Here is a 72,089-nt window from a genome sequence, read left to right on the forward strand (position 1 = left end):
GGAGGTGCCACTGACCATGTGCCACTGATAGGTCACTTTCTAGCATACCTCTTTCAATCCTCCTGAAGACTCTTTGGCTGCCCCCTTTCCAATCGGAAGAGACTCTGTGGGATGAAGTCCTCATGAATTCTTCTCAGCTTCAGCGGTAAAACATTGTCCCACCTGAAAGACCACTCATCCCTTATATATTGGACAAGAGGGACCATCATCTTGTCCTTCGCCTCAGGTGCAAAATGTCTTGGGGAATGCTTGTTGGGGAATTATGGGAGCTGAAGTCCACCTATCTTAAAGTTGCCATGGTTGAGAAACACTGGTTTACAGGATCTCATGCCCTGGAATGATCTTCATGGTGGCCAAGATGGCTCTCTTCAATGCCCCTTGAGACTGTTGGTGAGTTTTTGGACACAGACAGAAATCTTAACACCATGCCCCAGGGGTGGACACATTCTGGATGTCCAGAGGCCACCTTTGACATCTGTGAATATCTGAGGACAGTGATGATTAGGGTGATGCTTCTTAGCAGGTACAGCCAGGATTTAGGGGTTACTTTTTCTAGCTGGTCAAGGAGACAATTACCACAAATGCCTTTGATATGGTGTTGTTGTTTATTCATTTAGTCGCTTCCGACTCTTCGTGACTTCATGGACCAGCCCACGCCAGAGCTTCCTGTCGGTCGTCAACACCCCCAGCTCCCCCAGGGACGAGTCCGTCACCTCTAGAATATCATCCATCCATCTTGCCCTTGGTCGGCCCCTCTTCCTTTTGCCTTCCACTCTCCCTAGCATCAGCATCTTCTCCAGGGTGTCCTGTCTTCTCATGATGTGGCCAAAGTATTTCAGTTTTGCCTTTAATATCATTCCCTCAAGTGAGCAGTCTGGCTTTATTTCCTGGAGGATGGACTGGTTGGATCTTCTTGCAGTCCAAGGCACTCTCAGAATTTTCCTCCAACACCACAGTTCAAAAGCATCGATCTTCCTTCGCTCAGCCTTCCTTATGGTCCAGCTCTCACAGCCATATGTTACTACAGGGAACACCATTGCTTTAACTATGCGGGCCTTTGTTGTCAGTGTGATGTCTCTGCTCTTAACTATTTTATCGAGATTTGTCATTGCTCTTCTTCCAAGGATTAAGCGTCTTCTGATTTCCTGACTGCAGTCAGCATCTGCAGTAATCTTTGCACCTAGGAATACAAAGTCTTTCACTGCTTCTACATTTTCTCCCTCTATTTGCCAGTTATCAATCAAGCTGGTTGCCATAATCTTGGTTTTTTTGAGGTTTAGCTGCAAACCAGCTTTTGCACTTTCTTCTTTCACCTTCATCATAAGGCTCCTCAGTTCCTCTTCACTTTCAGCCATCAAAGTGGTATCATCTGCATATCTGAGATTGTTAATGTTTCTTCCAGAGATTTTAACTCCAGCCTTGGATTCCTCAAGGCCAGCTTGTCGCATGATGTGTTCTGCATACAAGTTGAATAGGTAGGGTGAGAGTATACAGCCCTGCCGTACTCCTTTCCCAATCTTAAACCAGTCTGTTGTTCCGTGGTCTGTTCTTACTGTTGCTACTTGGTCGTTATACAGATTCTTCAGGAGGCATACAAGATGACTTGGTATCCCCATACCACTAAGAACTTGCCACAATTTGTTACGGTCCACACAGTCAAAGGCTTTAGAATAGTCAATAAAACAGAAATAGATGTTTTTCTGAAACTCCCTGGCTTTTTCCATTATCCAGCGGATATTGGCAATTTGGTCTCTAGTTCCTCTGCCTTTTCTAAACCCAGCTTGTACGTCTGGCAATTCTCGCTCCATGAACTGCTGAAGTCTACCTTGCAGGATCTTGAGCATTACCTTACTGGCATGTGAAATGAGTGCCACTGTTCGATAGTTTGAACATTCTTTAGTGTTTCCCTTTTTTGGTATGGGGATATAAGTTGATTTTTTCCAGTCTGATGGCCATTCTTGTGTTTTCCAAATTTGCTGGCATATAGCATGCATTACCTTGACAGCATCATCTTGCAAGATTTTGAACAGTTCAGCTGGGATGCCGTCGTCTCCTGTTGCCTTGTTATTAGCAATGCTTCTTAAGGCCCACTCAACCTCACTCTTCAGGATGTCTGGCTCTAGCTCACCGACCACACTGTCAAAGCTATCCCCGATATTGTTATCCTTCCTATACAGGTCTTCTGTATATTCTTGCCACCTTTTCTTGATCTCTTCTTCTTCTGTTAGGTCCTTGCCATCTTTGTTTTTGATCATACCCATTTTTGCCTGGAATTTACCTCCAATGTTTCTAATTTTCTGGAAGAGGTCTCTTGTCCTTCCTATTCTATTGTCTTCTTCCACTTCCACGCATTGCTTGTTTAAAAATAATTCCTTATCTCTTCTGGCTAACCTCTGGAATTTTGCATTTAATTGGGCATATCTCCCCCTATCACTGTTGCCTTTTGCTTTTCTTCTTTCTTGGGCTACTTCTAGTGTCTCAGCAGACAGCCATTTTGCCTTCTTGGTTTTCTCTTTCTTTGGGATGTATTTTGTTGCCGCCTCCTGAACAATGCTGCCAACTTCTGTCCAGAGTTCTTCCGGGACCCTATCTACTAAGTCCAGTCCCTTAAATCTGTTCTTCACCTCCACTGCATATTCCTTAGGAATATTAGTGAGCTCATATCTAGCTGATCTGTGGGTCTTCCCTAATCTCTTTAGTTTGATCCTAAATTGTGCAAGAAGAAGTTCTTGATCTGAACTACAGTCAGCTCCAGGCCTTGTTTTTACCGACTGTACAGATGTCCGCCAGCTTTGGCTGCAAAGGATGTAATCAATCTGATTTCGGTGTTGTCCATCTGGTGAAGTCCATGTATAAAGCCGTCTCTTAGGTTGTTGGAAGAGAGTGTTTGTTATGCAGAGTGAATTGTCTTGGCAAAATTCTATCAGCCTATGTCCTGCTTCGTTTTGTTCTCCCAGGCCATACTTACCTGTAATTCGAGGTGTCATTTGACTGCCCACCTTAGCATTCCAGTCTCCTGTGATGAAAATAACATCTCTTTTAGGCGTGTTGTCCAGTAGGTGCTGCAGATCCTCATAGAACTGCTCTACTTCAGCTTCTTCAGCATTTGTGGTTGGGGCGTATTTGGATTTGGATCACTGTGATGTTAGATGGCTTGCCCTGAATTCGAATTGAGATCATTCTGTCGTTTTTTGGGTTGTATCCAAGCACTGCTTTAGCCACTTTACTATTAATTATGAAGGCTACTCCATTTCTTCTGTGGTCCTCTTGTCCGCAGTAGTAGATCTGGTGGTCATTTGATGTGAAGTGGCCCATTCCGGTCCATTTCAGTTCACTGACGCCCAGAATGTCTATCTTTAATCTTGACATCTCACCAATAACCACATCCAATTTGCCCTGGCTCATAGATCTTACATTCCAGGTTCCGATGGTGTGTTGATCCTTAGAACATCGGATTCGCCGTTCACCACCAGCACCGTCGGCCGCTAGCCGTCCTTTCGGCTTTGAGCTAGCTGCGTCATCACGTCTGGGGCTAGTTGAGCTCATCCTCTGTTCCTCCCCAGTAGCATTTTGACCATCTTCCGACCTGGGGGTCTCATCTTCCGATGGTATACCGACATATCTCTGGTTGTACTGATCCATTTAGTTTTCACGGCAAGAATACTGAGGTGGGTTGCCATTACCTTCCCCAGGGATCGCATTTAGTCTGACCTCTCTGTCATGACCTTCCCGTCTTGGGTGGCCCTTCACGGTTTAGCTCATGGCATCATTGAGGTGCTCAAGCTCCAGCACCACGACAAGGTAACGATCCTTTGCTGAAGGTGATATGGTAAGGCTTCTTTACAGCTTACACTGTGTTTGTGGGGCCCTTCCTATCTCAAAAGGACAGGCAACTGGGCCACCAATTTGCGGTTCCAAGGGCAACTCCTCTTCCACAAATGAAGAGGGCTTCTGAGCACCCCATACAATAAGCAACTCCCAAATTTTGACAGTAACTGAATGACATACCTGCACATATATGACCGTTACTCAACGGTATTCCTCACATGTGTGACATTCTCCTTGTTCAAGCATCTGGCCATACCATTTCGTCTACAACCAAGCCAGGCTTCAGAGTCTTTCAATTTGTCTTTCAAAAGCTCAATTATTACAATTATTTTTTAAAAAGAGATTTAATAGGTTCACCTCCTGCCCTGCGGATACCTACAAACAAGAGACATGGAATGGAATTTTTTTCCTGCTGATTGCTTGGCAGTCCTGAAATTTAGATTTCATAAAACCTAATCATCCTCATTAGCATAATTTGGGTGGATTCATTCCATATCTCAGTGACACGGTTGATTATTTATAGGGCCCAACAGCTGATTACAATTAACTTTGATTAATGAAAGACTTTCTCAAAAGAACCCCATGACAACAGAAACAACAAAGCATTGTTGTTTTTATAGCTCTGTTATCATTTATAATGCAGATGCAGGGTGTCTTTTTTTTAAAAAAAAAGGTAGGAAATAAATGTGGCTAGATCATAAAACATTAAAGGGATGTATGAAAGAGTGTGTGTGTCTGTGTGTGTGTGTGTGTATACATACTATATATATATATATATATATATATATGTATATATATATATATATATATATTCTCTTTTGGCAGTTGCTGCCTCTTTTTTAGCCGTGCTATGCTAATTTATACCTCCTAAAGAGAAATTGTGTTGTTCTGGAGTTCCTTCCCTCATGTCTAATGTATCCTAAGTTGAACGCTAAGCTGATGGAGTACAGGGCAATGAATTTTCTTAATTTATGCAGATGCATGCACAGTGCCAATATTTTTATATGTGATGTTTGCAAAGAAAGAATGGGATGGGGAAAAATGACCCGTTTTATAAAGTGTTCCCGGCTAAGCAGACTCTTCATTTTTCTTCCTGAAATTTTTACTGTGGTGTATGGCCAGGTTAAGTGAGATAAATATGCTCATGACGGTTCTGAAGAGGGACGATGCAGACAGCAGAGCCCAAACTGATGTCTCTTGGAGTTCCAGGAGGGACTGAATGCTTCTAACATCCCCAAAGTCTCCACTTCCATGGGATTTGTATCACCTACAGCCAGTTGTTGTTGTTGTTGTTAGTTGCATCCATTGTTGCTGTGATTGTATCAATCCATCGCATTGAAGGTCTTCCTCTTTTCCGCTGGCCCTCGACTTTGCCAAACGTGATGTCCTTTCCAAGCGATCGGTCCTTCCTGACGATGTGCCCAAAGTATGAGAGTCTAAGCCTAGTTATCTTGGCCTCTGGGGAACATTCTGGTTGTATTTCTTCTAAAACTGATTTGCCTGTTCTTCAGGCAGTCTGTGGTATTTTCAAAAATCTTCGCCAACCCCACAATTCGAATGCATCAATTCTTCTTCTATCTTCCTTTTTTAATGTCCAACTTTCACAGGCATATGTGGCAATTGAAAAGACCATGGCGTGAGTCAGAGGCACCTCGGTTTTTAAGCTGATGTCTTTACTCCTGAAAACTTTAGATAGGTCTTTGATGGCAGATTTTCCCAGCGCAATACATCGTTTGGTTTCTTGGTTACTACTTCCCTTGGCATTGATCTTTGATCCAAGTAGAATGAAATCGTTGACGACTTCAGTTTCTTCTCCATTTATTGTGACATTGTTTATTGGTCCATTTGTGAGTATCTTTGCCTTCTTCACATTCAAGTGTAGTCCGTATTGCTGACTACAATCTTTGATCTTCATCAGCAAGTACTTCAAGTCTTCTTCATTAAGAACATAATATGCAAAGAAAGCGAAATATCATTAAAAAGGCAGGAAAGATAGAAAAGATCCAAATGGATGTCAGGTGAGACTCTGGAACTTGCTTTTAAACACCAAGTAGCTAAAGCTAATGAAAGAAAGAATGAAGTAAGAGAGCTAAATAGAAAATTTCAAAGGGCAGCTCAAAAAGATAAGGAAAAATATTATGATGAAATATGCAAAGACCTAGAGTTAGAAAATCAAAGAGGAAGAACACTATCAGCATTTCTCAAGCTGAAAGAGCTGAAGAGAAAATTCAAGCCTACAGCCAGTAGGGGGAGTTAAATCAAAGACATCTGGAGGAAATTAAGGATGGGAAGGGTGTGACAGATCCAGCAAGTTCAATGGATCAATGAAGTAAGTGGCAGACTTCAAGACACAGAACATTCAGAAAATCTACCAAAATATCTGGGAGGAGTATAAAACAGCAGCACGGGGAAGTTTACAGTATCCTCTTCTTCTACTTGGCAACTCTCAAGAGATGAAATCACTCAATTTAATTATCCAGAAATTATATTAATTTCTGAAAGTCAGGATGGTCTACTGGAACCCTTGAGAACCAAGTTCAAGTCCATACAAGTTATAAAAGCTGATTGACTGGTTACTCTCCCTCTGGCAGCCCAATCTACATCCCAAGATAGTTGTTGTACAGTTAATATTAATGGAGGGAATGTTGTGTACATCACGTTGAGGAAGGCAGAACGCAAAATTAATGGATACCTTCACTAACCTGGTCCTCTCCAGATATGTTGAAATTCTGGAAGAAGCAGTCCCAAGACATCTGAAGGCTAGAGAAGGCTGAAATCAATGGCCCTCTATGATTATGGTATTTGGAGTCAGAGAATCAGAGAACGTAAATGCTGGGAGGGACCTTGAAAGTCATCTAGTTCAACCCACCACTCACTGCAGAAATCTACTTCTCCAGCATCCCCAAGCAACAGCTATCCACTCTCTTTTTAAACACTGCCAGCAAAGGAGAGTCCATCATCTCCAAAGCAGTCTGTTCCATTGTTGAACAGTTCTTATAGTCAGGAAAAAATTCCTGTTGTCCAACCAAAATCTGCTCCCTTGCTATTTAGATCCACCGTTTCTTGTCCCACCTTCTGGATAAGCTCTGAATAATTTTTCCCTGTCTTCTGCATGAGAGCTCTCCAGATGCCTGAAGACAGCTTTCATATCTCCTTGCAGTCTTCAGGCTAAGCATATTCAGTGTCTCCAACTGTTCCATGTAAGTTTTTCTTCCCAGCCTCTCATCATCTTAGCTGCTGTCCTCTAGACATGCTCCAGTTTGCTACTGTCCTTCTTAAAATACTGCACCCAGAACTCATTGGAACAGTACCATCTTTTGCTTCCTGTCTTCCTTTTAGCACCATTGTTTTCTATTTGCTTTAGCCTTTGATTCCACCCGCATTCTCCATCAGGGCTTCTCCTTGACTCTTTAGGTTGATTGATCAGTTGATATGTGCCATCATGTTGGTGTCAACTCTTAGCCACCACATGGATAGATTTCCTCCATGACAATCTGTCCTTAACCTGATCCTTCAGGTCTTCCAAGATCACACTTATCACCACTATGACTGAATCCAACTAATTACTTAGACTGCCTCTTTATTCCTCAACCAGCTCTAATCTTTCGGTATGCTGTACCTAAACAGATATTCTATATGAGATAATTGCACCATATCCTATGGGGGGAAAAGTTTCTTCGACGTTACACAGTCATCCCCCAACTTCATAATTTCCCTCATTAAGAAGAATACCAGCATAAGATTGAAGGAAAGGCTTAATTTTTTTAAAAATCATATCCCTCTGTGCAAGTTTCAGTCTTTCCCCTGGTGTGTTCTGTTTTCATTTTACTACCTCTTAGTCTCAGTAGCTGCCTTCTCAGAGCTGATGAGGCACCACTTTTTTGTCGCTACCTAGCAACCACAGCATCTTTAGCATCTCCGCTGGACCCTGTGAGATTTCTAGACCTGGTTTGTATCATGGATGTCTATCTGAAAAGAATGGGAAGAACCCCAGCAAGCTGAGTGGGCTCTCTCTTTTCCAAGCTTCTTGGGCAAAATTATCCACCTGGGACAAATGGCTGATCTGGACAGTAGATCTGAGAGGTGCACTGTCTGAGCAAAAATGAGCAAACTCTTCTCAAAGATTCCAAGGAGAAAGAAGTAAAGCAACTTGTGTTTACCTTGTTTGTTTTTCTGCTCTTATTTCATGTTTGCTCTTTAAAACTCCTTCCTTTCTTTCTGGATTCAGGATTCCCAGAAGGGAGACAAGTAAGTACTTGTCTGTTCACAGTTGTGGTTCCTGCCATTTCCTGCCATGTTGTACCTTTCTCCTTTATGCTTCCTGTTTCCTTCTCTGTCAGAACCACACATTCATTCATTCATTCATTCATTTGTTTATATATTTATGGGGGGGGGGTATGCATGTCTCTCTGTCTATGTCTCTCTGTGTGTATGTGGGATGCCCTGGAGGACAGGTAATAAGGGAGCAATTGATTTGTTCCCCACAAGAACCTCTGTTGCAAATGTTGCTGATGCTTTTGAACTTTGATGTTGGAGAAAACTCCTAGAATATCATGGACAGCCAAGAAAACAAATCGATGGCACATCAAACAAATCAACCCAGAGTTCTCACTCAAGGCAGAGAAGACCAGGCTCAAATTGTCCTACTTCAGACACATTATGCAAAGATCCCTCTCTGGAGAAGGCTCTAATGCTGGGAAAGGTGGAAGGCAAGAGAAGAAGAGGACAAGCAGCAGCAAGGTGGAGGGACTCAGTTACAGTTGCAACGGGTGCCTCACTGGAAGACCTGAAGGACCAGGTTGGGGCAGATCCTCCTGGAGAAAACCTATCTATGTGGTTGCTGAAAGTTGATTTGATTGCACATTATCAATCATAACCAGTCATTTCCTGGGGAAGCCTTCTGAGTTATACTCTCATATAGCAACGTGGATGGGGGTGTGAGGTTCAGAAAGGTAGGCAGAGTGTGGCATTCTGGCACTGTTCGTGAATTACGTACTGCTCCCTGCAACCCAACTCCAAATTCTGTCTCCCTTTCTTCCTGGTGCTTGGAGACATTCTCCAGCAGGCCCATATTCAGAGCCCATCCAAACTGACTTCTATATAACCCTGTTTAGTACATCTGTTTGGCTACTAGCATATGTGCAACGTGGATCTGGGAATAGGATGTGTGGGTGAATAAAATACTGAACAAGTAGTTTGAGCAACCACCCCCATGAAGAGCAGGAGATACAGACATCGAAATTGTTGGAGGTCCTGGCAAATCCAGCATGCCTCATTAGTGTGTGCATTAGCATGTAAATTGAGTTTGTCCCATGATGCTTGCTGGAGGAAGCTGTTTGTTGCCACTCCCACTTCTTCTCTCTCTCTTCTTTTCCTTCTTCCACCATCTGAACAGGCAGCATGGATACTGCTCTCTTCATCAGGGGCACGTGCTTGGGCCTTGATGAAGAATTCTGCCCCTTTTCTCCATGCAGCCCTTAGCAGCTATAGGGCTAAGGGAGAATTAAGTATAGGTAAAGAACAGAAGAAACAAGGAACTTCATTTTTCCACCAAAGTTTAATGTAACTGGACCAAAAAATAAAGTCAGTAAGAATTCTTTTACTTATCTTAAACCTACTTTGTCTAAGCATGTGAATCTTTATGCTTGGGAGGGCTGAGTGTGTAAGATCAATAACCTGTGTTTCTCTGACATGTTCACTGAAGCTATTTAAGATAATATTCTTTTTCTGTGTGCAGCATCTCAGCTGTGTTAAGCTCTGCTCCAATTCAGTGGTGCTAGCAGGCCACTAAATTGGATTCAGAAATGATGGGCAGATAACTTACTGTAGGAGTGTAAGGTAAGGAGTCAGATGGTGAGTGGGGTCAGCTTGTTTGCTGGGTTTGCTTGGAATCCTAGACCTGCATTGCAACACTTCTGGAAGGCACCACACTGGGGAAAGCCAGGTTAGATCATACCTCAGTATTTTCAGACTGCAAAACTGAGGGTGCTGGAGATCAAGAATGTGGTTTCTCCCAATGGGTAAAACAAGTGAGAAGGGAGACTGACTTCTGCAGAAGCATACTATTACGACCTGCACTCTTCTCTCTTCCCAGCTGGATTCACAAATGCTAAACCCTAAATAGGGATTACAAAATGCAATAAATAACCTTATTCTGACTCATCCAACAAGCTGAAACAAAACTTCCTAACTGCAATTTAGCCACATCTAGTGTGTTGTGTGAACCCAGCCTACGTATTTTCCATGCATTAGCCCAGTTGCAATGACTGTCCTACATCTCAATCAGAGGCTCCATTTTATGACAGTGGAATACAGGTAGTCCTTGCTTAACAACCGCAACTGGGACCAGAATTTTGGTTGCTAAGTGAAGCGGTCATTAAGTGAATCTGACCCGATTTTACAACCTTTTTTGTGATGGTTGTTAAGCAAATCATTGTGACCGTTAAGCAAACCAGGTGGCCATTAAGCAAATCATGTGGTTCCCCATTGATTTTGCTTGTCAGAAGCCAGTGGGGAAGGTCAAAAATGGTGATCAAGTGACCACATGATGCTGCGATGGTCATAAATGTCAACCGGTTGCCAAGCGCCCAAATCGTGATCACATGACTGCAGGGACACTGAGACGGTCATAAGTGTGAGGACCAGTCATAAGTCAGTTTTTTCAGCACTGTTGTAAGTCCAAACCGTCACTAAATGCATGGTTGTTAAGCAAGAACTACCTGTAATTTCCCTTTGCTCAGTCTTCCTCAGATAATCTACTCCTCCTCTCACTGTAGGTCCTGCTTCTCATTTATTCCTCCCCACACTCACCCAAATGGAATCCATGGTAGATTTACCCTGGCGCATGAGAGACACCAGTCTCCCACCTCCTTGAGTTGTGGGTCTGCTATCCCAGCCACTTGCTCAGCAAGGGGCTGCTTGCAATTCTGTCTCCCCAGCAGGGGCCCAGTGATCTGACAAGCCCATTAGGCTCAGTCTGGTTGGATATCCTCAGATCCTCCCCCTGCTATTTAGCAACTAACCTCTGAGGATCATCTGGGGCTTCTTACAGAGAAGCCAGCTACTACTCCTTCCTTCCCCTAAAGGGAAATGCCATAAAAGACAAAGAGAGAAACAGAAATGGCGGAAGCAGTTCAGCTAGCTATGGAATCGATCACACATGTGCACACATGCCAACTGGAGTTTTCCACCAACACTGGCTCACAATGGGTGGAATGCAGGACATCAGAAGCAGCCAAGAAGGTACTTTTTGTACAGTGGTGCCCTTCGGAAGTGTTACACTACAGCTCCAATAATCCCCATCCAGCCAGGAGTTGATGAGCGGAGAAGTCCAAGACATCTGGAGGAAGCCATGGAGAAGGTGTGACTAGGAGGTCCTCTAGCTCACTAGTCCTGTACAGAAGATTGACACTGTAAGATGCAGGATGACCTACTAGATGGATCTACCTTGGTCTAACCCAACAGGACTAAATTTTGCACCCACTACCAAATCTGGCACTATGTAAGTATAGATCAGAGAATTCCAATGACAAATTCATATCTTAAGACATTTCAGATTTCTTTCCCTTCCCTTCCCCTCTCTTTTCTTTAAAGCAAGCTTCTAGCCCTTTAGGCAATAAAGCTAGGCTTCAAAATGCAGCTTGATGAGTTACACTGATAACAATTTATGCTGAATTGTATTTTGTGGTGGTCCATGGGTAGACCAGGGTATTTTGCAGAGTTGTCCTCAGTTTTTCATGTGCTGGCTAGCGGGAATAGTCATACATATGCAAATTAGAGCAATGTATGCTAATTCTCCCAATTTGCAGCATTTATATCTGGCAGAGAATTCACCTCATCAGCCCAAAAAACCCAGGTATCTTGGGGCAGAATGCTTGCAAATGATTAGATGCAAGATAAAGGAGCTTGTCTGCTGCATTCCCATATCATTCTGGAGATTGCCTGATAATGCTGTCTTGCTGAATACTTGATCTGCTGCAGTAAATATTCATTCTATATTCATTTTAATTCTGCTTGGGATCAATAATTTATATTGCATCTTTCTTTCTTTACAACTTTTCTCTTTCTCCCTTCCTGAAGGAAGGAAGGGAGAAGCCAAGAGAGAACAAAATAATGTTCATGTCTCACTGATCTCCAAAAATGATCCTTCAGTAGAACACCATAAATGATCAAATCCCCTGACCCAAAGGAAGGGAGGTAAAGAGGATGACCTTTATTTACATGTATGTATTTATTTATTTAAATTTATTGACCACTGTAATGTTATGTGGGAAAGACCTTGTGAGGCTGGGCAAAGAGATGCTGCCAAGAGAATGGTCAGATAAGAGAGGGCATAGCCCACAACTGGATAGTGGGTGGGGCAAGAGGCTCAGAAGAGACCCTTCCTAGCTTCTCTGGCTGTAAAGGAGATGGTGGGGAGGATTGCACTTTCAGATTTGCAAGATTGATGTCAGCCTCACGGGGTAAACCAAATAGGAATCACAACCAGATAATTCTACTTTATTTTAAATTCTACTTTATTGTAAAGCTACATTGACAGAATTGTGCAAGTCTGAAAGTACAATTCTCCCCACCCCCCACCCCCCACCTGTGCCCTTTACAGCCCAAGAAACTAGGCTTCTTCTGAGTCTCTTGCCCCACCCATTACCCAGCAGCTGTCTCTCATCTGACCATTAACTTGGCAGAGTCTCTTTGTCCTGTCTCCCAAAGTCTTTCCCACATACCATTACAGCTGCTCATGTCCAGTGGACCCTGGGTGGTAACACAAAACTAAAAGAGACATAAAAACAACTAAAAATATTAAATCAACAGACAGTCCAGACTAACATGCTCTAGTAACAAAATCCGCAAAATGAAACAAGGGCCTTTAAACAAATAACAAACATCAACCCTAGGCCTGAGGGCTGGGGGTTGATCCTCAATCATATTGGCACGTTGTTCATTTACACCTCCAGATGCAAAAGTAGCATTAATAGAACTTAATGTACACTGGAACATGATAGACCTCAGTCAAGCAGAGAAGCTGTTGGCTGTCTCCTGATGGCAACCCAGGTTTCTCTTGGCTTTTCTTGAGGTTCTCCATCAGATGGACAGGCTTGTAAAAAGAAGACAGGACTTTGAAAAATAGCACTCCAGGCTGTCATAGCCCCAAATTGGCTAATTAAGAGATGATTTTTAACCCCACTCTTGGTATCATCCAGAGGCTCACAGAAGCAAATCGGAAGGCCATCCTTGGGAACACTGCAGCCTGATTGACAGCCATGGCTGTCTATTAGGATGATAGATGGTACTCCTGTGACAGGAGGCACAGCTTGTAAATCCAATGGTAGAGATCTCCTGACAAACCTAAGTTGCTTTGTTTGTGGCAGCTTAAATGTGGGAGATGAAAATGGTAGCCTCTAAGTCTCTCCTCAAAGATTAATTTAGCTCCAGGGCTCCAGTGTGGAACAGGTGAAGGCAGGAATTATAACAGGGGAAGGCTTTGGGTCACACATCTCATGCTGCTTTCCTGCAGCTAGGGAGCAAAAGGTGTCCTATGTCAATTAAAAAACTGGCCCACAACATTTTATTTCTGTTCTGGGCCATGTCCCTGTAAAAAGAAACCCCAATAGGGACAGTGGGGTTACCTGCCCACTAACCTGGGGCAAGGTGATCTGGTTGCGCTAGGCAACAGTGTGTGCATCCGGCCACCTTGCCACACTGATTTTTCCAAAAGATTCACCTGGTGAATGTAAAGGGCACATGGCAGAGCAAGGCACCAGTTTTCAGCATGTTTATCTGCAGCACCTTCTGTGGGGTTCAAGGAGGACACTAAGGGCATCCTGGTCAATTAGTATTCTGCGACTAGTGATGGGAGCTATTTTGGGAGTGGGTCCACTTTGTGGTGCCTTCCAAAGCCATAATTCTCTGTTTCACCTGCTTTCAGAAATTCCAAAAGTGTCCTTCACTATAACAGGCTGACTGACCTTGCCAGAGCCAGAGCATTCCCAGGGGATCAAAGCTACTGTCCATCACTTTTTTTTTTTTAATAATTCAACAACTCTGGGCTTCCCAAATCCATAGTGCACAGAATACCTGGTAAAATCAACCCTTTGCCCAATTTTGGGACCAGGCTCACCACTCCAAAAACACTCATCAGACAAAAATAAGCACAAAATAGTAGGCACCAAAGGACATAACTGATCCACAAATGAACAGTTTGATTCCGCTCTCCAAAATGTTCTTTTTATCTTTAAGCATAATTTTCAATTGCAGGGGTTTTTTTGTTTTCTTTTTTAGGATGTATGACTGGAAGGGGTAAGGGGAGGAGCAAGAAAAGATGCTGAACGTGAGAGGCATCAAACCCATTTTTCATTTAAATAGGAGTTTATAAATGTTCAAAGACCAGCTCTGGTGGTCTTTTAATGTGTTTCATGGAGAGAGGGAGGGGGGAAAATCAATAGAACAGGAAGACCAATGGAATAGGGCAACTTGTTGGAATTATCAGGGGTCAACTCAGCATTGTCTCATAAGCATAAGGGGGTCTCTCTAGTAAACGCATCTCTATAGTGCTTGTGGGATGTCACATGGGTCACCTGATTTCCACTTCCTCCTTCTTCTTGGGCTTGGGGATTAACAATCTCCATTACCCTTTTGGCAGACCTACAAGCAGGAGGTGCTGCAGAATGCAGCTCTCGCTCTTTCATCTTGCTTGCACACAGACATTTCTATTCCCGTAGAAATGTGTCTACAAAGAACCAGTGATGATTAAATACTATGAATCTACCTGTATCCAGATCTACTGAATAAAAGTAAGCTATCTCTATTTTTCTTCATCTAACTACTATGTGAAGACTGAATTTATTTCTGAACTTAATTAAGCTTAATGTGCAAGTTCTCTTTTGGTTCACATTTGCACTTTGCAAGATTGTTGTTAGCTGCTTGGAGTTCTTTTATTAATCTTTAAAAACCCCATCACAACTTGCATTCCACCCTGCTCCATCTCAAATGGGGCAGCAGCTCTGCATCCTTCCCTTCATAATTCTGGGACAGTCTTACCATTTTTCAGATGAAATCCTAGCATGGAGACCACGTTCTAGTCTAGTCTGGGTGGAAGCCGCAGCCTGAAGGATATATAGCAGATCCACCCTACTTCTTAGACAGCAAGGGACAGGAGAAGCTTGGGTGGCCTAGCTCCAGGGGGAACTCATGGGAGATCAAAAAATCAAGATGGCAGCCGCAAAGATGCATTGAAGCCCCACCCCTTTTTAATGTGTTTCACAATGCACCAAAAAAAAGGGTGGGGCTTCAATTACATCAGTGTTTCTCCACCTTAGCATCTTTAAGATGTGTGGACTTCAACTCCCAGAATTCCCCATGGCTGGCTGGGGAATTCTGGGAGTTGAAGTCCACATATCTTAAAGTTGCTAAGGTTGAGAAACACTGAATTACATGGTTGCGACCATCTTCTTGACTTTTTTAACCCCTCCACCCCCCACAGACACCCCTGCCTGGCCTCTACCATCACCCTGAGCAACTAGGAGCACCTTTTCCCTATTTTTCTATCTCTTTCTGGCTGTGATCATCTCCCCCTAACCGATGCAGCATTGGGTGCACATGGCAGGGTTTCTGGGGGTGAATATATTGCATATATGGTGAAAACTAATGGAGGGAAGATAGGCATACCTTAGTTCAGCATCTACTTATTTTTGGAAATGCAGTCTTCATTAGCATGTTCATTGCATGGCATCCCACTTTTTCTTGGGGAGATCAAAGTAGAATGCCTGAAGGGTTCTCCTAATTGTATCTTCCCAGCAAGCAGCAAGGTTGATGGGCTGAGTCAGAGGAAGGAGGAATGTCTGGCCCACATTCACTCAGAGAGTTCTGGGGTCAAGTGGGGACTTCAGCGTGGGTCTAACCCACCATCTAGTCCCTGAAATGCCACACAAGTGACACTAGACTCCAGAGTCAATTTTCTAACCCATCTTCCTCCCATACTATGTTCATTGGACAATCATTTTTTTAATGAGCCTTGAAGAGCACAGCCAAAAGTTCTGCCTTCTCTGGACTTGATGCAAATGCAAAATATACTATAGGAGGTAGGACTGTTGTTTGCCACCTTGAGTTGTATATGAAAAAAAAGGCAGGATAAAAATCTTTAAGAAATGTATTTCTTTCCTGCCCCTTTGCTCAACTTGCCTGCGCTTCTTCACCGTGCTGTGCTGTGAAAATATAGTCTGTTCTTACACCTTTATGGAAGCCGCTGCTGAATTAGTGTAACTGATCCATTAGGCCATCCTGTTTATGGATTTAATCACCCTTCATTCTCCAATCTGGCCTGGAGCCAAAAGCCAATTTAGGAATTCAATGGATCTTCTATTTGCCTGCTAAGGAGGAGAATTTTTAAACGCCTGGGGTACACACCCACCCACACAGGTATTTCTGATCTCTGCCTGTGCAATACATTTTCTTTTCGAGCTACAAGTTAGGTAAAGATTAAGAAAAAAAACCAACACATCCAGGAAGAGCACAATAGCAAATCACTGCCCTCCGTATACATGTCTCTGCAATCCCTAGGGCAGGGTTTTTCAACCTTGGCAACTTTAAGATGGGTGGACTTCAACTCCCAGAATTCACACCAAGAGATGTCGCAGACAGGTTGCATGGACTTTAGACCAGTATTTCTCAACCTCGGCAGCTTTAAGATATTTGAACTTCAATTCCCAGAATTCTGGGAGTTGAAGTCCACCCATCTTAAAAGTTGCCAAGGTTGAGAAACAGGCTTTGCTCAGCAGATAGCCAAGCCAGTGTCCCTGTCCCCCAGCCAGTGAGACGGTTGACTGATTAGCTTGAAAGAACTGAAAAATGAGCCACAATGTTCAGCCGTGAGCTCCTGCAGTTTTGCCATGCTAAGACATTCCTCGTGCTTAAGTACTATTAATGTCACTGTAAGCCCTCCAAAGTTGTTCCTGAGATGAGGCCTTTTTTCCCCCCATGCATCAGGAACATGACGTGGAGCATAGTGCTCCCTTTTAGCAACCATCCACAGTGAGCATCCATATCCTGAGGCATCATCCCTGCTGTATTTCTCAGTTCTGGCTGTGCCCCCACCCCAGAATCCCTGTTCTCTACAAGAGAAGATAAGCAATTCATACCTGCCCCATTCTATGCAATTTGCAATTCCATTTACGCTTCAGAAGTACAAATAGTAGGAATGGAGGCCAAAAGGAGATCAGGTTAATGACGGAAGAGGCAGGAGAATTTCATTCCTGCCACCCCACTGAAACCTCGTCAGATCAGCAGATTTGCAACTCCTATCGGCATTTAAAAGAAAACTCCCTTTGGCACAAACAGGAACTCTGTATCCGGTCCTAGCAAATGTGGGTGAAAGAAGGAAGTGCAAAAGCTGGGTTGCAGTTCAACCTCAAAAAAAAAACAAACCAAGATTATGGCAACCAGCTTGATTGATAACTGGCACACAGAGGGAGAAAATGTAGAAGCAGTGAAAGACTTTGTATTTCTAGGTGCGAAGATTACTGCAGATGCTGACTGCAGTCAGGAAATCAGAAAACGCTTAATCCTTGGCAGAAGAGCAATGACAAATCTCGATAAAATAGTTAAGAGCAGAGACATCACACTGACAACAAAGGTCTGCTCATCTGAATAATTTTCCTCTCTTATCGAGTGGAGCAAGAAAAAAGTCGGTTGGATTTTTCTGTTCCTCCCCTTGCTAGTCTGCATCTCATTCTCTCCACTTCTTTAAAAAATGGATATAACACAAAATGGGAACTCACCAAAGAAAATGAACATTGCTCAGTGATATTCAGGGCTCAGCAGTCTGGTAGAGGTGACGTTGATTGGACAAGGAGTCCTTGACAAGTGTTGGGAAACTTGCTTCTTTTTCTCCAACACAGCCAGATTTACATTGCTGGTTTGCTTGTTCAGATCTATGTGGATTTCATAGGGACCTCATCTCCAGGACTTCAGTTCTCTCCCACCGACTCTGGTCCCCATTATCAGTCATTGTTGTTTGGCCAAGAGAAGTTAGCAGCAGGAAGTGGGTCAGTCACGACAACTCAGCAGAATCAACCCCAGTTCTCCTGGTTCTGTGACAGCCAGAACATCGGGGGTTGACTCTCCATGAAGGACGGAGCACATGGGCGAACCCTGGGGACACTGCTCTCCTGGTCAAACTTCAGTTGAGGGAGAGAGCTACCACTCTGGACAGCTTTTGTGGATGAGGGAGGCTTCTCTCCCTGCACATGCACATAGACACACAAATGTACCAGCAGGAATTGCAGTGAAGCAAAATCCCTACTCCAGGGCAACGTTTTGGTTGCTAGTAGTCGGGGGCTGCTTTTAACGTTTCTTGGGTGGTGGGGATGGACAGGGCCAGAATGCAAAATGGGGGGGGGGGATATCATAGATATGGGAGGCACCAAGATTTTGCCATTGGGGGAGTTCCATGGGATTATTTAAGGGAACATCTTTTTCTTCCAGCTCCCCCCAGAATCCATGTTACACCTAGTCTAGGGCTTGCACTACCATTTCTGCTATGTGTTCTTTGCCTTGAGAATGACAGGTAACTCTTCCATCCCAGCCAGTCAGCAGAAAGTCAAGGCCAGAGTTACCAACCACCATCAAAGTGCTAAACTTGAGAATGGTGGTTTCATACAACATGCTAGACCAGATGCAGAACACTGATCAAGTCAAGAGCTTCAGCCCGGTTTTTGTGACTTGTTGAGGATCTCCCTGAAACAGGAAGTGGGGGAGAGTCGTTGGAAGGAGGGGCTTTAGGGATTAAAGGAGCAACAGGGGGCTTTAAGTGATTGCAAGGCCAAAGGAGCCCATTTTACTCCTTAAAATGTGCCTGACCTCTCCACAAATAGGGAAAGCTTTGGGACCCATGCACTCTGGGGGTGGAGGGGATCACCGAAGGATGCTGGCAAGCTTGTGCTGAGCAAAAAACAAAAATGCACCATCTGGTCAGTGCTGTATGTGAACTCAGCATGTATATCTGTCTGGGTGAAGGCAATTTTTTCTATAAATGGTGCAGCTTGGGAAACCTGACACCTTTTCATCAGACAAGGTGCTGGTGGACTGCTTCTGATTTCCTAAGCGGGAATCATCCCTTGACGTCCACCGAGTTGACGTAGGCAACCCAGTTGTACTCCATTCACCCCTTACTTTTAGGATCTTACATGGCAATGTTTTCCACACATTTTCCTCCCTAAGATTGTCTCCATGTTTCCTGTTTAAGGTTCATGGGCTGCTCTGCCTTTAAGGGCCTGTAACACTGGTCACCCAGCGGTTGATGGACATCTTTTAATTAGCAGGCAAGTGAATTACATTGGGTTACAAAAGCCCCCCCTCTTCTTGACAGGATGGAAAAAGGGAGAGCCTCACATTTTCCATTTAAGGTGTTGTTAGATAATGCCTGTTGTGGGTGCCAAAAGATTATGGGGTGGATATGCACCAGAATCCATAAACATTCAGGAGAAAAGCAGAGGACACAAGCAGGTTAGGAAGCTAATCCTCTGTGCGTGTTTGTTATATTTAGGGAGGAGGGAGGGGAAAAAAGTCCTATGAGGTCTCGATTTGGGAGGGATTGTAACCTTGGAGGGTTTTGCCAGCCTGTCTGGAATTCAGAAGCCAAGGGTTTAACAGAGAAATAAGAGAGGGAGAAAATTTTGAAATAAATCATGAGTAAACAGCCTCATAAGGCTTTGTAACTGGCCTCCAGACCTCTTTGCTGCTGCTGCGGTTCTATTTTTTTCAGGTGGGAATACAATAAACTTTTTAATATTAGTTAAGATTCAGTACAGTATACAGGTAGTCCTCATATATCAACCATTTGTTTAGTGATGGTTCGGACTTAAGACGGTGCTGAAAAAATTGACTTACGGCTGGTCCTCACACTTATGACCACCACAGTGTCCCTGTGGTCACGTGATCATGATTTGGGCACTTGGCAAGCAGTTCACATTTATGACTGTCACAGCGTCCTGTGGTCACATGATAGCCATTTTTGATGTTCCTGGCTGGCTTCTGGCAAGCAAAATCAATGGGGAACTGCATGATTCATTTAACAACCATGTGGTCCACTTAACACCCACAGTGATTTGCTTAATGACTGCTGCAAAAAAGGTTGTAAAATCAGGTTGGATTCACTTAATGACCACTTCACTTAGCAACTGAAATTCTAGTCCCAGTTGTGGTCATTAAGCAAGGACTACCTGTAGTGGATTAGTGGAGGGAATCAAGAAGAAAAGTAACTGGGTTTTAGACCGAATGCACCCATACCCATGTTCCCCACCCACATTTCTCAATATAGTCCACAAGATTCATGTGTGAACTTCGACTCTCAATCAAAGAGAAGTTGGGCAACATATTTTACTGCTCCTGGGCCCCACAGTTTCTCCAGCTAAAAAACCACCACCATACCAAATAGAAATGGTTCCCTTGAGAGACTGAATTTTCTACCCCACATTTCTCTGCTCTCTTCTAAAAGAGATCACGCAACCGTCCATTCATCAAAACCCAGCAATCCAGAAGCTGGTTTGAAGCAGGCAATAAATTCAGCCAACCACAAACAAACAGCCCTTCAGCCACAGATAATGAATGAATGGGGGAGGGATTTTTAAAAATGTCTCTATCACGATCAGTATAATGTTGAATTGTGGGCCAGGCTCATAAAACCGAGCAGGTTAAGCGAAAATGAGAGTACAGTGGTTTGTGGTTCAGCAAAGCATGGTTTCTGAACCAGGCCAATACATTAAGCCATCGCAGGGTTTATTTGTTTAGGCATCCCATGTTACATGAATATCGCTCTTGTTAATCCAGGTTTAGGTATCAGCATGTAGTGTGAACCCAGCCACGATGTTCTTTCCCTTGCTGAAGATACGTAACTCCTAATCACTTCCTGGGATGATTCTCGGAGGTGTGGGGAAATAGTTCTAATCCCGCAGAGGGCTGATTTTTCCCTGCTGCTCATCGGAAACCATGGCTCCGTCCTCGTGGGCAGAAGAATAGAAAGAGCAGCTGCACCAAGTCAGATCACTTCTGGTCCAGGAGGCCTTAACAGAAATGCTGTGAAAGCTGCGAACTGTATTCACCCATGAAATGAAAGGGTGGCGTAGAGATTTATTTTGTAGCAGAAAGTGGGGGAAAGTTCTGCAGTTCTCTCTCAGAGTTCTTTTCAGAAAGATAGGAGGAATACATCTGAAGTTCTTAAAACACGGGCACGTTCATTCTCCCAAAGAATATCACACTCTGATCCAAACACCAACATTTTGATTGTGATGATATCTGATTTAAGCCAGATATTTACATATTTTGGCTTCCTTGATGCTTAACACTCTGCTGTTGCTGGCACAACCTTGCCTCATCATGCAAAGGGGCATCTCAAGAACATTTTGGCAGCCAAAAATCTTCATGGGCCTCCAAATACCTCTCATATTTACTACCTCGGCAGCCACATTTTCAGCTTGCATCGTCTTGGTGTGGGCTGGTGGTAGGGAACAGTCAATTTTTGTCCAAAGAGACTGGCACTAGCTTGCTTGATTAAGCTTGGGAATCACAAGGGAGCTGGGTGATGGCTGGTTGACAGTCTATGAGATTAGTTGTTTTAATTTATACTGCGGAGGGGGGAAGAAACACATACACATTAATTATTGCAAGTTTCAGGCATGTATGTGCTACATTGCTTGACCACTTCCTGGAGGTTAGACTGTACATTAACCTTCTGTATCTTCCAAAATAAGCTTGATTTCTGTTTAAAGGATTAAGGTTAATGGAATGCTCCTTAGAACAATTCTTGCTAGCAGACGGAGGTAGAATAGAAGACTTGGTTCTCAGCTGGTTTAATATTTCCCTGCCTTTGGGATTTGAGGATTGGTCTGCAGTTTAGGCCTAGCTCTTTCTTTTGAACCAACCATTACAGATCCCATCACCAGTGGCTAAACGTTGGGTTAAAAAGTGGCTTCAAGCACTTGCACAGAGATATCGGGGGTTTTATTTATTCATTGCACTCAGGCCTAGGTGCAAAACAGAGGGGTCACATGTCATGCTAAGCTAAGCCTGCAGAAATGACCACCATTGAGTGGATTTGTATAACAGTCTAGGCTATAAAGCTTGATTTACAAGTCATAGAGGGTAGATGGGCTCACAAACTTGCTAAGCCAACAGTCATTCACATTACGTTCTGTCTTGGTAGGTGTGAACTCAGCCAATGTGTGTTGGGAAGGGGCAATGGAGGCAGTTCCTAATATGCAAATCTATTGTTGCGTTTCTTCACTATTTTTAAAATTGGAAGAAAGAGAGGAAGAAGACACAAAGTCTATTTGGGACCACAGCAGCACAAAAGCATGATCAAAGAGGACCCATTAATGCATCTATTTCACAGATGAGAAACATGGAGGCAGAGAGATTGATGACTCACATAAGACCAGCCCTATATATAATTTGTATTCTTAGACATTTGAGCATCAGGGCCCCTGGCCAGTCTCCTACAAATCACCCAGAAATCTCTATTGCTTTATAAATGGTGATGGCAATTTCCCTGGAACTATAAAAAGGGAGGAGGCATCTACAAGGCTATTTATGTTGAGAATCTCCACTTGGATATTTGTGTAAATCAACTTTATGTCCCAAAGTATCATGAGCCTCCAGTGGCCCATTCTTTCCCATCCCCACCTCAAAATACTCCTGTACCCTGAAATTCTCACTTCTCAATAATTTTGACATGCAGCTCCAGAAATGGAATGAATAAAAGAATCATAAAATAGGAAGGAATGCTGAAGGTAATCTAGTTTAACCCTTTGCTGATGCAAAAGCTCTTTTGCTATATCATCCCTGAGAAACGGCCATCCAAGTCTCTGTATTAAAAAGTAGGATCAGGCACTTTCTATGCAGCCTCTGGTCTGTGCCAGTGGAAAACAACCGCCATATTGCTCAATGCTTTTTTCAGTGTTTAACCTGAAATCCCTTCCTTGTACTTTTGTTGATGTGCATTTCATCCTCTGCAGCCACAATTTGCCCCATCCACTGTTGGAATATTTCCCTGTGTCAATCAAATTCTCTTGCTTTTTTTTCCCAACAGGCTAAGAAATTTAATAACAAGGGCATTGTGTTCAACCTTGTATGAACAAGATCCTCTGCTCTGAATCGGGGGCTTCAAGGGCCCACATTCTCTAGCTTTCTCTTTCCAACATCAGCTAGTTGGAAGTTCATCAAATGCAGCTTACGAAGGTGCTAACATTCCTTTGTTGCTTATCTACAAAAACATATTTCCTTCAGAGATTACCGTTCCATTTAGCAGTTGCGGCTATTACTGTAGTAAATAAAACTAAAAGCGTGAACATTTAGTTACTTTGTAAAAAAAAAAACACCCTAAGTCACTAACCATCAACATATCTTGGATAAGTTGCTACTGATATAGGCTATTTTTGTAGTTGATATTGGTGGTATTTAACAGTTTCTGTAGGATTGGGTAGTATATATTATACTATTGATATAGTATATCAAGTAAATGTTATACTATTGATACATCAAGAATATATCATACTACTGATAATTCATCAGTGGTAGCAGTAAGTATTAAGGGACAGAGCAGCACAGAGTGAAGTATAAAAAATGGTTGTTAAAGGCTGAATAATCAAATTTATGACCTTCACACACTGCATATTGCTTTCTTCTTCTTCTTCTTCTTCTTCTTCTTCTTCTTCTTCTTCTTCTTCTTCTTCTTCTTCTTCTTCTTCTTCTTCTTCTTCTTCTCCATCACCATCACCATCACCATCACCATCACCATCACCATCCTGTCCTAAGCCTGTGTATTTTTTTCCTCCCCCAGCTATAAGTGGGAAAATCGTGTTTTCAAAGCACTTTCCTCCTGATCCAAGGCAAATATCTAAACTAGCAATATTCAGGGACAGAAACAGCAGAACAGAGCCAAGGCTGGTATGAACTGCAGTGGGACAGTGACACCTGCTGTACATTTCTGTCTCTGTAGACCCCCAATTTTTTCTGTTCTATGGTAATACTAAATTACAAGCTGGGATGCACCACAAAGATGAGGGCAAAAAGCAATGTACTTTCAATCTCAAGAAAGCAATCCACATATTCCCATGAATGCAGGTGACCTTGCAGGCCAGGTAGGATCCATGCAACAGATGGGAAATGCAGGGTGTATACGACTGGGTCTGGTCAAGCTTCTCACAATACCAGCCAAGCTATTTATGCCTGAGGAGCAGTTTGTGGAACCCAGATCACCGTCATGCCCATTTGAGCTGATATTCAGTGAGACACTGCCCCTGAAGGTGGAGATTCAGCAGAGAACAACATCCAATTCTCTTTTAAAGCCAGCCAAACTAGCTGCGAATGGAGATGCTTTGGAGCATGTCCACGGCATCTCTTCTGCTAGGAATCCTGGGAAATTGAATTCCAAGGGACCTGACATCCCATATTGAACACTAAGGTGGAACATTACATGTCCCAGAGCTTCGTGTGGGTGTGCACATTCTGAGCAGAAGAGCATTTTGGAGGATGGCTTTTCAATGCATAAAACAGCCAGTGATTTCCAGCTGCAAACATTTCCCAAACTGAGTGAATATTTTATCACTGATAAAATGAATTGTTTGCCATCTTCTTACCTGCATCATCGCCAATGCACTTCATATTAGCACAGGGATGGAATTTTGTACAATTTACATCTAGCAAAAATAATAAGACAAATGCAAAATGTGTTTCTTGGTAATTCCAACATTTTATTTTCCAGAATACTTCTAACTAAACATTTTTTGTGATCAAAACTTGGTGAAGGCAACAGACATCAAATTGCCACTGTTGGTGTTTTGAACCTATTTTTCAAACTTGAGACGAGTTTCTGAAGGTGGCCACATTCAGAAAATGGAATATTGCAACACTCCTCACTCAGTGGGAAAGAAAACAAATCCGTGTTTTTAGAAGTGGATCCAGTTTCAAAAGGGAGTTAGGGACTTTGCCTATGTTTGCAGTAAGGGAAAAGGCAAGAACTGGAATGTAGTTTTTGCTGAGAGTCTTCAATAGCGAAAATTCACCTCTCATCCTAAAGCCACAAGGCTTTCTGGTTAGAAATGGCGAGTTGAACATTACTCGCTGCACGGGCTTTAGAACCATTTGTTTTTACCATTATGATCAGCAGATTCAGGCATTCAGAATCAGGGTAAATCTAGACTCAGTATTTACAAAGGAGGAACGTGCTGCTGTTCATGCAATTATTCCATTTCTCCAATATTAAACATGGGAAGGTTAACAAAAAAAAGGTCTGCAAAATATTTTCACTTTGGCTGGCCAGCTGACCCTGAAAATTTATTTCTCAATCACGTTAGAATTCTATGCTCTTCTTTCCCAGCCTCCCACCCCCATCTTTTCCTCTAATTATCCCTGAAATATTACAAAACACTTCCCTTTAATTTTTTCTTTGGAAGGGCTCATTTTTAAAAAATGCATTTTTGTCCATTTCATTTTTTTTTGCAGTAAGAAAAGTAAGCTTTGCAAGAACCTAACTGCTGGATGGTGCTGACCTCACCAGGGTTCAGCTCTCTAGCAAGCTAATCCACCATGCTTAAGCAAGATAATCAAAAATGAGCCTCTGCAAGCTTTCAGAAAGGACAGAACAACAAGCATAATTGTGATCTTACCCACATTTCAATAATGCAAATAGATATGACAGTGCGAGGCTTGGTGTGCATTTACTCACAAAGAAGGCCTATGGAGCACCTAGGTCAGTGTATAGCTCTGGAGTCCTAATGTTGCCTTTGTTCATTTTGTCATACTGTACAAGCGAGATGCTCGTTGACAGTAGGAAGACTAGTCAAGAGAATTAGCATCAAGCCCCCCCCCCCCCGCAATCCATTGCCATGCCTCTTGGAAGAAATTTAACAGAAAGCCAATCCTGCCACCGTTTCCTTTTCTTGTACCCTGCTTCGAGGCCCCTTCAAGAAACAAAGCAGAGAGTGCCTGCATCTTTTGATTGCAGCAAAGCCCAACACAAAAAGTTCAGGAAGGAAGGGAGGGAAGGAGAAAGAGGGAAGGAAGAAAGGGACATGAATGTTTATATGGGGAAGGTATGTCCCTGGAAGTCATTTTCAACAATTCCCCGTTATCCTGACCAATATCCCCTCAAAGGCTGCTGATGTGTGTGTCTGGGTTTATTGAATACATTGGAATGGACAAGGAAGCTTACTCTGAAAGAACAAAAAATAACAGTCTAGAATGAAAACCAACGTAAAATTCATTTCAGTCTTCTTAATTCATTTCTTTGCCTTCTTAAAAGATTCTTCCTTGGAAGGAATTTCTGATGCATTCAACCATATGCAGCTCTCCCAGAGTTGGAGACAGGTGAGATTCCCCCAGTCTTGTAGGAGATGTTGAAGTTTACGTACCAATGTTGGGATGGGGCAACGTGGTTCCCCTGGCAACTCTAACATGTTCCTTTTATCTGGAACATTGCACAGAGTTCTACCTCACCCTTAGCCCTGATTCTTAGTTTCCAATGAGGAGGAAACTGAAGAGGAGAAGATGCACCCGCATGCACCCGCTTTTGAAAATAATTCTCCTCGAATGTAAACAGAACAACTGAACCAAAGCATATCAGCCAGCAGCCTCGGTGGAGAAGAACATAGCTAAGACATCTAATCAATCTTCTATTAGCAAGATGGATTTTTTTTTCCTCTTCTGTAATTTGAACAACCGGCAGGAGGGAGAGAAATTGTGATGATGGACAATTCTCAAAGCCCTTTAGCTAGAGGTTCACAACCATGACCTGGCTAGCGGCCAGAGGGAACTGGTTAATATTTTGTGGACTTTTTTGATCACTGGGTTCAAGTAGATAGCTTTGGAACAGTGTTGACCACACAAGAGCCCCCCATTGATGTCAGCAGCGGTTACAGCTGCAGGTAGAAGTCAGCAGCTGAAGTCACAGTTCTAAGCAGCAGCTTGTTTGCTTAAACCAAATGAATCTTGGGAATACTATGAGTAAACACTAGTGAGGAATTAGTAAGAGCAAAGCAGTTACAACTGGAAAAGGTAATGCATTAGTGAACTGGGATCTATCTGGGGTGAACTTAGTTCTCAGAGGCTGCAAAGCATGGATCGAAAAGAGTGTGGTGGGACCCATTTTCTCCCAGAATGCTATACCTTTCCTCTAGAGCACCCACCCCCCACACTCTTTAAAAAAAAAAAAGAATTAGAACAATTTGATCAATACAAGAGCAGGAATATCCATGGACATTCTTGTTTGGCATGACTTCCTCCTCCACAACCATCCTGCTCAGGGTGCTTCATTGGAAGTGACTCCATTGCCCTTGTTGACGTAGAAGGGGCGGAAATGAGACTGTGGATGGAGAAAGCAGAAACAGCTTTGAGTGGGTTGGTCTTCACTGAGCTCCATCAACCCATGATCCTCCGGTATTTGTCCAGCAATACCTCTAGCCATTTAAACCAGGGATATGAACTTTCGGAGAGCCACTGGGCCCAACAAAAGTTTGGAGAGTATGTTCTGTATCCTCTCAAGACAGATTGCTTTTGGAAGGGTTCACCTAAATGTGGTAATTGTGGCCAGTCACAAAACATTAATTTACCTGGAGACAAACCAGCATGGTAAAATGCTATCTGCCACTTTCTTCAGCCTTCCAGAACATGTCCCACCACCTGATTTTATTTTTCTCCAGGCAGATGGGCATACTTCCAAATGAAGCTTTAGGCTAACCTTCCATCTGTGTTTTCTAAGAGCTCCCTTGGGGTCCCTGGGGATTCCCGTAAATCCAAGGTGCATGGCCTAAATCCTCAATGCTTCCCATGGCCCCTAAAAACCTTGATCATAGTCTCCAGAGATCTCCAGGGGCAGATCCCAAATTGAAAATGTGAATGAGACAGAAGGGGGAAGTTATTAAATGCATGACTGGAGAGTAATCACATGGACTATATTATTTTTAATTAAATTTAAATGTCAAGGAAATGAAGTCCATTTCATTTTTGTCTTGATTTCCCCCATCCACCCATACCCAACCCCCACAACACATACACACCAGCAACTCTCTATATGCCCCTAAAAAATTAGTTCTGGGGCCAGAACTGTGCCTGTTCTGGTAAAGAAAGAGGATGATCGATTCTGGGATTAGCTTTGTACATTTTTAAATTAATACTATTGTTGTTTTTATGCTGGGCTCCAACAGATCAATTCTGAAATGGTCTCATTAAAAATTTAAATTACATTTGGTCCCCAGTTTCTTTGTTCTTGCATCTCTGATCTGATGAGAGATTTTCCTTCCCAAGAACACGGGCCAAACCAAGGAATATGCTGTCAGCCTAAAGAAACAGATGCCCTGACCTCACTTATACACAACAGTGGCACAATCACTAACCCTTAAACATTTATTTTTCCTCTTGGCCCATCAGCAACATTGCAACACACCAATGCAAGCCCCACCCTGTTTCTGCATGTATCGTGACATCTCACAATGACAAAACGGTGAATTCCTGTGGACACCACCAGACCCACGACAAGGCCTTCATCTCATCCCTGAGCCCTGATGGGATAGGTCATCCTTAGTTGTACTGATGTTTTCCCTCTTCTTCCAACACCATCCAAGATGTTCTTGACATCTTGAGGTGTCTAGAATCTGTTAGGCTTTGTCACTTGTTCCCTTGGAGGGCAGTTAGTAGATTGGCTGGCCCTGGATACGGAGGTGGGATACAGATCCGCAATGGGGCAGAAAATACCACGCTGGCATAGTTTGGGGCCAACTCAAGAAAGGGTGGAAACCAGTTTAAGCCAGGTGTGAAGAAAGGCCCTTCCTTAGAGTGGTGAGAAGGGATCTGCTATAGGTTCAGATAGCAGATAGCAGATCCTGCCCTTTTGGACACCCTTTCCAAATGCTAACTCCTCTCCCCTGGCTGAAGCTTTAGCGGGTTTTGTAGCTAATTAAAGAGGAAAATAAGCTACTTTTTAATAACCGTCAGCGAGGAAGTGGGCAGATTTCTCCCAAGCTGGACTGCTGGAATTCACATTTACAGACCTGACCTTAAGAGTACAGATTACTCAAATGTGTACCTATTTCAAGTGGTTTTAAAAGCCGGGTGATTTGGCCTAACAGTCCACAAAAGCTGGGTATGTGAATTCCAATTCAAGTGTGTTTTCTCTTGGGACATCTAATGTTGTTTATTTATCAGTCCAATTGTTTGCTGTGGTGTATAACTGGAGAATATAAATGGAATTTTCGAAGACTGAGCAGCCCTCCTGAATATTTGCAGAGCTGGTGAACTTCGTCTGCTCTCTACAGAAACAGTGTAAGGTTGGAAAAATGATGGAATGCAGAACAGAGCTCGGGGAGTGGGATGGGCAACAATTACTTACCACCAGAAGCTGTTGTTGGTGCGGTTTGCCACCCACCTGGGCAGGTACGGTGAGCAGGAGGGTCCAACAGAACAAAGAACAAAGACCACATTTTGTGCAGATGGCAGAGGTCAGTTCTGCTGGCATGCATATGCCCAGAATACATTAAATTCACTATGTAGTTTAAGACTTCTGTATCCCTTTAGTATTTGCTGCTCTTTCTTAGGATGCTGTGCTGTTAATTATTTTTTGTTTAAAAAACAGCCACCAGCATCAAGATTCTCCTTCATGAACAGAGCTTAGCCACTATCTTGTCCTTGATCCTCTTTAATCATCTCCTCTAAATCCTAAGCCCTCTCGAAGTATAATTTATTCCTTATAGATGGGTGAGTGAAATACGTCCGAGAGTAAACTCAGGGCAGAGGACCACTGGGATATTAGTTCTTATGGCTTGTGGGGGTGGGGGGTGTTTCTACAGTAAAGTGGTTTCTCTCCAGAGGTTAGCTCTCAAGCCAAAGCATGATCCTCTTGGAGGAGTTGTGGACTGATAGCTTCATCATCTCGCACACACATTGTGTCACATGCAACATGCAGCTGAAAACTGACATGAATCTAATGCGATAATAAAATCTGCCTTGCAGATTGTCTTCTCTTGAGGAAAGACATTCGTACCTTACTGACACTCTGGTTGAGAATTTCTTTTGAATTCCTCTTGGGAATGTGGTGTTTACTTCCTTCTTGGAAGTGACACAGAGTGTGTTATTGCTGGAAGTGGTGTTTTGATGACACAACTTCCCTGTTGCTGTGAGGCCTCCCTGGATACTTATGCTCCCCCACTGAAAATGGGGCTCCCCTGGGAAAAATTCCCTCTGATGGCTTCCCTTGGGGTTAGGGGAGGTCAGGGACACCATGGAGGCGGCGACCATTGGAGAGATGATTATGTAATTAAAAATCAGACACACCCATCGATTGGATCCTTTGGGAAGGCAGAAGGAAAGCCAGGGAGGTTACAGGGTGCTGTAGGGAAGATTGCACAGTGAAGGGCAGGACATTCACACTTAGCCCTTGGCCACCTCCATGGTAAATGCAGCAACACTGAGCAATGAAGGGCAGGGTGTTCCCACATAACACTTGTCCACCTAAATAAGTGCAAGACAGAGGTGTGTGACACAAGGTAGGGTGTTCACACATAGCCTTGAAACACCTCCATTAATAAATAAGCACAAGAACACTAATGCTCCATCCAGGTGAATCTCTTGAAAATCCCTCTCCCTTGAAAGAAACTTCAAAAACAAATTCTCTTTTGTTGGATCAAATGAGTAGTGGGGGGGGGGTGATTTTTTTCTGCCTGAAGATGCATGGTTGACCCACCCTGATACCTGCCAGTGGTTTCTAACTACAATTCACCAAGCCCTTTATGGGCAAAGTGCATGAAATGCAGGATCTCTATATCATTTAGAGAACATTGTTGGCCAGTTGAGAGATAATAAAATAAAATTAAGGGGGTGGGAGGGCTGGCAGTGACTTACCAGCATGCTTTGCTTGGAAGATTTCCATGTCTGTGGCTGTGCCTTTGAGGTTTGGTGCCTCACGATTGAAGGATAGGCTGGTGGGAAGACACAAGGCAGCTTGGTTACTTCAAACATGGGCTTTCTTGCCTGCACTGGTGTGCTTTGCTGAATTAGAAAGAGGCTTCACGGGAGGGCCAGATGATTTTCCCCCACCTCCAAGTTAGTCAGGTTGAGCAACCCCAAAGCGCAGAAGCTTTTGAACAGACTAGAGCAGCGGGCATGAATATATCTGAACAAATCCAGAGGAAAAGACAGGATAGGAAGAAAGGACCAGAGGAGCTGCAAGTAGAGGCCCTGGAATACCATTCTTAGTATAGAGGCTGCCGTCAGACTGCTTGCTGAAATCCCCAGGTGAACTCTGGCCAATTGGGGGAAACTGATATGGCATCTTGGTTCCATTGCCAACTGGAAAATAGAAGAAGCAACATGATGGTGAGGTGGTAGAACCGTCCAAGCTTTCCACCCCTTCAGGCCAGATCCCAAGAGCGCTGAACCGAGACTACAGATCCTGGAATCTGCATCAGGGAAACAGCAGGATCGGTCGTGCCCAGCACTAGAATCACTATGTAAAAAAAGCAGATTTGGCGTCCTGCTCAGAAGCACTGAAACACTTAGCCTGCTCCTTCAAGAAGAGGAAAATTGAAAACCTGAACTCCATGGAGATCAGGAAACAGTGGGGGAATATCCAGCCCTTTGAAATTTTGGGATTTCCATTGGCACAAGCCCAGATGCCAAGTTCTCCTCAAATTTTCCAGGGTCCCCAAATTAGTACATTTATTCCTGCAAAGATTTCAACTAATAAATGTTACGTCAACTTTTTAAGAAAATCTTTTTTCTAACCATATCCAATGTTGTTCTTAATTAGTTGGGCAGTAGACATATTGTTCTGATTATTATTCTGATTATTATTCTGGTTATTATTCTGATTATTCTGATTATTCTGATTATTCTGATTATTATTATTATTATGTCATCTTCCAAAAAGCCAGTCTCCCTTTTCTCTTTTAGAGGAAATGCAGCTGCTGCAAAGGCACGCATCAGCTCAAAACAGAATATGCTTCTATTTTTCAGAAATATTCTTTTTACCCAATGGATTGAGCCTCGGTTGAGAGTTCTTAGGCAGGAGACAAAGAACTTCTCTCTTGACTGTGACAAGCTTGCCCTGTCTGGCTCTTCCTGATTGGAATTTTGACATGGTGCAAAGTTGAATATGAGGTTTTGTTGAAGTGGTTCAGGAAGGAACCACTTCAGCAAAACCTCACATTCAACTTTTCACCATGTCAAAATTCCAATCAGGAGAGCCAGACAGACTCACTCCCTTCTCTCATTCTCTCCCTCCCTCCTCCCTCTCTCTCCTTTGACTCCCACTGAATGTGTTCGTGAATGCATTCATACATAACAGCCTGACCTAGGTGCCTTGAGGGACTAATCAGTTGCAATTTATCTTTGCCACCTTCTAGAGCAACGAGCGATCTTTGCTGAGCAGTGAAACAATAACACAGAGAAACTATTTGCCCAGAGTCAGGGCACCGCCAAGTCTAAAAACTGTTGCTCAGCAAATCACCTGAATATGCCTGGAGCAGGGAATAGCTCTGAGACCACTTACAGCAGCAAAGCCCATCATCTGATTTGAGCACAGGTTTGACAGCATGTTTGAACAACCATAACATGCATCAAAACTGTCCTACTGGCATAATTCAGGAACCTTGGAGTAGATTGGGGATTCCTAGTGGTGCAGATGGAGCCAAGCATTCATCTGAAGAAAGCAGAGGTGCCCACATAATGGTTATATACATAGTCAAGATGGTGGCCATGGAGGTACGACTGAAGCTTCGCCTAGTTTTTATACATGCCGTATGCTGTTCTGTTCTCTCACCCAACCTGTGTTCAGATTGTTGTCTGAACAGTCCTCTACTGTCCTGGGGTGTTGCGGTCTTCACAAATTACCTAGCTCTAAAATAATAAAGAAAATCAAGAGAGATGACGGACCGAAAGGCCATGAGACTAGGATGAGAGCTGTCCTTGGCAATAATTACATTGCAGCTTTAGGGTGGCAAGAGCTTCTTACAGGAAGCCAAGACTTATTTTAACTCTGTGAGGTGAACTTTTGCTTACCTACAATGCAAGAGGCCGCTGCTCACTGTCTTTGTGAAGCTCTGACTAAACTCTTGAGTGTGTGCAGCTTCTACGATGTACCTGTACATTCTAAATGTGTGTGGCTTCGCTATGAAAGAAGACCATGAACTCTGGAGATACTGAAAGACTACAGCTATAAACATCAACATATATTCCTCTCCTGCTACCTACTCTCTAGAAGTCTTGGGATTGCAACTCGCAGATTCCCACCGGGCATGAGGAATTCTGCAGGAAGCTCTCCCCACATATCCGGAAGGCAGCAGATATGGGAAAATAAATAAAAGCCAGGGAAACATTGACTCTCCTTTCACTGGAGGTTGATGCAGTAAAACATGAGAATGAAGGAAGCGAGTCAGCAACAAAGCTTCTTCTCATGTCCTGGAATGATGGCCGTTCAATGGCCTAATGTGACCAACCTCGTTACCAAGGACACATTAGCTGTTAACTAAGCCAGTGTTTCTCAACCCCAGCAACTTTAAGAAGTGTGGACTTCAACTCCAGCATGCTGGCTGGGGGAATTCTGAGAATTGAAGTCCACACATCTTAAAGTTGCTGGGGTTGAGAAAGACTGTTATCAGCTCTTAATTCCATGCTCAGTTATTAGCCCATCCCTCCCTCCCTCCCTCCCTCCCTCCCTCTCTCTCTCTCTCAACACATTGGTTGAACTCAACACATTGGTTTGCCTGCAGGCAATTGCTATACATTATGATACTACAGTTTTGACACATGTGAAAGTAGACAGTCTGCAAAAGTATTATAGCCCTGGGCCTGGGAGCAGGACTAAAGGAAAGATGGAACCCTTTCAAAAAGATAGAAAAATTCGAGGTGGCATGCAGAATACCTTTCAGGGAGAAAGCTGAGTTCCCTGTTGTAAGAGTCTCTTCTGCAGTTTGCATGGTAGAAAATTCCCAACCTCGGGTATTGTAATTTCCTCCTAAATGAAAGAATACAGGCCAGACATTAGTCAGCGAGGTGGATGAGGTTCTTCTAGAGCTATCATTGAAACAATGGTAAGCAGGAGATTGGAAGGCAAAAGAGAGATAATTGACTGTTTGGGGAGGCAATTTTGTTCATAAAACAAGAACACAAAATTGCCCATTGCTCTTACAGCATACCATAATGGTTCCCTCGGAGTGGACATTCAATTACCCACTCGTGGGTTATGCCTTGGTCCAATTACATTGACATTCATGTTGTGCAGGAAAGAAGCAGGCAGGTTAAGATGCCCTTGGTGAGCGAGTTAAAGAAAATGGAGAATTGTCTCTCTGTATTTAAAATATTTACTGTATATCCCAGCCTTTCTATTTAATCATGGCTTGCAGAGGTCATTAAGAGATCCAGGTCTCCTCTCCTGTCAGGCTGAGGAAACTGGAGCAAAATTGTTGCTTCAGACTGAAGTCATTAAAAATAAAAAGTTCTCCAGGAAGCAAAGTTGGCAACTGGGTACGTTGCTTAGAAGGGGTGTGCTTCATACCTTTTGGAGTCAGGAACATGGAAAACCTCTTCAGGCTATCTGGCTGGTTCCAGTCAGAGAAGTTGTTCATCATGTAACGGTGATCCCCTGCAAAATTAGGAGGCCAAAGGGAGAACTTAGTTATCAGGAGATGAGCAGCAACCACAAAAAGAAATGGATTAGGTATTGCATTGTGAAAGCAGAACAGCCCTCTCTTCCCTAGCTAAGATGGAGTCCTTCCTGCAAGTGGAAATCTAAGGTCAACAATTGAAATTGGTCGTCGGCAGGCAAGAGGGGTGTGAATTGTTTAGTCAAGTTTAGTCAAGATCAGTAGAGAACAGGTGGCAAGCCAACCATGAAGAGAAACAAGGGTCCCTTGTTCAAACTTCAGAGCACAGCAGTTGGCCAGCTGCATGAACTTCTGAGACTCTGGGCAGAAAGAAATCTCATTGGAAGCTGACATTTTATGGAGTGACCTGTCTTTTGTGACCATCAACCAACCCCCAACAGATGCCTCCTTTCTGTTCCTTCTCTGCTGTTCCAGTTCAGGTGGTAGGAAGTTATAACTCTGGGTGCTGCCCATTGACTTCAGCCGTTGTGAAAATTGCAATGTAGTTGTCTTTCAATGAGACGCCAATTAAAGAAATGAATATTAAGGTCCTTTTTTCCCCTCCTGGGCAAAAGCAGGTGAGGTAAGCAGGGTTTTGTGCTGGCTAGATGTGGCACATACTATTCCTCTTGTCCATGACTTATCAATAAGTCCATGACTAATCAATATCTATCAGCTTTTAATCACTTTAAACTATATAATATGAAGACCCAGTAAAGTCTCCTCCTTCTATCCTTCTTATTTTGAAGGCACTGACAATCTTGCCAAAATAAATATTTCTGTTTTATTAAAAACTAAAGTTTTGTTTTAGTGAAGCTCAACTCCTGGTTGCCACACTGCCAATTCATGCCATTTCATGGCAAAAATAACAGAAGTGGGTTGCCATTGCTTATACATATATACATATACATATACATTTACATATATACATATACATATACATATACACATATATATATACATATGTGTGTGTAGGCATCGACTTATGACCACAATTGGAACCGCAACTTCTGCCACTAAGTGCTGTGGTCATTAAGTGAGTCACACCCAATTTTATGACCTTTTTTTGCTGCAGCCATTAAGCTTCTTTATGTTCCTTTAGGATAGGTTTTTCCCTGCATGAATCATCATAAGAATTTGCACTATCCTAATAACCACCTTGACTGATCTCAGAAAGCTAAGTAGTGTTCTTAACGGTCATTAAGTGAATCCAGCCTCCCCCATTGACTTTGCTTGTTGGAAGCCCCCTGGGAAGGTCACAAATGGTGATCATGTGACCCCAGGATGCTGCAACCGTCGTACATAACCGCCAGATGCCAAGCGCCTGAATTTTGATCATGTGCCTGTGGGGATGCTGCGATGGTCATAAGTGTGAGGGCCAGATGCAAGTCACTTTTTTCAGCACCATCATAACTTCAAATAGTTGTTAAACGAATGGTCATAAGTTGAGGACTACCCCCCTCTGTGTGTGTGTGTGTGTGGGTGTGTGTCCATATCCCAGTCTAGCCCATAGCTCTTGGATTTCCTTCTTCATATCTATGTATAAACCTGGTCTAACTCTACTTAGCTCTTTGAGATCAGTTGAGGTCGTTATTAGGATAGTGCAAATTCTTATGATGATTCATGCAGGGAAAAAGCTATCCTAAAGGTACATAAAGAAAACCTCCGTCTAAGCAACAGACAGAAGCATCTTTGGATTGATAATGTTGAAATCCAGCTGACGGTGGAAAAAGGAGAATAGAGTTCTTAGGGTTGTCCTTGTTGCTAGGATAAAAAATTTCGAGGTCATTTTCATTATTGAAAAGCAGTAGTGTTCAGGGGTAGGGGATCAAAATTTACAAAATGCCAAGTACAGTGTTGTGTTCAAAACCCTGCTTTTGGTCTACGTAGCGTCATTGCACACATATATGAAGGGGGGCGATTCTATCGCAATTCTGCACCTGCCATCTTGCAGATTTTGACCAATCCTGCAGAAGCTCATGGACTGCAAACTGCTGTTAGCCAACGGGATAAAGAAATATACAATACAAATATTTGCATGTTTTTCCTTCCCTGCCTAACGTAACAGTATCCTTTTCAAAGTCAGTCTAAATTGGGAGGGCTTGTTTTATTTAAGACTGACACTTTGAGGAATTTAATATACACTGGGGGGCTATTTAATGACACACATCTGGACACTCCTAGCATCTGTTCCTTTGTCCCTAATAGCTGTTGTATTTTGAAAAAAGATGTATTCCCAGTGCTTTGCGTACATTATCTCAGCTCATATTGTAACAGCCTTGTAATGCAGGCTCAAACATCCCCAGTTTATAGACAAAAGAGGTGAGGCTGGGAAGAAGTTAAAATGATGATTACAATTGCAAGCTCCTGCTGTTTCCTCTCTCTCTGCTGTGAATAAGGCTGTCATGTAATGTGGATACACATACTATTCCAGCTTAACTCTTCTCCAATATTGTCATTCTCAGGAGTCAGATTTCTAAGCTGCTGGTATAGACTGTATATCTGAGTTAGTTCTCCAGATGCAGTGGTGTGCTCCAAATCTCCATCACTCAGATGCATCCAAAGTCTAAAGAGGGTATTGAGACCCTTCCCTTGGCCAAGAAATAACTTGAGGTGTGTTCGATCAAAATCATAATGAAACAATAAGGGTGGGGGGTTTCCATAGTGACTTTCATCAAGTAATAGATCAAAGACTTTTTCAACAAGCGCACACTGTCTCCTCCTCTTCCCAAATGAAAAGATGATAAAATCATTACTTGGCCATCTCCACCAGCCTCCCCCTTGCCCTGGGCTAAGCATCTGAGGGCCAAAGATGCACTATGAAGATTCCTTACCCCTGTAATGGGGAATTCCATTTTAGAGATAAGTATCTCAGAAATGAGAAAGATCAAAATTGTGTTCAGCATTTTTTCTTCTTCTTCTTCTTTTCATTATGGTGAGCTAGCAATTCTCAGGGTAACACATCTGACTAAGAATTATGTTAAATATTAGCTGGGATTATGAGTGATTGCACAACACAGATAAAAACAGCAAGACACAGCAATAAAAGGTTACCACAATTTCTACATTAAAAAAATGACTGATGTGATGCCACCCATGATATCATTTCCCGCTTGCCTGAGGCACTTCTAGCTTTTACAGGCACAACAGTGTTCTCCCGATCATAGAGGACAATGGACTAGCTTAGTTCAAGCCTCTCCTCCCACCCTTCACCATAACCACCTGCCCCTCCCAACCTATGTGGCCCAAGGTGGCCCCTTTTCACAGTTGAATGGACATCTGATGTCAGTTCCCCCTACCATTTTCCATGTGGTTTCTCTCAATGAAATTCCTGCTAAGGTCTGCCTTGCAGATTTTCTCAACGTGCCTCATGCATACATTCAGGAGATCATCTCTGAGTATTCCCATTGCTGGACTCATGTTCTCTCCTTCAAGTAAGATGCTATATGTTGGCAAAGATGGAGGAATAACATAGCTTCTCATCATTGCTCCAAATTCCTGGGAAGAAGAAGAAGAAGGAGAAGGAGAAGGAGAAGGAGAAGGAGAAGGAGAAGGAGAAGGAGAAGGAGAAGGAGAAGGAGAGGGAGAGGAGAGGGAGAGGGGGAAGGGGAAGGGGAAGGGGAAGAAGGAGAAGGAGAAGGAGAAGGAGAAGGAGAAGGAGAAGGAGAAGGAGAAGGAGAAGGAGAAGGAGAAGGAGAAGGAGAAGGAGAGGGAGAGGGAGAAGGAGAAGAGTTTTGAATTTCAAACTACATTGCAAAAATTGGGAGGCTGTGATTTCAGCACATACTGATGTTCCAGTTTCAGAGTTCAGGAAGGATGAATGGGATAGGTTTACCTCAAATGTAAACCAAATGAAATTCTCCCTTGGCTAATTAACCTTAAAGCTACCCCAGGTGGATCCTTCTCCCACTTAGTGGGAGGAGGGCAGCATTGCTACTAGGTAAACCCAGACACATTCACATGCAAATAAAAGCTTTTCTTAGTCTGACAAGATTGTATCATAGAGTCAATACATTAGCAGTTATTAGGTTGAAATCATGCTTACTGATGGACTTTGTTCTCCCAAGCAAAAGAGGAAACAATACCTGTAGGAAGAGCACGGAATCGCTAATCTGGCCAATCTGCTCCCTAGTTTCCTTATCATCTTGCAACAGTTTGACTCTTTCTTCCAGTTCTTCCATGATCTCCTTGATGTTCTCTACTGCAACCTTCTCCCTGTGGTCCAGACCAGCCTTGACTTCCTCACGCTGTTTCTCCAGGTCACGGATCAGCTCTTTGAAATGCTGGTCTACCGTGGCTTTTTCATTGGCAGTAAAATTCTAAACAGAGACCACAAAAGGGAAAGGGCAAAACCACTTTTCCATTAAAATCCAAAACAGCCTTTGCAGAGCAACAGTTTAGCTAAGTTCTTCCTTCAGGAAAGGACTCTGTATTTTGCGAGGATGTGAACCTATCTTTTTATGAAAATCTTCACTTTAAATCAGAGGATTGTAATCCTTACTTACAACCCTTCCTTTAAATCAAAGTCCCTGAAGACTTGGGGCATAACTCCCAGAAATCTCCAAAAGTAGCTACCAAATTGTAATTTTAAAATATTCATACAGGGGAAGTTATTAAACACATGGCTGGGGCATAATCTTTAACTAGATATAATTTTAATAGTAAACAAAATGAAATATTCCCTACCCCACCTACAACTTTTTGGAACATGGCCCTCTGTCAAAAAAAAAAAGAGTACATTTTGGCTCCTTTTATAAGTAATACATCCAGAAAAGTCTCATTTTCCTAGTCATGTATTTTAGATATGGGATACGGAACACACAGTTGATCATTTCAATCTTGTTATTCACGTTCTAGATGCTCTCCTTGAAATTAGCACTTCTAAGCGATGTAGAATCCCAGAGAAGAAATGATCCGACATAGGAACCAACTGTGTATTTTAACTATTGTTAAAATTTGCTGAGCCAGGAGAAAGCACAGAAGCTGTTTGCAAAAATCATGCCCCAACTTGCAGCCAAGATCTAACAAAGCATCTACTTGTGGCTTCATCATTCATTCATAATGCTTCCCAGCATCCATTCAAGTAGCATTATTGGTTTCTGCTGAGAATATTTTCCACCCACATACAAATTCTCAGCTAAATTCCTCCCAATACACAGGCAGTTTCTTTGCGATCACAGCAAGAAGACCATACTTAAACGATGTTAAATTCTGGGAGCCTTGTGTATGTGAGCGCATGATTCTTGTGTATATGTGTATATCCCAAAAACAGAGGCATCAGTATTTTAAAATTCAGAAGAAATAATAGTAATAAGAGTTCTGCTTTGGTCAGATGTCATCTCATGAAAAGAGGCAGGTTCTGGACACCCCACCTTAAGAAGGACTCAGAGACCTGGAACAAGTCTGGGAAAGAGTTGTCAGGGACCAGCAATGACATCCCACCAAGAAGATTAAACGAGATGGGAACAGAAAGAGAAGAATGAGCAGGGTGGGATCAAATACCTGAAGAAGTATCACACAAAAGATCAAAATTCATTCTTTATCATTCCAGAATAAAACATCTGGAATAATGGATTTTAGCTACAGGAAGCCAGAGTCTGACTGAATGGGGGTGGGGGCGGGGATCCTAACAAAAAGTTAGGATCAACAAAAAGAGTTATATTCTTTGGCTACCTTGGGAAAAGTCACCAGGGCACAAATTAAAAAATGAAATGATAGCATCTCAACAGGATGCCACTCTGGATCCACCTCTAGGGAGGTGGAGGAGGAGAAGGCTAAGGAGCCAAGAGGTGGGAGTTTCCAGCAAAGAGAAAATAGCCCACCCCCAGGTTCCATGGAGCTCCAACACTGCAAATGCCAAACCAAACTTGCAGTGATTCTTGATAATCCACAGCTGAGTCAGATAGAACTTGACTGAGCTGATGAACCATCACAAAAGAGCCATGCTGTTGTGGGAGTGGTGTCAGGCCAACATGTGGAAGGGCTCGGTTGCCATGGGTGATCCGGTTGAAGACAAGCAAACTCAAGATGGGAAGTAAAGGAATAGCATGAGAAGGTTGGAGGGGAAGGACGCTGGTGCTGTACTCACCTTGATGCGGTCCCTCTCTTTCTGCCACTTGTCCACTTCATCTTCAAGCTCGATGATCTTCAGCTGTAGCTGCTCTTTTTGCAAAGAGAGTTCAGTCTACAGGAGGGAGAGAAGGAGAGGGATGAAATCAGATGGCCCAAAGCCAACCACGGCTCATCATTCATGTCTTTGGTCCTGAAACACAGTGCCTGCAGCCCACAGGTTCCTGGCAAGCCGTGATTTGGACTTGGAAGCCACCCACATCTAGACTGCTCTCTGGTGGGGCCAAAAGCTGTGGACTCCTCAAGCAAATCAGGAAAGAACAAAGAGGCTTGGAAGCAGTCAGATCTATTTTTATTAATCACTTGGGAAAAAATGGGGGTGAGGGATATGGACTTGTTCATCAAGAGGGGCAGAGAAAAGAGGTTGATTTCAAAATCCAGCTGCGTTTGAATCAAAGAGCTGCGCCCAGGGTGTGTCTTTCCAGCTATAAGTGCTTTTCATGTAATTATAAGATGACGTCACCCTGATGTTGCATAGGTCGGAAGATGCCTTTGGCAGAAATGTTGTTGCAACATGACTATGGCTTCTGGGTCTGGCCCTTTGGCATGTGAACAAGGCAGCTGAAGGGGAGAAAAGGAATCTCTTGCTGAGCTTGGCCTGAATCCATCGATGCAGCTCCCCCTTTTCCATTTAAGATGTTGTATGTGCAGACAGGCGCTAGAGCGTAAGAGACTCATTTGCAGGTTTCTTGGCAAGTACATGAGCAAAGTGCCACTCCGAGAACACAAAGGACCTTATGCATCCATGGATGTGTTCACATTTGGGCAAGCTGAGGAACTGATTAGGCATCCACCCACATGCAATTTCTTACCTACAGTTAGTCCTCACTTAACGACCACAATTGAGACCGGGATTTCAGTAGCTAAGTGAAGCAGTCATTAAGCAAATCCTACCTGATTCAACAACCTTTTTTGCAGCAGTCATTAAGCGAATCACTTGGTTGTTAAGCAAACCACATGGCCGTTAAGCGAATCATGTAGGTCCCCATTGATTTTGCTTGCCAGAAGCCAGCCAGGAAGGTCGAAAATGGCAATCACATGACCACGGGATGCTGCGACAGTCATAACTGTGAGCACCGGTTGTAAGTCATTTTTTTCAGCACTGTCGTAAGTCTGAACCATCTCTAAACAAATGGTCATTAAGTGAGGACTACCTGTACATGATGTACACCAAGCAAATGGTCAGTCCCATATCAATTATAAGTATTCACATCCAACTGAGCCCCGGATTCACAGAGAAGCTTATACGATCTAGTTGTACCAGCAAAGTTGATACAGCCTAGCTTCCCTGCCCCAGATACAGACAACTGGAGATTTCTGGGAAGCTGGAACTGAATAACTGAAGGCAAAGTATCTGCATTGCTATTTGCCCCAGCATCTGATATATAGAAATAGACTGCATATAAATAAGGAGGTGCCATTTAGTTATATTAGCTAATTAATTCATTCATTGTTAGGTTTAACTCAGTGCATTCATTGACTCTATGCAAATCAGCATTCTAGCCCCCAATAACATCCCAGGCTTTGCTGAAGAGCTGAATGAATTGCTCAAGTTTTGTTTCAGCGGCACGGGTCCCCGAGGCTGCATATGACCCACAGGGGCCACTCCAAAAGTTGCCACATTGTAATTTTTAATTTGGCAGATGAGAAAAAGATGAAACGCATGAAGGGTAATCATATGAACTGTATTAAATTAATATAATTTAATTTACATGTAAATTAAATTACATGCAATTTAATTTGGGGCCTTGACCTACCGCCTGCTTAGTTCTGGTTGCACCTACTTTTCACAGTCCACACCCCTTCATGAGGCCCAAGGCCATCTAAAAGTTGCCTTTCCCCACTTTGGCTCATGAGATGGACACTTCAAGGTGATTTCAGAGCCCTAAGCCAAGAACCATCTCAGGAGTTCTTTTCTGACCTGGATCAGACTACGTCTTGGCATTAGCACCAAAGATATATTTGTAGGTTTCTCCTTAAGATAGGGATGGGATGGGTAAAGAAATTATGCCTCTCACTCATCTGGATTACTTGCAGAATTCCATATGCCTGAAGCAACCCTGAAACAGTTTATGAGGTAAAGTTCTCACACAACTTGTCTTTGTTTGCAAAAATTCAAAATGCTTTTTAACAGCTGGTGTATAGAGTAATAGGTAAGGTAATGAGTGGAGGAGGGTGGAGGTAGGTCCTGTACATGGTTCAAAGGACTTCTCCATTTCTTCCCTCTCTAGAAGCATTACATGTTTTGTCACTGTCCAAGCTGTTTGCATCTTGATTTCATTAACAGTAAAAGTGCTTGAAGAACTTAGCTTAAAATAGGAGGTGTAAAATAAAAATAATGCACAGTAGAGGCTCACCATAAAGACAATGCCATGGCTGGCATCATTCCAACACAGACAAGAGTTTTAAATAATGGTTTGCTGAACAAATTGTTACAATCCTGTTCTCACACAATGTGATGCCATAATGAGTGGGATTACTCACCCACATTATGACTTTGTAAGATGTGTGAACCAGGCCAGTGAGAACAAACAGTGCAATGTGTAATAACAAGTGATTATAAAAACTGTATAAATCAATTATGGAAAGAACTGAAGAATCAACACAGAACTGAGCCAATCCTGACATTTGCTACCTGCAAAGAAAGAAAAGCAAATAGACATCTGGGGGCACTTTCAAACTCCATGGAAGTCTAGACTTGGCCCTAGTCACTTCTGATGGAATCCCACCTTGCTTCTGATAGCCATGGAATTGCTCCAGGGCAGGCCTGCATCAGCCTAAGAAATCCCTGCCATAATTAACCTCCAATTGGTTAATCAACTTCCAATTGGTTTGTTTCCTACCCCAGAAGAAATATTGTGGAAACAGATTTGAAGCTTTGCTTCTGAAGCTATGGGGTGAACAGTTTCCCAGCTTTAGAAGGTGAGAGCTCTGTTGACCCCAGGGCCAGTGGAGAACTTGGGTGGCTGCTAATGAAATGGATTGACTGGGACAGTCCTAACTATGGTTTGAGGCACAGCACTGGGACGGTGAGACATAAGCATGTTCCACCCTGGTGCTTTATGTAACTACAGCTTTAACAATTTTCCCCCGTGCCACCATGCACAGAGAATTGTTTCTGCCCCAAATACCCTCTCTTTTGAATATCTGCATGGAAAGGAAAAGAGAAACAAGCAGATGGGCATCTTCTTTTATCACAATACTACATAATAAAGATCTCTCTCTCTCTCTCTCTCTCTCTCAGTGGCAAGATCTTCCTTCAGGTCATTTCTTAGTCATACTCATTTACCAGAAACTGTCTGGAGCACAATAGAAACCCCTCTTGAAAACCAAGCTCTTAAGGTATCACAGAGTGATTTTTTTCCCCTTATACAGAACCACTCAGGTTGAACAAAAGCTCTCTTAAACACTCTCAAGCTCATTCGAGAAAGAAGAGCTCCTCCTGGCCTTTAAACACAGGTTAGTTCTCATTCACTCCCTCAATTTAATTGCATATTATATGCAGATTCAATACAATCTACATGCTAGCCATGGAAACTGCATGACAGACTTTCTGGAACTGCATTGCTTCAGATTGCTGAATCGCCTGTACACAAGGCTGGGGAGAAGGCCAGAAAGCAGGAGGAGTGCCTGAATTCGTGTCAGCGCCTGCCTGTTTTCAGAATTTCTTCAAGATACTGTATATCTAGGACATTTGCATGGGTGTGTCCAATGCTAACTCTAGAACAACCTTCCCCAACCTGGAACCTTTGTGCTGTATCAAGAAGACCAACCCCAGAATTCCTAGTCAGCACCCAAGGATTTCCCTCAACAGGAAGAGCTGTATAGGTCCCCCCTCGGGTTGCAATTTTGCATAGCCAGTCTTGTTCAGCTATTGGCTCTGTAGGGTGTACAAACAATGTCCTTGATTTCGAACCTCATCTAAATGCAGGGGTTGCACAGATCCAAGATGCTGTAGTTTGGGGAAAGTCAACTTCCAATTGGTTTGTTTCCTACCCCAGAAGAAATATTGTGGAAACAGATTTGAAGCTTTGCTTCTGAAGCTATGGGGTGAACAGTTTCCCAGCTTCTGGGATTTCTCCCCTTCTCTCTGTAGCCAAGGAGCCATGGTGCCCTTCCACATCTCCTGTCCTCCCTAGATGCTCTGAGATGGAGTTTTGCATGCAGTGGCCTCTTGAGGGGGTCTCTTCATTTTATCCCCCATTGAAAGCAAATGTGAGAGGGAAAGAATGGGACCAAGCACCATCCAATTGCCACTTTTGGCACCCTCCTGTTGACCATCTAGAAGAAATACTGACCACTGCAGAGAAAGACCAAGCACATTGAGGAAAACGTGTGCAGAGGTTTAAGGGAAGGGCTGTTGGCTGGGTCTCAAATGGCCTGCAAATGTCCAACTTCACCATCTTCAAAAATTAGCTGTTGATTTATCCCCAGAAATAAAGAATAGCAGCAAATTAAGAATCAATCCAGCCATCTCAGTGAAACTTGGATGGCAATATTATATAATTAGATCTATAATATATTATGAGGGATGGCCAGCAAAGTTAGACGTCAGCCAGTGCTTCAATTGATTAAATAGGCACATCTGGTGCATGCAGAAATCAAGAAGCCATGTGCAGTGCCAGTCGATCAGAAAAGTTCTTGGTGTTCTCCCGAATGCCCTTTGAGCACTGAATGAGCACTCGCCAAGCTGCCATGTTAAGGACAGGCAAGGGATGTGATCACGCCTTGGAGGAGATTTCTCTTTGGAATTAAAGAGATCATGTAAGGTCTCCCTAAATCCAAAGGGATGCAAAACTTGTCTCCTATGAAATTCCTCCCAGCAGTTCACTGTGACTGAATTTCTTCCTATCCAGATTCCCATGGCAGTGTTCACACAGCAAATCTATCCTGAAGTCACCCATTTTTTGGCTTCACACAATATATGAACCCTAAACTAATAAAAAGAGCTTGTAGAATATGCTCCAAAATTCTAACCAACCCTATCTTGTAATACAAATTCAGCAGGTACGTCTTTATCTGACTCCTAGGCATCCTTGGGGGGCATCATCATGTGTGTCATGATGGCATCCTGCGTCATGATGCCATTTGCATCATAATATCATGACACAACCGATGCCCTTGACATAATATATGTCATTTGCACAATGATGTCCTGGTGTGTGTAAAGTCATTGTGGCTTTTACCCAATGCCCATCACTTGACCTGTATAAATGTATGAGCACAACCAATATGTTTTCTTGTGTCCCTCTGAACTCTCTAATCAATCAAGAGAGGGCTGTTACAGCCATCCTCCCTTAACTTACCAATCACAGGATGGCCAGATTCACACATTCCACTGAGCCAAAATGGAGATTGCCTGTCTGTGGCTTCAAGTGTTATGTAAACTCTGATGTCCCTAAACTGTGGTTTGCAAGTCAAGGTCTAGTTTGTTATATGAACTATGGTTTAGGGCTATAGATAAACCAGTCATAGTGTCCTGGGCACTCTCCTAAACTGGGAGGAGGCACATTTCAGGCTTGAATGACCATGAGCCTCAACCAGCATGGCCAATGGCTTGTGGGAGCCATTGAGCCATTCTCTCAATTCTTTTAGGGACATCAGGTGACCTAACCTTGCCATACACTTTAGCTGTTGACCCTGCCCTTTTTCTAAAGACTAGCCAAGACTCATGTGTACAGTGTTCATGTGCCAGCCTTATAAAGGTCGTCTGTGAGTGAAGGGCAAGATAGGAAACATCTGACATATTTGTTTTATGCAAGTTTTAATAGATTTTGAATACATGGCCTTTGGGAAAGGAAGGAGCAGAGAATATACAAAAACATAAGGAACCACGTGTCTGAGACAGCACTCTCAAGTAGCAAAATTCATGCTACTATTGTCACATGTTTCATTTCCATCTTGATCAAGACAGGAGACCAACAAGCAATGGGGCAGGGGTAAGTTTTGAAGGGTGGGGACCCATCAGGACAGCCCCTATTGAAAGTTATGAGCAGGCACGCATTGGTTCCCATGAGTGCATGTCTAGAGATGATTTTCAAAGCACCCAATAATATTTTAAACAAGTCTGAACTGGAACCCAGAAAAATGCTGTGTGTGTGAGAGAGAGAGAGAATAAGTAGGAAAAAAATAAGTCTAACAGCCGAATCCTTCTGCATCTGTCTTTTTCAGATGTTCTGAAATGGGATGTGATAATCAGTGGGGCTGCTTATAGAAGTTTGGATACCAACAGCATCTTATTCTCAGAGCCTCTAAACAAGACGGAAAACAAAATATTTTTCTGTTACGTTCAGATTTTTTTTCTTTCTAATCCTTTTAATCCTTTGCTTTTAACTCAGCTTTCTGTTTCTTAGTTGCTCTAAAATGTTGCTGTTAGATTCAGATTTCTGCTCTGCTAGATGTTCTAATGGGTGTGGGGGGGGATTTTGGAAGAACCATCTCACTCTCTTAAATTGGGGAAGGAAGGAACAAGGAAATCACTAATATTAGAAGTTTTCATCCCTGCCAGGAACCTGTTTTCTGAAAAGCTGATGACTCCCAGTTTACTGTTCAAGACCAATTCGCCCCCAAAATACTTTGTGTTAAAACAAGGCATTGTTCACACCACATGATTGCTAGGAAAACATACAACTCCAACTGCTGTGAAAATTGTAGCTAAATTCAGAGATAACAGAAAAGACTGGTGAGGGCTAAATGGGACATTGTCAGTGTGAGTGAAAGAAAAATCCTACTTGTGACCGTGATTCAACAGTGTGGAAGATATTGGAGACATTGGCGGTATCTAAGTTAGCCTAATTGGAACCCTACTGACTTCCTATGTAATGCTAAGCCCCATTTGATTACCTCTGGTTTATTGAATAAACAACCATTGGCTATGCAAAACATTAAGCTACTGTCCATGGTTTGCAAATGTGCGAGCAGGCCCAGAGTTTAGTTCAGCTATCTCGATAAGCCTGTTTGTTTTAAGCATGGTTTGTTAAACAGGCATCCATACCTTTGTATGGCTTGGCTTCATATAGCTGTTCTGTTTTGTAAGCCACTTAGATTCATGTTCTAATGTTTTTTTTCTGAGGCAGCAAAAAAGCACTTGCAATAACTAAATGACATATAAAAGTATCTGTCTCGATGGCAGTGTCTGGAGTAAGCCACAGTGATGCCAAGATGGTGGCATGTGTGCAAATACTGGCATTAGGTATGTGCATCTCAGTGTCTGATGCAAGTGTACAAGTCATGTCAATTGTCATCATTTGCCTCTCTTGCCCCCCACCCCTCTGGTGGCCACCCATGCTTCCGCATCTCATGCCAATGGGCACAGCTTAGCCAATTGTGGCTTAGTCAACAAAACCACCAAAGGCCCAGTTCATACACTGCACTAAGCCAGAAATGATGGTTTACAAAATTTCCAAAAAGCACTTCCCTTCTTTTATCACCCATTGTCTTCACTCAGACCCATTTGACATACTGCTCCTCTCTGGTCTGTTCAGTTACTCAGATTTCTATCTTGCTGTCCAAGACTGACCTCTGAGAACCTGGCAGCATTAATCAATCCAACAGATTAATTAAAGTAGATTAATTAAGATTAGATTGTTAAGCCGTGAGGTCAATGGGACAGACTGGAGCCAAATCTATGTTACTGTTGCTTTCCCCACCGGACCCTGGTGTTAAAATTCTGAATCTGAACCTGTAGCAAGTGAATGACTTAAATCAAGGATAGCAAGCAAGAGGCAGCTTCAGGCAGAAGATTTTCACATCTGCAGGCTGAATAGCAGTCAAAATTCCCATGGAATCAAGTTTAAAGGTATCATGCACAACTACATATGCACACACACACACACAGAGAGAGAGAGAGAGAGAGAGAGTTTTCTTGTATCTCTACTAGATCTTCTACCAATGTTCGACAGATGTTTGGGACTATAGCACCCATAATTCCCTTCCAGTATCACCCATGGCCAAGTCCTTCTTACTTAAGGAACCATCTGTTGGGCCAGCTGCTTTGGCAGGAGAAGGGGCCGGGAGAAAGAAGTGGGGAAGAGAAAGGGATATTATTTCATTTATATTTCATTAACACAACTCCTTTATGGGATTTTAATCATTTTCCCCCTTCTGTCGCATAAAAAATTAAAATTCAGCAGCAACTTTTGCAGGATATCATCACAAGCTTCTGGACTTAAAAGAGGCCACGGGAGAAGGCCCCTCCTTTGTTGTTGGGGAACAAGAAATTCAAGCTGCCTGTGATCTCTCTCTCTTCTCTGCAATTACTTAGTTCTTTTTTAATTGCCACCCCTACGGCCTTCCTCCTACACATTCCCACATCGCCTGGGCCCTCTCCTCAAACCCTTTCTTACAAAGGGCTTCATCTTTTCTCTCCCAATCCAGCCCAGTCCAAATCAGGTGTGCCTTTTGCGTCCCTCCGTCTTCTTCCCTCCCTTCTGCTGCAGATGAAACTGGAGATTCTTCGCAGGGTTTCTCAACCATGCCACCTTTAAGATGTGCGGACTCCAGCTCCCAGAATTCCCCAGCCAGCTAATTTATGGTGCTGCATGGGTTTCCTTTTCCATAAGCATTGTCTTCACATTTACCCCCATCTTTTCCCCAAAAGCATCTCTAAAAACAGGGGCATCCTCTGGAAGGGGGGAGAAAGCTGCTAGCCTGGGGTCACCCAGTGAATTCCCAGCTGATCTGATGGGAACCCTGATCTGCACCACCAAGCATCGGGGCCTGGTTCATGCAACACACCAAGCCCAGGACTGGGTGACCTGAGGATGGACCAGCGTGGAAACCAGGCTCAGATCTTCTCCGAAGAATCAAAGCATTGGTATGGTGTTCTGACAGACTAAGGTAGAGGGTAGGGTAGCTCTTAAAATAGCCCCAGCAGGAAGTTTTCTGTATCTCGAAACACCCAAATTCCAAAAAATTTAGGAAATCCTGGTCCTGCTAGAATCTGAGTCTGTCCAACATACCGTGTCAGACCTAGCCAGCTAGCTGGGTTGCATGAAGCTTGTACCTAGCTGAAAGTTCAGTGTGGCGTGGAAACCCAGCATATTGGATTAATTGAGCGAATCGTGGTTGAATTAACCATGAGTAATATGCTGTGTGAACCTAGATGGGAGTGAGATAGTTGCAACAGAGGCCTACCCACTATGATCCACACCCTCCTCTCCAAAGTAAGTGCCCCACAGCCACAAAAGATTGCCCACCCCCGGTAAAGTCCTGATTTGTTTAAATGTGAATGATTAAATAAAGTGGGTTTACATAGCAATATATGTAACACAATGCGTGGGGATTGATTGTGATCATAACTATCATCTTGCTTTTTTTTTTAACCCTCCCCCCACCCCTCTGCAGACACCTTCCCAGTCTCTCTATCACCACCCTCTTTTTTCGTTTTCTTCCCAGGCTGTACTTAATGAAGAGTTGCCATAGCTGAGGCTGCTGAACATTACAAGCTCTGAACTAGGAACCCAACTCCATATTCCACTAAAGGAGAAAGCAAATGTCTGAGCAACAACCTTAGGAAGTTTGTTGTTGTTATTGTTATATATATTCTCTTCTGGAAGATGCTCAACAAATGCTGGTAATTTAGGGTTAAGTCTAGCATTATCCCTAAACCTAAGAATTGTCCAAATACTCCTACTCCTCACTACTAGTAGTAATAGTTGCTGGTGCAATTCAAGATGCTCATTATTACCTCTAAAGCCCTCCATGGCATTGGCCAGATTATTTGAAGGACCACCTATGTCCCTCAATTTTTGCCAGCCCAATGAGTTTGGGCCGAGTAGGTGCACTTCAAGTCCCTTCAATCAAACAATGCCATCTGTCAGGACCCAGGAAGTGCGCCTTCTCTGTTGCAGTGCCTGACCTCTGGAACGAGGTCCCCCCAGAGATCCATGTTGCTTTCACCCTAATGTTGCTCCAGAAGTCTTTAAAAATATGGCTGTTCTCTCAGATAGGATGGTTGTGGAGCCCTGTTGATGGTGGATGTTTTTGTATGGGATATGGTCACCCAGACCCTCCAGATTCTCTCTGTATTGTTTTTCTGTTTTTCAACTGTAAGCCACCCAGAGTTGTTCTGGAGTTGGGCAACCTTCAAACTGAATAAATAAAGAAGTATTTAAAGACAATAGGGAAACCCGATCATGGAATTGCTGTGCACACATATAATAGCAACCACACTTTCTTTCATCAAGAAAGCATCACCTGCTTCTGTTCAATGGAGTTTTGGTTGTTCTCTGAGAGAAAATGTGTTACAAAATACAAATCTCTTGCAAATCTCCAGGAAACAGAGGACACTGTCTCCAGTTTATTAGAGTCAAAGGCCGGCCGAGGGCTCTGAACAGGTTTTCATCTGCAAGCTACTTTGGATAGATGCAAACACTCACTTCCAAGACAGTTTATGAAACCCCACAAAAGGAAGGGGAAATCCAAAACTTCTCTGGCAAATGAAATTTGACCCAATCCAGCCTACCATTTCTTTGTTATTTAAATAAATAACGAAGGGGTGAGTTAAGGATTCATGTTTTATCAGTTTTTTAAGGAAGAGGAGGAAGAAGGGTAGGGGGACAATACAACCTTCAAAAGTAGTCTATTGGTGGGGAAAATATTTTTTTAAAAAATCCATATCTGACTTTGACAAATTCAGATTGCCAAACTCTTTTGCCTGCATTCCTAAAGAGAAAGAACACTTTTTGAATTAAACCTCTAGGCAAAAGGAAATGCTATCCAGTCATCTTTTTTTCTGTGCTTCTATTGAGTTTTTAACTTCTTTTATGCTGTTCCTTTAAATGAGTGGAGCTGAAAGCTTGGCAGGGCTGAAAGCGGGTTAGACACCCAACAGGAAAAGAAGGAAAAAGAAAGAAGCCAACAGTTTCAAATGTAAGTTGGGTGGTAATGTGACACTTCATAGTTTTTTAGTGCTTCCTTAGTCATCTACAAGGCTCAAAAATCCACATAATCCTGCCAGATTCCTGCAAATTGGTCTAAAGTTCAGAAGCTGGCAAATTTTGCCTCTTTGCTAATCTCTAAAAGCATCATTCATTGACTACGAGACAGAAAAAAGTCCTGTGGAATTGCAACTCTTGTGGGTTTTTCACAAGCCAGTGAATGAGTTCACCCATCATGCTATAAGCCCGTTTCTTTAACTGTGGTTTACTGAATAAATCACAACCGCTGGGTTTAGGCATCATACTGAGACAAAGCTAAAGGCCTAGAGAAATGAATTCTTTAAAATACGGGAAGGTCCTTTAAAGCAGCCCAACACACCCCCAACCCAAATCACACCTGCATGGGCTCATTCTCAACTTCATCAGCTTGACCAGGCTGTTGTAAGAATCAACTGGGAAGAGAGCAGAAAGGGTGGAAATACAGTGTGAAAGGGGGGAAAAGGAAACATCCACCCTCGATAATTTTAATAGTTGTGGTTTAAAAGCCCATTCTGTGATCTACACTTAGATTTATTTTCAATTGGTCCAGCATTTTGTCTCATTATTTCCTTGTCTCAAGCCTCCCCCTCAACCAGCTTGTAGTGATGTTCACAGGAATGTCTCTCACATGGATTTCAAGCTAGAATGAAGTTAAAAACAGCATACACTTCCCCATCTGTGTCTGCATTAGCAATGTGAAACCAGTCAATAGATTCCCAGAAAACGTCAGCCAACATCAAGTCACAGCATGTCTTCTGAATCAGTGCCTGTGCACAGGCCTTGCAATGAAGTCAGGAAAACGTATGGATGTGGGGAAACAAAGAAAGCATCTTACCAGCTCCTTCCTGACAAGCCCACCAGTCAAAGCTATTACTTTAAAAAACTGGCATTATTTTTCTTGTGGTATGTGTTGTGGCTGAGAGGTCAGTGAAGTAACCCTTCTGCAGCATTTCATCCTTCCAGGGGCTAGGTGGAGGACAAGACTTTTTTTCCTAACCATCTCTTTCATAAATAAATATTATATGCATGCATATATCTACCTCTCGGAGGGAGAGGTGAGAGACAAGGAAATGATTTTCAGTTTCAGGGTGTCTTTTATAACCAAAGACAAAATGCTTGACCCACTTGAAAATAATCTAAGTGTAGATCAGAGAACGGGCCCAAAAACCACAAGTATTAAAATAATCTAGGGTGGATGTTTCTTTTTTTTTTCCTTTTTCACATTGTATTTTCAAATTCTGCAGATCATCTGTTTATCCCATCCTTTGCACTCTTTTCTGATTTTATTCTTAAAACAGCCTCATCAAGTTGATGAAGTTGAGAATGAGCCCATGCAGGTGTGATTTGGGTTGGGGGTGTGTTGGGCTGCTTTAAAGGACCTATGTAAGTTAACCCCACCAGTTGCAAGAGGACCCTTTCAGGAGAATGAAGGGAAAAGAGAAGGAGAGATAGAAAGGGAGAGAGACAGACAGACAGACAGACACAGATAGATCTTGGACTGGAGGTGACATTGGAAGAAAACTCTTTCTGTTCATTGGTGTCCATACTGTTCAGTAAATGGTCAGCACAGATGACCATTTCATTCCCCTTCCTCAACTTTTCTGAAGTAATGTCCCCCACCCAAGGTATGGGAAGCAAAACTTTAAAGTCTTTCCTAAGGTCTAGCCCTCAAGAGGACACAGTCTCACTTTTACTCATTTTTGCAGTAGTGTGTCAGGGGAAGCCCCAGGCCTTGTTAAAACTCTACTCAACGGTTCAAGCCAAGTCATATGTTGTATATTCTCCCACCAACTTCTACATAAACACACACACAGACTTGGTTGATAACCCACTTCTTCCAGAGAATCCCAATTCCAAAGAAACTCATACTATCTAAACCCACCCCCTTTCCCCCCACCCTCTTTTTGGTCATAACTTCAGGTCAGAATCTTTGTGATAGGAGCAGCGCATAAACTGGAGTAAGTAAATGTGACCCCTGATGGTCTTTCCTCTTGAAAGGCAGAGTTAATTCATATAAGAATTTTCCTTACGTGGTTATGGCAGCCTCAAGAGCCAGCCTGAAAGTGTGAACAAGCAAGGGCAACAATTCACTAAGGCTACGTCGCCCCAAATGAAATGCTTTTAAATGCAGGCTGTGCACAGGTGCAAATCAGTATGCACTGAGTAATTAAATGATGGCTATGCCTATGTCAGTTAGCTCATTGTAGAGTCCAGAGATAGAAAAGTTAAGTGGCTGGATGCCACTTAGCATTCAGTTAAGGTTATTCGTAAGGTTTGGTGAAAATTCCTCCTCCCAAAGATCCTGGTGTGGATAGAAAGAGTAAGGATTTAACCATATGCCAAAAAAGTACAATACCTCTTTGCCAGATTTCTCAATCTCTACCGTCACTGTGGTATGGTTCTTGTGTTCCTGGAACATGCAGAGATAACAGATGCAGACTTGGTCGGTCTGGCAGAAGAGCTCCATCGTCTTGCCATGTATGGGGCATTTTCTGGCTTCAAAGTCCTTGATGGGATCCAGAAGCTGGTGATCTCGAAACGCGGCCCCTTCGAAGTGGGGCTTCAGGTGAAGCTCGCAGAAGCTGGCTTGACACACCAGGCAGGACTTCACCGCCTTCTGCTTGTTGTCGATGCAAGAGTCACAAAGGACCTCTTCCAGATTCACACGGGGTCTTCCACTAGATACCCTGCTGACCCTGTTGTAGTTGGTCCTTTTGGTCTCTCCAGATTCCCCTAGGGAGGTTATGGGTTTCCTTAGATCTGCAATCTGCCCACTGGAATACATTGGCTTTTTCACTTCTTCACTGCTGAAAGTTTTCTTTGTCTCCATGTTGAACAGGGGCTTCCTCAAGTCTCCTCTCTCTGGAAAGGAGACCTGGGATCTCCGGGTTTCTCCTAGCTGCCCTGTAGGGAAATTGGGCTTCTTGGCCTCCCCGGCCTCCATATTGAAGTAGGTTGCCCTCTTTTCATCAGAAGATTCAACAAACTGGATGATCGGCCTCTTCCAGTCACCTCCAGAGTAGATAGAATTCTTGAGTTGGCCTGTCTCCAGGTTCGGAGCAACGTTGTTTTTATTGGTTTCTTTCTCCTTTTTGTTTGGGCTGCTGGATTTCTTCCCTTCTTCTGTCTCTTTCTTTGGAGAAGTGGGGGTCTTCGCTTCCTCTTGCTTGCCTGTGGTCCCGTTTGCCCTCGCTGTTTCCATCCTGTGGCCGTTTTCCCCCCTGCGTCTGCTTTCTGGTTTCTTCCTTCGCAGCCAAACTCTGCACAGGGCAGAATCAAATTGCAGCCTAACCTAGCCCTGTCTTTACAGAAACAGCCAAGTTCACGGGCCTTCTTCCCAGCAAGGAATGAAAAAGGAAGACAGGGCAAGCATGATCTAAATGCCACACCTGGAAAATGGGGAGGAGAATGGAAATACCTAGATTATACAGGTAGAGCCAGAGAGAAGAGATATTACAAAAGGCATCAAGGGATCCAGCTTAATTATAGAAGGTGCTCCACACCCAAAAACATACCTGTCTAACTAGGTTGGGGAATGAAAGGCTGTTTATGTGTCACGCTTTCTTCTTCTCCTCCTCCTCCTCCTTCTTTTTTTCTTCCAAAAATTATTTTCCTTATGAGGCAGTCAGAAGGCCTGCTACCTGCTTCAAAAATAACTACTTCTTGACAGCAGGAATGCATGAGCAGAATTAGCCAGAGAGGTGAAAATATCCACAAGGCAAGTTTTATTAAGCGGGACGCATGAACATAAGCAATTTAGCTCGCAATTAAAATTCATGAAGAGAATAAGACACCAGCTACTAAACATCAAGAATTAGAAAATGGCACCCTCAGCACCAGTTGCCATCAGGGCTCTCTGTGACAGCTAGAAATAGACTGGAAGTTGATCATCTCAGACTGCTTTGGGTATTATCTTCTGCAGACCTGCAACATAATGCTCATCTATTTTATTTCCACCGTATAATTGCAAACCCCCACGCAGTGTCTACTTAACTGACTGAGGAAGGGCCGGAGATAGAGGACTATGGTTAAAATATATATTTACGTCATGTCCACCATGAATACCTGGTAGAACTCATGTTGTCAATGCCAGCGACGGGGGAGGAATATCCCCCTCACCTGCTGGATTTCCACTTGCCCTGACCTCATGCGTGACATGTACACATGACTCTTTTCCCTGCAGGTAATAACCTCATTTATGCAGACATCCACTTACCTTCCTAATGAGGCTTTTCAGCAAATAAGGATATTGTACGTGTCCATGTGTGATTTGTCACTAAGCTTTCCTCGTGGGGGCACCACCACTCTCCCCCAACTCCATTGCAGAAACACCAGCTAGGCTCCAATTTTTGAAAAAAGCATATTGTTAGCTTTTTTTTAACAAACACTGCTTATGACATTAGACGTTGGACCCCTTGGGCTGCCCTGTGTGCTGAGCTGGTTTCTTACAATGATAGCCTGCAGGGGCGTAAGATGATGAAAGAATGTTCTCAAGTTCTTGGGTGGAGTTCTGAGTTCTCAGAAGAGAGAAATATGCAGGGGGTGGCATTTCTTTTTTCCCTCCCCTTACACCCAGAGTCCAGATTAACACTTCAGGTGCAACTGCAGGACTCCAAAACTAAGTAACTTAATATTCCTTAAGGCACCACTTCTGAGATTCCAAAGTTCTTCAGACTTCAGGTGGACCATCTTCAGGGAAGGGGGTCAATTTCTTTGTAATGTGACTTCTCAAGTGACCTTTGGCATGGTGGCAATGCTTTAAAACACATACACCTTAAAAGGACTTTGATCTATTGAGTTTGCTCTTACTCAGGTGGCCTGAGGCTTCAATTAATCAACAATAACTTAGTTTACTTATAATAAACCAATACAGAGGATGCCTATTGACCTTAGCTTGATTTTACCAGTAAAATTTTAACTCTCTAGCAATCTCCTGCTTCTTTCTGGATTTTTATCCTTGTCATATGAGGTATGTGTTCATTCTTCTCCTAGGTTAGGTTAAATATGGGGAATTGTGTTATGTGAACACAACCAATGCAGACTGGAAACTAGCAGCATTCCAGCAAAAGGATGCTAGAGATCTAGAAACCCAACTGGATCCATCTGCCCTACCCAAGAATATTTTCCTTAGCAGTCAGGCCCCTTTCTTTAGGCCAGGAAGATATCTACACCATGTAACTTGTTGGGGGGAGATGGGCGGTGATAAAATTTGATATATAAATAAATAAAATCAACAAACTCTGGAAGACACAAACCTTAGCACACTTTAACGCACTCCCAACGGTGGTCCTTGAGGACAGATACAAAACAGTTCCATATGAGCTAAGGCTGTGGCTGTGGAGAAGGGTCTATCAAAACCGTACTCCGTGACCTATTATATTGCATTTTTATAAGCATTTTTATCAGCCCATCTTATCACTCCCCATTTGACCAAGTGTCCAGGCAATTCTGCTATATTTTATGCACAGTTGTTATTATCAGAGCAGTATGATTCTGCCTCTATGAACGCGGCAAGATTCTGTTACACGGTCTGTAAAACCAAACACTCCCTCATTGCATCAATGCTCTCGGCCCAAACTGTTTTATTTTGTGCCAGTAATAAGTAATAAGGGTATGTGTGCATGTTGCAAAAGAACTCTTTGAGCTCAGTCCAGTGATCTAGGAAATGTGGACAAGCTCTCTTCTCCTTCACCATTCACAGCTGGGATCGTTGGAGAGAGCCTCCCTGTTTCTTCATCGTGATGTCCTTCAGCCAAATTCAACGGGCTACAGGGTTTCAGCGATCACTGGGTTACCTTCCTTGATCCTGGATTGGCTAGAATCTGGCCCTGCAATGTAATGTAATGTAGTGCAGAAGGAGCAATATCCTGAGGTTATGGAAAAGCCTGAAATACTAGACAGGGAGGGAAGATCACAAGGTCTTTGCACATCCCCTCCTTTGCAACTGGAAATCAAACTCACAACAATTTGCCATAGCCCTCCATGGGTTTGTGCAGCCTTTTAAATAAAGCAGATGCTAGCAATGATCATGCAATCTCACAACCTGGGTGTGGGGGAAGTGGGGAGAATCGTGTATAGATCATGCTTAGTCTTCTGGCTCAATCAAGTATGCAAAGCATCTAGTTTTGGAGGGCAGGTCCAGGAAGGAATTTCTGCTTCTCTTAATAATTGGCAGAAGCACCATAGAGAAATGTCTTTTGTTGTGTTTGTCTTTCCTGCACACCTTGCTGAGAGCAGAAGTTTGTCAACCGCAACCCTGTGGCTCATGTCTCAGCCAGTACTGTGATCCTCCTGTCATGGCCTTCCACTGGAGACATGTCTAGACACTGTGGGGTGGAGTGAAGTGGTATGAATGATGGTGACAAAGTGCCGCAGCCAATGCATCCTCCTTGTGTGCTACAAAATCTTCTGCATCCTCTCTTCAAAAAGTAGTCATTATAATAATTGCTGGGTAAATGTTCCATTTACCATTGCTGGCAGTGAAAGTCAAGTCACGCCAGGCTGTGGGCCAAAAGAGGGCAAGATGGGATCTGATTGGCAATCAGCTAACCTAAAGATGTTGTGTTTCCTCCTATGCTGCTTCCCTGCACCAGATTTTGCCTGAAACCGAATTTGCAAGCCTCTGTGGATTGTCTGAGGAATGACAAGAGAAGTCAGACAGGTTTCAGACAGCCCTGATTGCTTAAGGAGTGAGTTGGGGGTTCTATCTTCTAAAGAATTTCCTCTTTGAGAAGGGCTTTTCAAATTCACGTTATTCCCCCAAATACGAATATATTTCTAAGCATCTTTTTTTTTCCCCAGCCAGGAACTGTATATCACAATATCTGGGGAAGTACAAAACTGGATTAATTAAGTCTAATCGGCCCATTATTTTAGGGCACTTTGATTGGAATGTCCAAAGACTGAATTCTTCAGGGCTCCTTTGCTTTGTTTTGTTTAAAAATAAAAACTTCCAGAAAGTTTTTATCACAGATTGCTACTATTGTTATCTGTTGATCTTTCTTTATTGCTGGGTTTTGACGTTGTGCCTTACGATACCGTACTTGGATGCTGCTTTGATTTTGCGAAAGTTTGCCTTGCTCTTAGAAAAAATAAGGATCCCTTGGGGGTCCCTTGGATCTCTTTCCTTGAGAAAAGGAAGACATTTCAGTTATTACAGGTGTACAGCAATCCTTGCTGGAAATCTCCATGTGACCTACCCAGGCTGTAGGCTTTGTGAAAAGCTTTCCACAAACACATTCTGTGAGTTCCACTTTCCCTTATCCTATTTGTGGCCTCTGTCAGGAATTAGTCTTCTACACAACTAGCTTTAACTGGAACCTCCCAGAGGATTTTCTGAATGGAAAGCATTTTCTTTCTTTCTTTCTTTCTTTCTTTCTTTCTTTTTTAGTATTAATTTTTATCGAAGAAACTTTTTACAAAGTAAAAGCAATACAAATTTAAAGAAAAAAGAAAAGAAAAGAGGTAAGAAATAAGAGAAAAGACAGAAAATGGAAAGGAGGAAAAAGATAAAGAGGCAGCTTCCGATCTTCTTAACAGCAATTATAAAGGCATTTATACTGTGTCCTGTCTCTCTCTATAGTTATATCATGGCTCCCTTCTTTCCATATTCTGCCCTTTCTAATCGTCAAACCCATAAATCACAAGTTCTTTTTTCCCCATTTTCAGCAAAAAGCCCATAAAGTGTTTCCAGTCACTGGCAAATGCAGTTGTTGTCTTTTCCTTAATCAAACAAGTCCATTTTGCCATCTCTGTGAATTTTGTCGTCTTCACCAACCATTCCTCCATATTTCAGAGTCTTTCCATCTTTGTGCATATAATAACCTCACAATGCACAGTTACCATGTGCAAAAATGGAAACCATTTTCAGTGCCATGGCATGAATGAATTAAATACTTTTCTTCTCCTTTATGTGGGAACCCACACCGTTGGGGTTCCAAGCCATGCTTTATGGTGGACTGCGTGAACCCAAAAGATTGTGGCTTATCAACTAACCCTGATTTGTTAAGGCAGCAGGCTAGAAGCCAGGAGACCATGAGTGGACAGGGGGTGCAGAGTAAGCATCCCCCATTCCTTCTCTCACCACTGCAGAAATTTGGGAATGGGTCCATTTTGGGGTAGGGTAATTAGTGGGAAACAAATTCATTGAAGACAATCTGATTGGCAAAATGGAGAGAGAGAGAAAGAGAAAGGAGGAGCAACAGATTTCTGCCCCAGATTTCTAGTGCATATCTGAGAATTGCTTGTGCTTATCTTTCCTCGATGAACCAAATCCCATTTTCCTTGGAAGAAGTGCATGCTGAAAAGAAGCTACATTTCTGAACCTTGCATACAAAAGAAAAAAGGAGAGAAAGCTGACATCTGCAGAGTTCATGTATAAAGCCTGCTTCGGGGAAAGATATATTAAGAAGAGTGGTAACGTTTGCATGTTTAAAAGCTTCTTGGATGATTTATGAGAAAAATTGTCTATATTAGGTTTTGCGTACAAAATCTCCATAGATTAAGGAAGGTTGTAAATGAAAACCAATGTAGATAGTTTTTTTAATAGTAAAAAAATAGTATCTTTTTTCTTTGATCAGTGGAAACCAAAAATGATTGATGCAAAATGCTGCTAACCCAGAGCATTACAGGTAGTCCTCACTTAATGACCAGTTGTTTAACAACTATCCGAAGTTACGACGGTCTCAGAAAAAGTGCTTGACAACCTGTACTCATACTTACGACCATTGCAAACTGTCACACCACCCCCACAGTCATACGATCGCAGTTCGGGCACTAGGCAGCCAGCTCACATTTATGACTAGTTACTTTATCCTGCAGTGACGTGATCACAACCTGCAACCACTTTTGCTGTTTCTAGCAAAAAATGTCCATTGGGGAAGCTGGTTTCACTTAATGACCATGGTGATTTGCTTAACAACCCATGATTCACTTGTTGTTGTTTATTCGTTTAGTCGCTTCCGACTCTTCGTGACTTCATGGACCAGCCCACGCCAGAGCTTCCTGTCGGTCGTCAACACCCCCAGCTCCCCCAGGGACGAGTCCGTCACCTCTAGAATATCATCCATCCATCTTGCCCTTGGTCGGCCCCTCTTCCTTTTGCCTTCCACTCTCCCTACCATCAGCATCTTCTCCAGGGTGTCCTGTCTTCTCATTATGTGGCCAAAGTATTTCAGTTTTGCCTTTAATATCATTCCCTCAAGTGAGCAGTCTGGCTTGATTTCCTGGAGGATGGACTGGTTGGATCTTCTTGCAGTCCAAGGCACTCTCAGAATTTTCCTCCAACACCACAGTTCAAAAGCATCGATCTTCCTTCGCTCAGCCTTCCTTATGGTCCAGCTCTTGCAGCCATATGTTACTACAGGGAACACCATTGCTTTAACTATGCGGGCCTTTGTTGTCAGTGTGATGTCTCTGCTCTTAACTATTTTATCGAGATTTGTCATTGCTCTTCTCCCAAGGATTAAACATCTTCTGATTTCCTGACTGCAGTCAGCATCTGCAGTAATCTTTGCACCTAGAAATACAAAGTCTTTCACTGCTTCTACATTTTCTCCCTCTATTTGCCAGTTATCAATCAAGCTGGTTGCCATAATCTTGGTTTTTTTGAGGTTTAGCTGCAAGCCAGCTTTTGCACTTTCTTCTTTCACCTTCATCATAAGGCTCCTCAGTTCCTCTTCACTTTCAGCCATCAAGGTGGTATCATCTGCATATCTGAGATTGTTAATGTTTCTTCCAGAGATTTTAACTCCAGCCTTGGATTCCTCAAGGCCAGCTTGTCGCATGATGTGTTCTGCGTACAAGTTGAATAGGTAGGGTGAGAGTATACAGCCCTGCCGTACTCCTTTCCCAATCTTAAACCAGTCCGTTGTTCCGTGGTCTGTTCTTACTGTTGCTACTTGGTCATTATACAGATTCTTCAGGAGGCAGACAAGATGACTTGGTATCCCCATACCGCTAAGAACTTGCCACAATTTGTTCTGGTCCACACAGTCAAAGGCTTTAGAATAGTCAATAAAACAGAAATAGATGTTTTTCTGAAACTCCCTGGCTTTTTCCATTATCCAGCGGATATTGGCAATTTGGTCCCTAGTTCCTCTGCCTTTTCTAAACCCAGCTTGTACATCTGGCAATTCTCGCTCCATGAACTGCTGAAGTCTACCTTGCAGGATCTTGAGCATTATGATTCGCTTAACAACCATCATAAAATGGTTATAAAATTGGGTCTGGCCACATGGTGACTCACTTAACAACTGTACCACTTAACAACCAATTTTCTGGTCCCAATTGTGGTCATTAAGTGAGGACTACCTGTAATGTGATCTGATGCGGATTGACTAACTCCACCTAGAGCTGGTTTGAGCCCCATTCACCACCAGCGCCCAGCCCCCAAGGCTAGGAAACGTGATTCTGAATTCCAGCCCTAGGGAAAACTCCCTACCCCTGCTTTAAAGGACAGGGGGTGCTTTCAAAGTGGAAGCAAAAAGGAAGTGGGAACAGTAGGTCAGACTCACTTAAAGAGCTAAAAACAAGTGGAATGGCATGCAGTCCTACGGTGGGTCAGAGGGCAGCCTTCAGAAGATGACAGTAAATGATTAAATGATGCAGAAACAGGGCTATTAACTGCAAAATGAGGTTGCCACGCCTTTTGTTGGGGCAATTCCACTCTAAGAAACACTCGGGAGCCTGTGTGGGAAAAACATGATTAGACCAGAGGATGGTTCTTCACTGTGCAGTTGAGTCACAGCACCAGGATTCCCGCCCCCCACCCCTTCTTGCTTCCTCTCTAGCTGATTTCTTGGTGGTGTTTTTTTTCCTTTTTAATTTGATGTGGTAGTTCAGTAAAGTAATAAGAGAAGAGTTTGAGAGTGAGCATCAGAGGCCCAGCAGACGCAGGAGGAGAAAAAGAGCTACGGCAGAAAGGGAAGCAGATCTTCCCCAGAGAAAGGAAGGAAGATAGTAGTCAAGGGAACCAGAAACAGAAGATAAGGAATGCAGGAAGGAGAAGCAATAAGACAGGCCGGTGCAGGATCTCAAGGGGCCACAAACTAAGGAAAAACCCAGCTCTCACCAACTTAAACCCGCAAAAACATTTATCTAGGTAACAAAACAGACGTTGTTTTCTACCGATTCATCCCCAACCTTTTCTGATACAAGTTAGAAGCGCTCACACCACCAGGATCCCTCAACTTCCCCAGCTCTCACATGCGCTGGGCTCCTTTCCACATGTTCAGTTATTCAGAGATTTCACAAGGGCAAGCTGCATTCACAGATGCCTCCCAAGAAGCCAACGTCCAGTGGGAACTGTGCTCATCAAAGGGAAATGGCAGGCTCAGGCAAGTCTCCCTGGCAGAAGAGCACGCAGCGTGGCTGATGCCTTTCTTCCCAGCAAGGAGGTGCCCCTGGGTGAAGCACCCAAATCTGATCTGTCTTCTCCAGCAGCCGGCGGGGAAACCCTCCCCTCTCTTGGATCAGCAAGCAATGCTGAGCTACCCTCTATGGAAGCAAAGCAGCAAGGCACGGCATAGGGTAATTCAAAGGGAGACGAGGACGCCAGAGTTGCTCCGAAACTTCGTGGCAACTCAGGTATCTAAACCAGGTTAGAACAGCCTGCTATCCTTGCAAGATTGTTGGGCTCCAACTCCTGTCAGCCCCAGCAGCACATCTGTGGCCAGGGAGGATGGAAGATGTAGACATGGGATTATCTACATCCGGTCTAAAGATGACAGGAGACCGGTCTCCATTTCGGGTGCTTGTGTTCATTTACAGAGGACTTTCTTCTGTTAGAAGCAGTCTTCTATCTAAAGGGCTGTCCAAGTGCACTGATGATGTTACCTATTCAGGTAATGAAATGTCTGCAAAAAAAAAAAAATCCAAGCTCAGAGGGCACCAAGGAGTCCACAGTTCGACCCTGAGCTACAGAGATTCTCTTCTGCTGGAAAGTTGTGATGCAACAGCAGCAAACTCACAGCTCCAGAGATGTCAAACAAGGGAGGAGGGAGGGAGAGAGATGATGTCAGGACCCATGACAGGTTGGATCCTCAAGGGAACAGACTGATAAATTCAGAAAGAAAACAACGGTCAATCTAAAGGGCCATAAGTAAAAATGCAGCATTTGAGTTCTCATTCAAAGACAGCTACCTAAACTTCAGCGGAGTTCCCAGTGCACTAAGCCATGAAGCTCAAACCACATTATGATGTTGTGCATTATACAAGGACATAGGTTTCCAGTACGAGCCACAATAACGACATGTGTGTCATGATGTCATCACACAAATGGCACAGATTCTGTCATTTGCATCTCCTGCATGACACAGAGGACATCACTTACCACCCTGTAGAAAGCTATGAGTCAAAAGCATTATGGCCAATTCAGGGTGGTCAGGAGACCAACAGCCCAAAGACAGAAAACAGTTAGAGAAAGCCATCTGGTGAAATAGTTGGCTTGGAAAGGAGGTCCTCTTCTGAGGTTGGAGTTTTATAGCTCCTGGTGGCACACTATTGGTCCTTGGGATCAGGTGACTTAGTGTGCCATCAGGTGGCAGAAGCTGGTATGGCCTCCCGTGTAGGACCATTGGCAAGTACTCCACCATCTGCCAAGTTTGTTCTGCTAAAGAAACACAGTCACAATGTAACAGAAATAAAGTGTTGGCATCTGACTTTCTGGGAAGGAACCCTCATTCAAAGTCTTCCAAGCACCCCACATTCCAAGGCAGCACTACTGTTTTTTAGCGGGGTCCCTGCGATCTCTACCCAGTCGGGCTATCCTGTAATTTTACAGAGACTTGTGGCTCTGTTCCTCTTTGTGCCAACCATGATAGGCATGAACATGTCACCTCTGTTCATCATCCTAACTTTGGTTTGATTAGATTTTTAATCCAACTTCTTGGTGATTCAAATGGGATGGGTACTTAGAAATAATTAGGCTTCCTGTCCAACAAATCATTCTCCAGAGATTGGGACTTTGGAGCAAACGGCTTCCAATTTGGCTCAGAGATCAAACTTTGGTTTCCGATCTCCTCACTTCTCTCCTGCAGTCCAAAGATTCATTATCATCCTAGGGGTGGAAAAGTCAGCCCCTTAATTCAAGCATGCTAACTCATCCATGGCTTGGACATTAGCAGAGTAATTCCAGCCCCTCTCAGAGGGTTCTGATCTTGGAGCACTTTAACTGGTCAGCCCTCTGCAGACCACAAGTAAAGACCCAAACAAGACTTTTGGGTTTGGAATGATTGCCCCTCCTTTTCGTTGATCCTCATGCCTGAAGCTCCTTCAAGGATGTCATCCTGCTTACACCTCCTCTCAAAGCTCTTTCCGACCCTGTATAGGTGCGCAAAATGTCTCAAGGTCCCAACAACCCAGTTTGCAGATGCTCTGTTCCAACCTGGGGATGGCCAATCTGAACATACCAAAAACGTCCTGACGTCAGAGCAGCCGCTTCCAAACATACTGGAACTGGTCTGGCTTGAAAACAGGTCACCGTGTCCTCCGTTTCACAGTCAGAACAGCCTAGTTTTGGGTCAACCCAGTTTCAGTAATTGGTTGGGATGTGGTTTGGGAGCAAAACGTGGCCTGAGACATGTTCCCCAGAAAACAGCAATTCCCAGCCTGCGTTGCACTTCCTGCTGTCCAGACTGCCTAATGCGGCCTGCAGTTGGGGTCTACAATATCTGTGGGCACCAGGTTGGAGAAGGCTTCCCTAAAACGTCCCTGAATCTTGCACTTGCTGGGCGTTTCATGAGCTGAGAGGCAGAACAGCAAGAAAGAGTTGACAAATGTGTTGTGTGCTGGCAAGGTTAGAAAGAGATCCCCCTGCTCTTTAAGTTCTACTATTCAGTTCCTTGGTTCCTTGCCCTCATCCCCCGGCTGTGTTTGTGTGAATGGGAGTGGATGCTGTTTTTTCAGCTAATTGCAAATCACTTAAACACTCCATCAAGTCCAGACTCAGCCCATGGTAGAGTCATGGGACTAGCTGACGCCCAAAGTTTGCACACTGGGCTAGCCCCAGGGGGATGCGTGGCCTACATCAAGGCAAGGGAGGCCCTGGGATCCCAGGCTTCTGACTCCACCCAGACCCCCCTATATGTCTCCTCCAGGGTTAGCCTCTTCTGCCAGGTGCAAAAATGCACCAGGATTTATCACAACAGCAATGCTGATCTCATTCCTCAAACCCAGGGCAAGCGGGGAAGACTCCTTCTCCTGATTTAGTGTTGGCTCAGGATTTTCTTCCTCTTTCTCTTTCCCTGGGACTGCTTGTGCAAATGCAACAGGGTGGCAGTACATTCAGTACCAAGAATACTTTTTCCCTAGCCTGTCATTAGCTTATGGACTTTCTGCCCAAAAGACGAGAGGATAGCAAAGCTGGGTCAGTGTGGCATTTAAAGGGATTGGAGAAGGAGAGGTGGGTCTGTTAGTCATGATGGCTTAGTGGAACCTCTGATTACAGGAGCAGTATACCATTGAATACCAGTTTCCAGGGAATATGTCAGGGCCAGCCTCGCTTCGCAATAAGACACAGACTCACTTAATGGGTATTAAGGATTTCTGGTTTATTGGAATGATAGCTGACAGAACGAAAAACGGGAACGGGGTAGGTAGTGTGGGGGTGCCCCTTTTATACCCTCCTGTATTGCCCCGGGCTTCCCCACCCCTCAATGCCCCGATCCCTCTTGATGGGACCCTTGATGGCTGCTTGGGCGTTTTCCCCGGTGTCCTCTTTGTCTCCCTGCGACGGTTGTGTCCTCCGGGGCACCATGTGCTTCTTATCTTCACTCCTCTGACGTCTCTCCTTTCAGTTGTTTATGGGTCCATGGGTGTGGGTGCCTTTGGGTGCTTGTGTTAATCCCTGGTTTGATTATCTTCTTCCCCTTTTCCTTAATGATCATGATCCACGTTGTGAGGCTCTTTGTGCCTTGCAACGAGGTCATGACATGCTGCCCCCCCAAAGATGTTCTATGGTGCTGGTTTCTCCGGGTATGCCTCATGGAACTGTCTTGTTAGTTGTCTAGCCATGACGTGTCGTGCCTGGACCCACTCTGGGTGTGAGAAATGTTTCCATCTCACGAGGTATTGTAGTGTTCCTCTTTGCTTTCTTGAGTCCAGTATTTCTTTTACTTCAAAATGTTGTTGGTTGTCTATCATTATGGGTGGGGGTGGAGGTTCTTCCGTATGCCATTTGGATGTGCTCGTTGGCTTCAGTAGTGCACAATGAAACACTGGGTGGACCCGTCTCAAATTGTAAGGCAGTTCCAGTTTGAAAGTAACTGGGTTGATTACCTGTATGATTTTAAAAGGTCCAATGAATTTCGGTGCCAATTTCTTCGAGGGTTGCGAGGTCTTTATGAACTTAGTGGAGAGGTAGACCCTATCTCCCACTTTGTAGTTCGGTGCCTCCGCCCTGTGGTTGTCCGCATATTTTTTGTACGTTGTTTGTGCGTCTGCTAGGGCCGTTTGGATGATTGGCCAGGTTGTTGCCAGCTGTGCCGCCCAATCGTCTGGTGAGCAGGGCAGGGTTTCAGGTTGCGGCAATTCTGGTATCGGTACAAAGTCCCTTCTGTAGACCACCTTAAATGGGGTGTGGCCAGTGCTCTGGTGTACCGCGTTATTATAGGCCACCTCTGCAAAAGGTAGTAGGTCTACCCAGTTGTCCTGTTGATAATTTATGAATGCCCTCAGGAACTGTTCAAGTGTTGAGTTTAGGATCTCTGTAGATCCATCCGTGTGTGGATGCCACGCAGTGGACAGTGCTTGCTTGGTTCCGATTAGTTTTAAAAATTCCCGCCAAAACTTTGACGTGAATTGTGTTCCTCTGTCAGTCACCAACCTGTAGGGGGCGCCGTGGATCCTGTATATGTGTGTTAGGAATAAATGTGCCAGCTGTTGTGCGGAGGGAATAGCTGCGCACGGGATGAAGTGTGCTTGTTTCGAGAAATAGTCTTTTACCACCCATATCACTGTTTTCCTTTGGCTGGGTGGGAGGTCCACAATGAAATCCATGGAAATTTCTTCCCATGGCCGGGAGGGGCTGGCTACCGCCTGTAGCAGCCTGTGGGGTTTCCCTCCTTTCCGTTTGGTGGTGGCACATATGGGGCAGTTGGCTACGTAGTCTTTTACGTCCTTTCTGAGGTTTGGCCACCAAAATTGCCTCCTCGTTAGGTGGAGGGTTTTTACAAACCCAAAATGCCCTGCAGATTTGTCATCGTGCGCTCTGTGTAAGATTTCCCCCCGCAGTGATTCGGGCACGTACAAGGCTTTCTCTTTCCAGGCGATGTTGTCTTTGAAAGATACATGTTGTTGGTTATTCTGCAACCATGTATCTTGCTGTAGTGCTTGTGTGAGTCTTTGTTGCCAGTTCGGTGAAATTGAGCATCGGCTCCGATCGCTCCCCGCCGTTCGTGCTGGCGTGCGCTGATTCCTTGTCTGGCTTCGCGTGACAGCTGGGCAGCCGAGCTGTTTCTCGGTCCATACTGTTCCCACGATGTCGGAGGCTTGCGTGTCGTCCTGTGGCCGTCAGGAAAGGGCATCTGCCAAGAAGTTTTTCTTGCCCGGTATGAATTTCAGCGTGAAATTGAACTGGCTGAAAAACTGAGCCCATCGCACCTGCTTCGGGCTGAGCCGTTTTGGCGTGCTGAGTGCCTCCAGGTTCTTGTGGTCCGTCCAGACCTCGAAGGGGCAGGAGGCCCCCTCCAGCAGGTGCCGCCACGTTTCCAAGGCTGTCTTTACTGCAAACGCCTCCTTTTCCCATACGTGCCATCTCCGCTCTGTTTCGGAGAATTTGCGGGAAAGGTAGGCGCAGGGCTTTAGGTGGTTGTCGGAGCCCTTTTGGATCAGGATGGCTCCGATGGAAAAGTCGGAGGCATCTGCCTGCACCACAAAAGGCTTGGTGGGGTCGGGGTGTTGTAACACTGGCTCAGCTGTGAAGAGGGTTTTCAGTCTCTCGAATGCCGTTTGACAGTCAGCTGTCCAATTCAGTAGCGCCCCCGGGTTCCTCGATTTGTGCGTGTCCCCCAAGCCCTTAGTCTTTAGCAGGTTAGTTAGGGGCAAAATAGTCTCTGCCAGCCTGGGCGTGAACCCCCTGTAGAAATTAGTGAATCCCAGGAGGCTTTGCAGCTGTCTCCTCGTGCGTGGGCGTTCCCACGCCAGGATGGCTTGGACCTTGCTGGGGTCCATTTCTATTCCTTTAGCTGAAATCCTATACCCTAGATAGTCAATTTGTTTTTTGTGAAACTCGCACTTGGAGAGCTTGGCAAACAGCTCTGCCTTGCGGAGTTTCCTGAGCACTTCTTTTACCAAGCGTTCGTGCTCACGTTCTGTTTCAGTGTAGATCAATACATCATCCAGGTAAACCAAAACCCCCTTTAAAAGGTGGTCACGCAGGACCTCATTAATTAACTGCATGAATACCCCCGGTGCTCCTGCCAGTCCGAATGGGAGTACTTTATATTGAAACGCCCCCAATGGGCAATTGAAAGCAGTCTTCCACTCGTCCCCCTCCCGTATCCGTATGCGGTAGTAGGCTTCCCTTATGTCCAGTTTGGAGAATACCTTACCCTTTACCAGGTGGGACAAAATGTCCTTTATTAAGGGTAAGGGGTATTTATTTGAAATGCTTGCTGCGTTTAATCCGCGGTAGTCTGTACAGAGCTGCAATGACCCGTCCTTTTTCTCGCGAAAGAGGACTGGCGCTCCCACTGGAGAGTTTGCTGGCTCGATAAAACCTCTCGCCAGGTTTTTGTCTATGAAGTCCCTTAATGCAGCTAGCTCTCGCTGGGTCATAGCATATATTTTTGGTTTGGGTAAGGGTACCCCCGGGACCAGTTCAATGGTGCAGTCCGTCTTTCTGTGGGGGGGGAGTTTGTCCGCCTCTTTCTCGCCGAAAACGTCGGCGAAATCCCCGTATTTGGTTGGCAGTCCCTCTGGCAGTGCTGTCTCTCTGTGTTCCGCAGTCATCGTCGCCCCCCCCATGGCTGCTCGGGGAACCCTGTTCCCTGAAGGTGCTTGGTAACGCCCGTCAGCAAACTTAATCTCTCTGGTTCTTCAGTTGATGACTGGGTTTTGCTGCATGAGCCATGGGATCCCCAGTATGAGTCGGGGTTGCCCCACCAGTGCCACGATGAAAGCCAATTTTTCCTCGTGGCTGCCGAGCCGTAGCGCGGTTTCTCCGGTGTATTGGGTGACCGGGCCCCCTCCCGCTGCAGATCCATCGAGCTGCGAGAACACCAGGTGGTGCTGAAGTGGATAGCAGCGGAGGTCGAGTGCGGCTGCCAGGTCAGGGTGCATGAGGCTTTTGGAGCAACCCGAATCAATGAGTGCCCAGACCTTTTCAGTTTTATTTCGATGGGTGAGGGTGACACGGACGTAGAGGGTGGGGCATTCCTCACTCACCCCTTTGTCGAAGCGCCTGTCAGTGTCCTCCACCTGTCCTTCGGCGCCCCTTAGGCCAGGTGGTTGTCGTTTCCCGACGCCTCATCGGGGTTGCTTTCCTCCTCCTCTGAACTGTAGGGGACGTGTCTGCGTCGGTACTCCCCCTTCGCCGCTGGTCGCTTTCGTGGTGCTGGGGTTGGTGCTGTTTGTGCCCTCCTTGGGCTCTATCTGGGCGTCGTTTTGGGGCATGCGGCTGCTTTGTGATCTTCCCTGCCGCACGTGAAACATTGCCCTTTTGCGAAGCGTCTGCCCCGTTCCTCCTTCCAGGGTTGGGGTCTCGCCCTCACCTGCCTTGCGCTGGTGCGTGGGGGTCTCGCTGTCTCCATCTGCTGCGTTTCCCTCCTTGCGTGGAGGAACGTGTCGTGAGCGTTCTCCGCTTCTGCTGCCAGCTGGATCCAACCCGTGAGGGAGCTGGGGTTGTCGCGGCCGAGTGCCCACCGGAGGACGTTTAAGTTGAGTCCGTGTTTGAACTTCTCAATCAGTGTCGATTGAGACCAAGTGTCCACTTTTCCGGCTAGGGCTTGGAACTCCATGGCATACTCTGCCACGGAGCGCGGGCTTTGTCTGAGTGTCTCTAGCGCCCTTTTCGCCTTTTCTTGCTCCAGGGGGTCCCTGAAGTGCCGTTCCAGCGCCTGCAGGAATTCAGTGCTGTCCTGCAGCGCCCAGGCGCCTGATTGGCACAATTGGACGTACCAATCGGCGGCCCGCCCTTTTAATTTTATGGCCAGGGCATTGATTTTGCCCCGCTCCGTTCTGAAACAGGGACCCCATTCTTCGAGGTAGTACCTCGCGTTAGTCAAAAAAAAGGAGAGTTTCGAGGGGTCCCCATCGAACTTTATGCCAAAGTCCTTGGCGGGTGTCCTGGTCTGGCTCCTGGCCCCCTCTACGTCGTGCCTCGGGCTCTGCGGGAGCTGCTGCGGGTTGGGGTGTCTCCAGTTCTCTTGCGGCATTGGTGCCTCTCTCTGGGTCTCCTCGCAAGGTCGTCGTCCCATCGCTCGGGGGGGAGGGTGGGGTGTTCTCCCTCGGTCGGGCTCCTGGATCCAGGCTCCGCCATCGCCGTCGCCACCCGCCGGGTCGTCCCTCCGCCTCTCAGCCTGGCGCGTCTCCCGTCATGGGGTGGGCTCCTGGGGCCGGGCGCTGCCGCCGCCAAGGTTGTCCCGCCGTCTCACGTCTGGGCGCGCCTCCGATCATTGGGTGGCCTCCTGGGGTCAGGTCCCGCCGTGGTCGCCGCCGTCCGCTGGGTCTCCACCCCGTCTCGCATCCCGGTGCGCCTCCGGTCGTCGGTTGGGCTCCTTGGGTCGGGTTCCGCCGTCACCGCCGCCCCACTCGCCCCGCCGCCTTTCGTCCGGGGGTGCCTCTGCGCCACCTCCGCCGCAGAGTCCCTGCGCCACCGTCAGCTGTTGGAGCATCTGCCGCACCACCTGCATCCCTTCCTCCAACGCGTCGAGCCTCTCCGCCGTCCCCGGCTTCCTGCCGAGGTGTTCGCCGCTCCGCTCGCCCTCGCCGTTGGCCGTGGTAGAGGACGGATCATCCCTCGATCCCGCCGCGGTGCCAGGCGCACCCTCGCCTTCGAGCGCCCAAGGTGGCGGTTCTTCTCGCGCTTCCTCTGGGGTTGCCTGCGGGCTTGGAGAGGGTCCCCTCGTCTCGCCCCCGGTGCCTCGCGGGCTCCGGGGCACCGGGGTGGGTCCCTCCCCCGCTGCTTCCCCCCAGCTGGGTCCCATACTTACCGGGGTGTTGCATCGCCCGGACCTCAGCTGCATCCCGCCCTGCGAGAGTGGGGCTTCGTCGCCGGGCGCCGAAGGGTTGCGCCTCCTCGGTTCCTGGTTCTCCATGCCTGGCTGGGTCCCTCACAAGCTTGTTGGATAGGTACCAGGTGGAAAAAAATTTTTTGGGGTGGGTTCCCGTTTTTATGTCAGGGCCAGCCTCGCTTCACAATAAGACACAGACTCACTTAATGGGTATTAAGGATTTCTGGTTTATTGGAATGATAGCTGACAGAACGAAAAACGGGAACGGGGTAGGTAGTGTGGGGGTGCCCCTTTTATACCCTCCTGTATTGCCCCAGGCTTCCCCACCCCTCAATGCCCCGATCCCTCTTGATGGGACCCTTGATGGCTGCTTGGGCGTTTTCCCCGGTGTCCTCTTTGTCTCCCTGCGACGGTTGTGTCCT

General features: G+C 44.4%; 1 protein-coding gene across 2 annotated transcripts; it reads right to left on the reverse strand.

Annotated features, from left to right (window-relative positions):
• Positions 1-25,784: 25,784 nt before the first annotated feature.
• TRIM29 (tripartite motif containing 29) lies at positions 25,785-54,822 on the reverse strand. 2 transcript variants are annotated; one of them, XM_063311230.1, is made up of 9 exons: positions 53,853-54,822; positions 40,537-40,632; positions 38,534-38,767; positions 37,748-37,946; positions 34,361-34,447; positions 33,728-33,820; positions 31,054-31,155; positions 30,709-30,785; positions 25,785-27,178 (listed from the first exon to the last, which is right to left on the reverse strand). In XM_063311230.1, exons 1-9 carry the CDS (start codon positions 54,696-54,698, stop codon positions 27,116-27,118), a joined length of 1,797 nt encoding a protein of 598 aa, XP_063167300.1. In that variant the 5' UTR covers positions 54,699-54,822; the 3' UTR covers positions 25,785-27,115. The 2 variants fall into 2 exon arrangements, with proteins under 2 accessions (XP_063167300.1, XP_063167301.1); XM_063311231.1 differs by lacking the exon at positions 31,054-31,155.
• Between the last annotated feature and the right edge of the window lie 17,267 nt (positions 54,823-72,089).

Source organism: Candoia aspera, chromosome 9 (genome assembly GCF_035149785.1).
Source record: "Candoia aspera isolate rCanAsp1 chromosome 9, rCanAsp1.hap2, whole genome shotgun sequence".
NCBI classification, from domain to species: domain Eukaryota; kingdom Metazoa; phylum Chordata; class Lepidosauria; order Squamata; family Boidae; genus Candoia; species Candoia aspera.

What these genes read in the sequence shown, in the direction of transcription:
- TRIM29 (XM_063311230.1), bottom strand. Translation starts at nt 54,698, where the DNA reads ATGGAAACAGCGAGGGCAAACGGGACCACAGGCAAGCAAGAGGAAGCG. An exon ending in AAGAGAGGGACCGCATCAAG is followed by an intron (nt 38,768 to 40,536) that starts GTGAGTACAGCA and finishes GTCTCTGTTTAG; the next exon opens with AATTTTACTGCCAATGAAAA. An exon ending in CAGCCTCTATACTAAGAATG is followed by an intron (nt 30,786 to 31,053) that starts GTATTCCAGGGC and finishes TCTTCCCACCAG; the next exon opens with CCTATCCTTCAATCGTGAGG.